We start from the raw sequence: 72089 nt of genomic DNA on the forward strand, positions 1-72089 counted from the left end.
TGCACACTTGCTAAGATGAAGTCAAAGGCATCATGAGCCTGCGAGGACGTTGTGCTGACTAGCACTCTGCAAGGGTAAAAAGAGTACAGCATTCAGCATCAAAGGTGGTACTCACTCGATCATAGCGGTGATGATCCTGCGGCCCTGACATCGGCTATGCTGTACTTACAAATGTAGAGGTACTCTCTGCTACCAACGATCCTATCGCGGCTCTGTGGTGTAAATGGAGTCCGCAATATTAGCTTTTTATCCTGCCACTGATTGAAACAATTCACACCTAGCAAGGAGGACGTGCCAAACACCGCGTCCGTATCGGGCAGGGCTTGACTATGTTCACTGCGACTGCACTAGGGAAGGCAGAGTACTTTGCTGCTCATGCGCATTACTAAGGTGGTCCCGCGGTAACAGAAAGCTGTACCGCCAACTCATTGTTGATCTGCGGATGGCACTGCGTCTGCGCAGAGAGAGGAGCTTGCCATTATAGGAGAAAAAAGCCGATTTGTGAAAGTGTGTTTCAATATTAAAGTCGCTACGTATTTGGCAAATGAATAAAGCTAAACAAAAAAACAGGAGAGGCTTAATTAAAGAGTTATGAAGAAAAGTGCCGATCAAACACTCCTAATTATTTACAATATCGTTGATGAAAGGCTCCATAAGCTGGCTGCAAGGGTATTTACAATAAAAACGTTGGTAAAGTAGGTGCCAAATTCCAATATGGTTATAAGTACTTGTTATAAAAAAGGGGTACATACCCACTTCTGAAAAAACAACATTCTTTCTAAAAGGAGGTTCAAAAAGCTGGCGGGGGGTTGGTGAAAAGTGTAGTGGCCTTTGTAGGAGGAGCCCATTGGTTAAAACAGAAGCCACTGCAAACCACTGTTGGCAGGCTGGTTGTATGTCCCAAGAGATTCATTCTGTTTAGAGTCTCTAATGCTCTTAATATCATAGACCATTTCAAGTTAATTGATTCCAGGGGATATTGTCGCTAAGCCCTGTAACACTCGTCCCCCGACGGAATACCCAAAGCTGTTGTTTTTCCAGTAAACCAGTCTCTGATGGCAGTTGTTCAACGATCGTCCAATGTAGATCATTCACTGTGTGCGTTTCTTTAGGAAATGGGAAGCCATTTTAGTGGTGCTCTTCTTACATCGAACGTTGCTTTTATGTTCACCTATTCAAATTTTGACTGGCCTTGACGTCATGCCTATGTATTCGACCCACAGGGGTGCGTGATCATGTATATGACGTTGCGGCTGTTACAGTTGGTGAATTTCCTCTGCTCCCATTTACTCCCATTCCTGAACTCCACCCATCTGCTTTTCTTGGTAAGGTGGCACGTGCTGCAGTTGCCACAAGGGTGGTGGCCCTGGACACGGTGTACAGATGGGTTGTTGGTAGGCGTGGTTTGACCTGTGCGAGGGCGTGTATGGACCAGCATGTCCTTGAGGTTCCTGCCCCTCTTGTGAGCGAACAAAGGTTTTTCTAGATGGAGATCACCACAAGTGAGGGTTCTCCAATGTTTGTTCACAATCTTGGAAATCACATCTGAATGGGTGTTGTAGGTTGTTACACATATAGGTCTGGCCTCTGGATCTTTTGGAATCCTTTCTTCTAGCAAAGCTTCTCTGTGGTTATTGCGTGCCCTCTTCATGGCCCTGTCTATGACGGGTGCCGGCTATTTGCGATGGGCGAGTTTTGTCTTGAGGTCTGTAGCTTGTTCTCTGTAATCAGTGAGATTGGTGCAGTTCCGCCTGAGGCGGAGAAACTGCCCATATGGGAGATTGTCTCGTAGGTGGCATGGATGAAAGCTGTCTGATCTTAACAGACAGTTTTTTGATGTCGGTTTAAAGTGTGTGGTTGTCTTCAGTAATTCCCCCTCCGGGTAAATGTTGAGGTCTAGGAACACCAAATGCTCAGGAGATGAAATGCTTGTACATTTCAGGTAGGGGTTCTGTTGGTTGATCCAGTCCATGAAATTTTCAACAGATTGGGTATCCCCCTCCCAGATAACCAGCACATCATCAATGTAGCGCTTCCAGGTAATGATGTTACACCTGAAGAGGTTATCTTGATGGAAAATCTTACTGTGCTCCAGATGGTGGACATAGAGACCAGCCAGGCTGGGAGCAAAGGTGCTCCCCATGCTGGTCCCATGTCTCTGCAAGTAGAGTAAGCAAGAAAGTTTTGGTAAGTACTCCCATGCGTTGGAGAACAGGACTTACTCAATTATCTCCAGGGTTTCATTATGGGGGAGGCTTGTATACAAGATCTCTACGTCTAGGCTCATGAGTATCTGTGTCTCTGGGTTGAAGGTTAGATTTTGTAGTAGTTGTAATACTGCTTTGGTGTCTGCTTTGGTATCTTTTAAGTAGGTGTTGTTTGAACCAGAGGGCGTAGAAAGGCGTCCGCAAATTTAGAAAGGGGTTCTAAAATTGAGCCTATGCCGGAGACTATTGGTCTCCCTGGTGGGTGTTTGAGGTCTTTGTGTATCTTGGGAATGGTGTAAAAATAAGGCATCCTCAGTGATTATTGGACAAGGAACTCTGCTTCCTTCTTTGACACCCAGTCGTGTGCTAAAGCCTCTTCCACCATTCCCATGATCTGGATCCGTAATGATTCCATTGGACCCTCTTGTAGGATGGCATAGTTCCTCCTATCTGACAGAAATCTTCTGCATTCCTGGTGGTAGGCTGTTGATGTCTGTATCACTATTGCCCCTCCCTTGTCGGCGGGTACATAAAGACCTCGAACACCCACCAGGAAGACCAATAGTCTCCGGCATAGGCTCGATTTTAGAACCCCTTTCTAAATTTGCGGACGCCTTTCTACACTCTCTGGTTCAGACAACGGACACCTACTTAAAAGATACCAAAGCAGTATTACAACTACTACAAAATCTAACCTTCAACCCGGAGACACAGATACTCTTGAGCCTAGATGTAGAGAGCTTGTATACAAGCCTCCCCCATAATGAAACCCTGGAGATAATTGAGGAAGTCCTTTTCTCCAACGCATGGGAGTACCAAACACCCAGAAACCTTGTAATGGTGTGTATTACCCTAGCACTTACCAAAAACCTTTTCCTCTTCGAGACAACTCTCTACTTGCAGAGACATGGGACCAGCATGGGGAGCACCTTTACCCCCAGCCTGGCTGGTCTCTATGTCCACCATCTGGAGCACAGTAAGATTCTCCATCAAGATAACCACGTCAGGTGTAACATCATTACAAATGTAGTTGGTGGCAAATCTAAAAACTGTGGTATCCAGGTCGTGACAAAAGAAATAGGATCCTGCCCTTCAAGACCATCCGCTGGCCATAAAAACGTAGGTTGTGGCATCTATTTGTCATATCTTCTCTGTGACACCATCCATACCGCCGTCCATCTTCTGCATCTTCGTCAGTCAAACCCAGAGGTACCATTATTTTCTCTTTGGAGTTTACTGACCTCATTAAGGTACTTCAGGCTGCTAAATCTAAAAAACATTTACTTTGGATAGGGAAAAAGGTTTTTATCACCCAGGATGTTTATTTGCCACTGCAGCTCGATGTAAGGAATGCTTTGACCTCTGCCCTATGCTCCCTCGTTAGAAGGCAGATATTGTCTCTTTCACCCATTCTCTTTCAAGGTAACATCTCTAAAAAACACTACAACTTATGATGATCCAGAGAAGCTTTGGAAGTTTCTCCAATCTTATACTACTACAACAATGGAAATTGCTGGACCTTCGCATAGTTGACTTATTTGGCTGGTTTTCATTCATGTTGTTGTATTCCCTTAGCTTGAGGGTTATCTTATATTACTTTTCTTCTCTGTTAGATGATTATATCTTGTATGTCTTTGTTTACATGCATTCAATTATCAGTCAAAACTAAAAATTCCCACCAGAAACTAATCATATGTTATTGTAGTGTGGTGCTATATAACAATTATAATACATTTACTGTGATCAAGAATGGCACATTCAAAAAGGGAACGTTATTAAAAATTGTTAACATTTTATTCATCATTAAAAACAGTTTTCGAAGTTGATTTTTGTGCAAATTAAAAGCCATTAAAGTTTAACAAATACAAATAACAATTTCATCATATTGAGTACAGAATGTGCATTATGTCATATTATGCACAAATAAGATAATGCAGCAACGCTTTTTTTAGATATAAAAGTAGAAAACTACAAAGCAATCACAAAATAGTGCAAAAACACTTTTTTCTCTATATATAAAAGAGAAAACTACTTTTTGAATGTTCCATTCTTGATCACAGTAAATGTATTATAATTGTTATATAGGCATTGTGACTGATTTAGCACCACACTACAATAACATATGATCCAAATATTCGTTTCTGGTGGGAATTTTTTGTTTTGACTCTTGATTACCCTTTCCCTACTGGAGTTTATAGGGTGTCTCCTTCTTCTTCCATGCATTCAATTATGCCATCTTTTATATGTTGATCTTCTTTTTTGTTTCAGTGCTCCTGCGATTGACCACATTACCTGCATCATTCTTCTCCTATTTTTCTATTTACCTCCTTCGATGGCCCGTCTACTTCCTTGATGTGCTGTCTTTGTTGTGTGTTGTCACCATCTCCATTTCTTTTATTCTACGTTCTCATGTATTATCCACAGTCATCACTTGTTCGATATCAACTGTCTATTTTGTCATATGCTTATCTTCCGTACCTCGTTCTTTACCTCTACCACTTTCTTTCCTACTCTCTCAGGTGTCCTCTTACTCACTCAGTTTTTCTCTCATTACACCTTATTCTATCTTTGGATTCCTTTCCTTGTTTATTTCTGGATCATCCTGTGCTTTTTAGATGTGTTTCCCATTATAATTTAGAGTATTGTCATAGAATGTTAAGAGGTTTATAAATCCCATCAAATGGCAGAGAGTTTTATCTCACTTTGATAAGTGTAATCTAGACATTGTTCTTTTAGAGAAAAATTAATCTCGCAGAAAGTGAAGCTCTAAAACTCAAAAAATGTTGGGTGGGATCAGTGTTTATATCCCCATCAGTGAATAAGAAAAATTGAGTTGTCATTCTTTGTAACAAACACCTTGACCTTATTTCATTATCGCCTAAATCAGATAATAAGGGTAGATGGATTGTGGATCGCCTTCTTATCTATAAAATTCTAATAACTGTAATATAGTGTATATGCTCCTAATATGGTTAACTTTAACTTTTGTCCTGCTGTTCCAAATGAAATGTTTTAAATTTGATGACTCTTAATTTAGCAGGTGATTATAACTAGATTATAGACCCATTCCTAGACAGTCAATCTTCAGTGAGATTTGTACCAAACAAGATGCATAAACAATTTTGTTCTACAATCTCACAAGGAGCCCTATTAGACTCCTGGAGGCTGTGTCACCCTACTTCTAGAGACTATACATTTTATTCTCCTGCACATCATTCACTCTCCAGACTTGATTACATTTTTTCTGAGTAAATCTCTATCACAATGCCTCACCTCTACTACTATTTTGATTTCTTTCAGACCATGCCCCAATGATATCCGATTTATATTTGAACCCCCCTACTAACAGGTCTAAGAGATGGATATTTAATAACTCTCTTCTTCGAGATGCCCATTTCTCTTCTTTCTTTCTTTCTGAAATGTTTTAGATTAATGATACTTCTGAAGTATCCCCACATCTCTTGTGGAACATCTTTAAAGCAACAGCTAGAGGGTTATCTTACACTATGTTTCCAGGAACAGAAAGACCCAGAATAAAGAGCCCAACAAGCTGCTTTCCTCCATCAAAATTCTAAAATCCTAATTTTATGCCTGTAAAACCAAAGATACCTTAAAGAATTAGTATCTGCTGTTTAATAATCTATCTAGGCCCAAGCTTCTTCTATTTTGTTTAAGAGCAGCGCTAGATTTTATTGCGGAAATAACAAGATAAGTAAAGAAATACAACTCTCTTATTGACTCGATATGTACTGTGGCTGGAGATACTTTATACAAAGATGCCGATATTTTGCAGGAACCTAAGGATTTTTATTCTCATCTTTATTTACCAGAACCCATTCCCAGGAGCCATCTATTACTTCTTATTTTGCAATCTACCCCAAAACCAGAAATTAACCTCATTGATTTCTCCGCTTTGTAAACAGAGATCTCCTTGCAAGAAGTATTGAAGGCACTTTCTCTTCCTAAAATGATAATTTCCCAGGTGCTACTAGATTTACAGTTGAATTTTTACTAATTATTCTCATGTTTTACTATCCAAAAGGCTATGGGGTTTTTGTTTTTGTCCACTTCTGGCATGCAACCAGTACATTTCAAGAAACTATCATCTGCCTTATCCCAAGGAGGGGAAGGACCACAAACTCTGTAAGAATTATAACATAACACGTATATTTGTAAGGCACACATTCACTCAGAAGGGTATCTTGATTCTGAATAACAGAGTAGACCCACCAGGATTTGAACCTGTGACCATGAGGTCAAACACAGGCCCCTGTAGTGGATGCATTAGTCCACTAAGCTTCCAGACCAGGCTTATTATTGTCCCATTTCTCTGGTAAGTGTTCATTACAAGAATTCTGCTAAGGTATTAGCTTTAGGACTTGATCCTCTGCTACTAACTTTGATCAGTCAAGAGCAGGCGGGATTTGTAATAGGATGATTAACTTCTGATAATGCCCATTTATTCCTTAATAGTCTCCATCTGTCGAAAGTCCTTTGGCGGCAATAACAATCGATGCCGCGGAGACCTTTGATAGAAATAACTGGGATATCTTGATTCATTCTCTCAGGCGGCATGATTCTGGTCCTTATTTCATATCCTTGATTTCTTTATTGTATGCTTCCCCTGGTCAATCGATAAACCTCTGCTTACTTTACTCTACACCTGGGAGTTCATCAAGGTTTTATTATTTGCTTTATGCACAGTATGTACAAACAACATAAAAAAACAACAGTACTGTATTTATCAGATGAAGTACATAATCTGTATATCCCCTACATTGCTCAAACACTCTTCATTGCAATTTGACCCATTGTAAGAAGGCACATGCATCCATCGCACCCCTAGGCGAGGTCCGGGCTGGGCCGTAAATAAGCAGTCAAAGGACCCCATATGTCTTTAGGTCACATTGGCATTAGTAGTTCCTCAGTATGTACTTCAAACTGCTCTTTGCAGTGTGCCATGTTCTTTTGGTGGGTGCTATGCTTTTTCCCCAATGCATCGCCACTGTCCATTTAGCCAACAGTAGCGCCACCGCTATGAGTCTGCAATTCGCTGGTTGCAAGTCCCTGAACAGGCCCAGTAGACATAAATGCAGGTGGCACAACACTGGCTCCAGCACCATGTCCATCAAGGCCTCTGTGACCTGCATTCAGAAACGATGAACAGGGAGCCCGGACCATGCTAAATGCAAGAAATACATTTGGTATATGTATTTGAAATGAATTCTGCGTAGGTTACAGTTAGGGGTAAGCATGCTAGTTTGAACTAAACAAAGCGCCTATTTCTCCAGATCAGAATCAGTGGCTGGGGGCCTGTCATTCTGTACCGAGAAATTAAACAAATTTATGAGTCCCCTGCATGTGTCGCTATTCAGTAAGCTGTGTAGTGCCTTGAGCGTAGGGGGTCAATCGGGTATTGTGGGTACAACACCCGAATAGCTGCACGAAGGCAGAATAAATGAACATCAGCAATGGGGTATGAAGCTCTGTGTGCGATATATATTTTCTAAGGTGATAAATGTCCCCCCAGAGTGAACATCCTCCATGGTGTTTAATCCTGCCTTGCTAAGGATCTCCAGCGCCGTGGTTCCTACGTGACCGCACTGCAGGATGGTCTAGCGGGGGAAGCGCTGGGGAGTATACGGTTCTTTACAGGCTCATGCCCCAATTGTGTGCCATGCTTTTGTGGTGCAGTGAATGGTGTTAACTGCTAAATTCAGTCCTAGCAATAGGAGAGGTTTGTGTGGCAGGATAGTGTTCAGCGGGAGCGGACTAGCATCATCATGTTCAACTGCTAGTTGTGGAATGTAATCATGGAAAAGATGCCAATAGTGGGCGAAGTGAGTTTGCGCACACAAGTAGTAGAGTTCAAAGTCTGGCACTCCAAATTATCCCTGCGCATATGGTAATGTGAGTGTGTCCCAGCGAATCCTGGGTTGTTTGCCTGCCCACGCTAGCCTTATTCAGTGTGCTCTTAGTGTCTTGAAAATGTGTTGTGAGAGCATGATAGGGATGTTGGTGAACAGATAAAGAAACCCGGGTAGGATCACTATCTTCATGACAGACACTCTATCCAATGACACAATGGCAAACTGGACCATCTGTGCACCTGATCCTTAAGCTGTGTCACAGCCCTACTGTATTTGTATTGAAGCACCAGTTCTGGGTCATTGTGAATCCAGATCCCTAAAGATTGGACAGGGGAATATCAATCAATACTATTCGGTGGACGGAGTCAAGGGGAAGATGATGGACTTGGACCAGCTGTTACTCGGGTCTAACTATTGAACAAAACAAATATATTCATGGATTATGAGTGCTAAGTGAGTGGCGGGGTCTTTCAAATACATCACCATATCATCCGCATGCAATTAAATACTTAAAGGTCGGAACTTAATTCTTAATTTGGAAGTGGCATATTTTTAACATAGGCATACTAGTGGTTCTAAAACTATCACAAATATTAATAGGGATAATGGATACTCCAGCTTAGTGCCCCTGTGTATATGATCTACCTCAGACATAGCGCCCCTCATTTGTATTTGAGCCACTGGGTTAGAATACAACAAGCAAATCCACTGCAGTAAGGTCGATTGGATCCCAGTGCGACTCAGGGCAGTAAACATGTATTCCCATTCAATGGAGTCAAAGGCTTTAATGGCGTCCAGTAGGAATGTTGATGCTGTTAGAGGTAATTCAGACGATGCAACACTGCAAAGATTGTGCACAAGTTAGGTGTAGTTGAGCAGGCGGGGACAAATCTAGACTGGTCCGGCAGTACCAAAGTAGGCAGAGGTGGCTGCTGTGGGGTTGCAAGGATTTTGGCAAGGCTCTGTACATCTGTATTAATTAAGGAGAGGGGTTGGTAGGATTCACAGTACTCTGACGCTTTATCGAGTTTTAGTAGTGCAATAATTAGTGCGCCCGTAAAGGAGGGTGGTAGAGTCCACTTGTTATTGGCTTCCTCATATAGTGCAAGGAGATGTGGTGCAAAGGTATTTGCAAATTCTTTATAGAATTCACTGGTCAGGCCATCAAGGCCCAGAGCCTTGCCATTGGGTAGCATGTGTATGGCCTCTTTAATATGGTCAGTTGTTATAAGTTGAATAGGATATTTTTGCTGACCTGTAGAGAGCCATGCCAGAGCAACAAACACCCTTTTGATAATCAGCAACTTTCCTTGCCAAAGCAGAGTGCAGTGTTCTATACAGATTTGTGTAGAAGCGTGTAAAGCTCACCGGGATAGCAGGTGTGTTATAATTATTAGTGCCCTCAGGGGAGGTATTTTTAACAATATGGGCGTGAGCCCAGAAGGCGTGGATCTTGGTAGCTAGAGTGCAGCCTGGCTGTCCCTCCTCAACATATGTCCTTGCCACATGACGTCTGGACAGTTGTCTCACCTCCTGCGCCGTAGTATCATCGAAGTTGGTAACTTGCTCCTGGAGGGCAGCCAGTATGCAGGGGTGCAGATAGAACTCTGAACTCACTAAAGTCCCACTCAAGGACTTTAGTTTTTGATCAATCTCCTGCTGCTGCTTATGGATCGATTTCACTAAGCCAGCTTGCATGCTTATGCTTATTTCGATTATAGTGACCTTGAAGGTCTCCCAGAGTGTTTCTGCTCCTTCCACAGAAGCCTCACAGTGAGCAAAATATTCAGTCATTTCTGTGTGCAACTCCTCACTGAACACTGTGTCCAAGAGAGCCATTGGTCGAAAACACCACATAAAATGTGTGGGGGTATGAGTAGGGATCACTAATGTGAGGCTACAGGAGCGTGATCTGACAGTGTTTTAGGTCAGTGGGACACATTGGACACACAAACACAAACATCTCGGGTGGCCAACCAATAGTCTAAATGGAACTAGAATAGACATAAGTTCATGTGACAGACACACCACAAGTAAGGCTCCCCACACTGGCAACACACATCTGAATGAAACACACCACACCAAAAAAACACACACACTGAAATGCAAATAGAACACCACACACAAAGCATCTGTCATCTGCAAGAGAAAACACAGACCAAACACTGCACACTGCCACATCAAACACACAACAGATGCACATGCCAATAAATCACATAGCAAACACAGCAGGACATCAGGGGATGCACACCAGGCAAGGACAAGGTTGTAGGAAGGTGGAATCTGACTACATGGTTGCCCCCACTTTTTTTCCTGGTGTTTTGATGTTTTTTTTACTTAGTTTGGCTGGGAACCTGCTATTCAGGTCCCCAGCCTATCTGCTTTCTCTGATCAATTGATTCCGTGTACTTTAGGTAAACTCCAGATTGGATTCTGTGGTACCCTTGTGAGTCCCTAGTATATGGTATACTATGTACCAAGGGCATAGGTACCCCAGAGGCCTACCAGGGGCTGAAGCATGTATTGTGCCACCCCTGGAAAGCCCTCCAAAATGATACCACAGGTCTGCTACTGCAGCCTGGGTAAGGTGGTGCATGCACCCCTTACTGAGGTATAGGTTCACTACACCTCACCTATCACTGCACATAGAAACCTATCAGTCACTCCTATGGCAGGCCTTATCAATCCTGAAGGCAGGGTGCTTGGTTATATGTGAGAAGGTGCCCAGGCATGAGCTGAGCCCCTCTGCAGCCTTCGGAATCTCTTCTCCGGGGTTGTCAGTGGTGCAGCCTGACCATGTACTCTTAAGTGCATTATAACCAAACGGTAAATGCTAACTTTGGACTGGCTGCACTGAAACATGTTGTGTTTGGTGTCAAACACCTTGGAATCATACCCCCACACCAGTAACTGGTGTGGGAGTATGATCCCACCCTTCTAGAGGGAGAGACATGACAGCACCGGTATACCCGGTAAAAACTTAACAGAGCCCTGGCATCACAAAATGGATGCTGCAGCCACAGACACGGGTCTGGCCTCCTGCTGCTGACCGAAACTCCGGCAGGGGAGGCCTGGACAATAGGTTCCTGTCACAGGGAGGTGTAACCTCCCAGACAAGCTGATGTGTATTGGGGCTGGGTGGGAGCACTCTCAGAGTGCTTTAAAGTCCTGCACTGGGGACTGGGGGAACATTTGGTGTCCCAGTGCATAGTCCAGCTCAAACCGGATAAGGGGCTTCCAGCCCCTGCTCTGGTGTGAAACTGGACAAAGGAAATGGGTGTAGCCACCCCTCTTTCCAAACCCTCCCATAGGTGGGTCCCCTGAGTTAGTCTAACCACTTTCTTAGATATAAGTAAGGAACCGCTGGCAACAAGACTTTAGATATCCATGGATGAAACTCTGTAGCCGAATCCTGGAACTTCGATGCTCTACTCAAGACTAAAGGACTGAAAAAATCTCCCTTGGGCTCAAGGAGTGACTCCCCTGCTGTCAGGAACATAGCAGCCCCCTCACAAAAGACACAGGAACTCTTCCGTTTAGCGCCGTAAGACATAGAGACTACATCTCCCATGAACACTAGCGTTTCCGGCGTGCGCGCGCTGACGCGGAAGGGCTTCAAAGAGTCCTTCCGCGCTGGCGGCGTTGCCGATTATTCTGTTTTCAGAGAAGACGCAGCGTGTTTCGGTTGCAGTCTTCTCCCTCCGTCTGTACCCTCAGCAGTCCTTGGATTTTTGGTATCCGTATGGAACTTTGCTCCAGTGATTTGGTTCTTGGTCCCTGTTCTTAAGCAGCCTGGTGGCAGCGGGCGACGCAGGCAGCAGCCTGGTGACAGCGAACATTGTGTAAGCAGCCTGGTGGCAGCGGGCGACGCAGGCAGCAGCCTGGTGACAGCAGACATTGTGTACAGCAGCCTGGTGACAGCGGGCGACGCAGGCAGCAGCCTGGTGACAGCGGACATTGTGTACAGCAGCCTGGTGGCAGCGGGCGACGCGTGCAGACCTCTTCGTCCAGTTGGGGTATCGGTAAGGGTGCTGTGCACCGCCTCATAGTTTAGCACCTATCACCGTTTTGGTCACTCTTGTAGCGATCCGTGGATACGCTTTACATTAACTGAACTAAGCTAGGCTTTGAGGGGTATATTCGCACCAGGTGTTCCTCCTTGTTGGAGGGCCACACGTTTGTAGGCTATTGCGAGTTGTAGGAATACCGGTGCAGGATTCCCCATTTCTTCCACGAACAGTTAGCTTTGGTGGACTCGATATCAAGACCGTGTGGAGTTAACACGGAACTTTGTCACGTATATTCGACACACAGGAGTGTGGAATGATATTATTTGCTTGAGTTGTAATATCACTTTACAGAAGATCATTGCACAACTGTTCCTATTGTGTTTTCCTTAATAGGGGTATGTGGATGACAGGTGAAGAGCTCATACTACCCCTGTGATGCAAAACGTCTATAACACAAGGGTACGTAGGGGATTAGAGCAAAAAAGTAGCGAATACTCGAAAGAGTGGTAGGGGCGTTTAATCCAGTCAGTGCTCTCTCTTTTGTAGTGGGACCTCATTGATATTATTCGTACAAAACTGGTCATCCGGACCCTCGAGCTGAGGGGAAAAGACTGAAGGCTCCATTTGCTGAACATTGTACTTCATTATTTTCCTTTACAGGTAGTGTGGATAGTGAGGGAACTACATGCACATACGACCTAGTAGTGGAGAGAGAAGAGGGAGGATCAGTGTTTAAACGTATTATTCTTATATCGTTTCAGATCTCCTTCCCCGCTGTCCCCTCCCTTTTCTTCCCTCACTCGACCACTTCGATAATCTGTGCTGTAATAGCTATCAGAATTAAAGCTGTCGAGGTGTGGACCATAACAAGCATCGTTCCGATCCTGAGTAGCTGAGTAACCAGACACCTGCTTGATAGGCACCAATAAAGCATTTTGCCGGTCTGCATCTCGGGAGCTCCCGCCAGTCTCTGAACTATTTGCAGCCCAGGAAGTGGATTTCCAGACTTCTAAGAGGCCGACCCGAGTCCCCAGCAAAGCTGAGACCCGCAGCCCTTGTGAGTAACGTGGAACCTGAACTCCTGGTCACAGTGCACATTTGCAAGTGCATTGACCTCCCGACGTCTCTTGAAGTTGTGCTTTGGGTTACTTGTAGCTCACGCCCCGAGCACCATCTGCACCGAAGTTTGTGGGCCTACACTCTACGAGTGTTCCGTGAGCCTGAGTCTTGCATTTCAGCTCGAGGCTCCTTCGCGATCCCTGGTCCGTCGACTGGTGGGTCCCTGTGAAGGCAACTTTAATTTTCCTTGGGCTTCCCTGGTTCCCTGGCACAGCGGAACCGCGGGATGGACAGACCTTGAGTGGAGTTCCCCGTCAGGGCACAATTGAGGCTCCATGACGATTCCTCCCGTTCCAGGTTCATGAGGCAATAACCTCACATACATATAAATACGCATACATACGATTAGGTATTGTATATAAGTGCATCATTGAATGCATCTCTCACTTCTAATTTTGTATCACTAAGCACATGCTTTCTAGTCGGGAGGGATCTTTTTCCTGTCCTGATGAAGATGCTTCACATCGAAACATGTTGACTCACAAGGAGTAACCACACATTACGTAGGCAAACTCCGCACCCCTGTTTTTAGTAGTACCAGCCTCCCTGGACACATTAAAGTTTTTTTCTGTCTTAAAGGGCCAGGTGCTTTTTAACCACACATACTTACAACCACATCAGACCCTCCCTTTGCATCACACATAGCACTTTATCATCAGTGCTCCCACGTAGTCGTAGGTCGTAGCACGCCCCGTCCTGCAGCAGGGCGGGAAGACCCCTATGATGAAGCATGACACCATGGGCCATTCTTGGTGTGTGAGGGGTATTTAAACAACACTGTGTGTACCCAACCATATTGGGACACGCACCTATCATTACCCCACTGTACCCAGGCTTCTTAGTACCTCTCTTTCCAGAGGTGGATCCTTTTGTTTATCAATTAACTCTGAGTGGAGGATGTATCCACCTCAGCGCCTATACAGGCCCCCCCTCTACACTCCCCAATCTTGTTATATTTAGCTTCCCTGGTTGCTCCAGATGTGCCCTAACTCCCCACCACGTGGTGAGTCCCTCAGTCCTTGCTGGTCTGTACCGAAGCATCTTTCTCCTTTCTGCGTGGGTTGCTGTTGCAAAGGCTTGGTGTGTCCAATCCTGGCACCAATGCTGCAGCACTCGACATCCTTTATGGGACAGCTCGAGTCCAGCTCCTGGTTGTCCTTGATGCCTCCTGGTCCTCGTGGCTGAAGAATCAAGCTTCACCTTCTTCACCTGAAACACCCGACGTCGGTGGGCATTCGCCTAATGTGCCCCTGGTCACTGGCTAGTGACCCAGACTCTGTCCCCTCTGCTTTCAGGTTCTTCTCAACTTCGATCCAGGCTTGGATCTCTTCGGACACTTCGCATCTTCCCGGCAGAAGCACTTCTTCGCCAGCTCCCTTTGAAAAAGACAACACGACCCAACACCATTTGACACCTATGCACCCGGCTTCCCTGGGTGAGGTAACTCGAGTACTCCGGTGCTCCCGTGGGTGTTGACCCTAGAACTTCCTAAGTCCAAAAGGGTTTGGTCCCAGATCATCTCTAAGGGTCCCTAATCTTTAAAACTCTAACCGCGACTTTCCCCATAGAAGCTAACGGGAGCTCGCGGCTGTGTTCTCACACTGCACACGCCCCCCGTGGGTCCCCTGTGTCACAACCTTGGGTGGTTCCTTGGGGTTCCAGCGATTCTACAGGCTCTAGGTCTTGTGTCTAGTTAAGTTGTGGTTCTTATACCACTATTTTAGTATATGGTTTGGCTCGCCCCTATGGCCTGACGTGTATTTGTGCTATTTTACTGTACTATTTGAAGTGTAACTTATGTGTTTGGACCTCTAGCCTCATAAAAAGACTAGTAGGATGTGTTTAGAAATAAATACATATATTTTATATATATACCTGGTGTGGTTATCTTTCAATTAGCCATTCAGGAGATTATAGACTGGTAAAACAAGCTGCTTTACATTCCTTCAAGACTTAGCCTGAAGGCTGCTTTCCATAGCTACCACTATGATAGCATTCAATAAAGGTTGTCTTTAACCTATCATCAATAAGGGGTTGTTTGGATTGGGGCAAGGTGCCCACTATAACTAGTGGACAGCATATACCAGGCCAACGTCTCACAAAGGCAACATACACTCACAGCACTGCATGCACGACAAGCAGTGTGTGCACACAAAACATACCAGTCCCACACAGATATGAGTGACACACCATGAATACCCACAACAATAAGCAAAATAGCACACTGACAACATCACACTCTGGAAGTCAAGCAGTACCTCAGCAAAAACACATACACCTAACCCAACACCCACAGATGCACAAGTCTGGGACACCCAAGTGGAAACAACCTGACCAGAGGACTGTGCATCACAAACATTTGAACTGCATATGAGCAACCATGACTGCTGAACAGTACAAGAAAATCACATATAACCAATTGGGAAAATGTCCTGAGGGACACATTGCTCCTGTGCAAAGATCTGCACCACAAAGCCCAGTGTCACAAATGAAGTGATGGGGAGGCGCGCACACAGGCAAAACAAGGGGACAGCTGACATGAAAGTGAAGTGTTGTATACGTCAGTAGTGGACATTGCAGGAGTGTACCATACACAAATAGATGGAGTCCAGACTCACAATGAGTAGGCATCTGAAGCACAGATAGGGGATGGTATGACACCACATGCCAAACTGGAGGCAATAAAGCACCATGTTACAGCAATGCATGAGAAAAGCACACCCACAATGTCAGTGTGGTTGAGCAGGTACGCACAGTGACCACAAACAGCATCAAGACACATGGATGATCAACAAAACACAACACTAACTTGCCAGTCACATACTCTGCATACTTACAATTGCCCAAAACAACAAGTAGGAGTCAGCCAGAACTGCAAGGACACACCAACACACCGCACAGTGCACAACACACAACACACACATGTGCACACAATCACAAGCACTGGGCTGAACAATCACACAAACAGGCACTCCACTCCTGGGTGACACATGTGTGTAGTTGACATTGCAGGGGCGCACACATATCAACACTCCCGACAAATTCACCCCCTTCACACTGCACACTTCTTGACCACCCAAGAGCACACATTGAAAGCAAGCCAAGTGACTAGGATGACTGGCAATCACAAGATGACTACACTGCTGGGCACACATAAAGTAAGAACACACATACATGATGACCCTGACCAGCCTGCCTCCAATCCTGTGGATAGAATCCCACTATGTCCTGACAGTGCCCCCAAACCTGACATGTGTACAATATAGTTAACAGGAACAAAGACTGATAATGATAACGGTATTTCGTCTAAAACCACCATCATTGCACCCACAAGTATCAGAGTCAGGAAGAACTGAAGTCCATGTCACCCCTGTAAAAACTAGAAAACGTGAGACAAGCCATTGGCAATATTGAAGTGGCATACAGAGCATGTGGCACAGTGAACCATATACACACAGCAAAAACTTTATTCAGTAAGGACACTGACAAAACAGACAACAGGAGCAACTGTCTTTATTCACATATTGCACAGATAGGCACCAATATTAGACAAGGGCAAGGCCAGTGGCCAGCACAAAGTGAAGATTATGTCCATGAGAAGCTGCACAGGGAAGGGTAAAACAGCAAGGCCAGTGGCCAGTCCAAGGTGCAGAGTAAGTACATGAGACGCTGCACAGGGAGTAGTTTAACACAGCAAGAAGCAACAAGGACAGTGGCCAATGCAAAGTGGAGAGTATGCCCATGAGAAGCTGCACAGGGAATAGTTTAACACAGCAAAGAGCAACAAGGTCGGTGGCCAGTCCAAGGTGCAGAGTATGTCCACGAGAAGCTGCACAGGGAATAGTTTAACACAGCAAGGAGCAACAAGGCCAGTGGCCAATACAAAGTGCAGAGTATGTCCATGAGAAGCTGCACAGGGAATAGTGTGACACAGCAAGGAGCACCAAGGCCAGTGGGCAGTTCAAAGTGCAGAGTATGTCCATGAGAAGCTGCACAGGGAAAGTGTGCAACTGTAGCCTGCCATGGTCAGCAACACAGTCAGGGGGGTAACAATGGGCAGTATAGGCACCGCTGTGGGAGAGACAGGTGTGTGAGGGTGACTACCACTCAGAGTTGGCTAGCAGTCGGACTGGGAGCTGGCTGTGTGTCGGGGACAGTTGGAGCACTTGACCGAGGAGAGAGAGGCCCAGCTGAGGTAGAGGCATCAGTGGCTTGAGAAGCCAAAGGGCTGCTTGGACCAGGTGGTGTAGTGGCACGTGGAGGTGGAGTCATGCCGATGTGAGACACAGTGTGGGTGGGAGATTGCGGAGGGGTGCCTTTCCACTTCTTGGGGACTCTAAATGGCGTGCCTGACTTGGGATTAATGGGAAGTGGAGTGGACACAACAGGCACACTCACCACCAAAGCTGCATCAGGTGCAGACGGTCGCCCTCCCTCTGGGGATGTGCTAGATCCAGCGGTATGCTTGGCCTGCCCTTGCTTTTGCCCCTTCATCCCCTGTTTACCAGGTGTACCCCCTACAGTGCCCTCCTTTCCCTGCTTCACTGGGCTTTGGATTGGAGTCGAGGTTGTGGGTGAATCTGCCTTGGAGCTCTTCTTATGTGTATTCTTAGCAGGCGCAACCTTCTCAGTGGGCAAGGGAACTGTCTGCTTGTCTTTGCGAGACGCTTTTGGGACACGAGAATCCTTGGCTGGGGATGCCTCTGAGGCATGTGACCCTGAGTTCTGCTTCTTGGCTTTGTGGCCTTTGGTGTCACCTGACAGGCTTTTGTCTTTGAGCTCTGGGGTGGCTTTAGTTTTCTGTGGGGATGATGTCTGCGCCCTGAACCGCTTGGGCTGCTGCGGCTGTGTGCTACGTGTGCTGTATCTTGCCCTTGATGTCTGTGGTGCATGGTCACTATCATCAGATGTGGCCACTGGCAGAGGGTGGACAAAGGGACTGGAGCTGGACTCTGAGATTGTGGCAGTTGAAGGGCTGCCGTCACTGCGGAGGACAAAGACTGGACAGTCCGGTGTAGCTCACCTATGTCTGAATGTATGCCCTCCATGAAAGCAACCACCTGTGGCAACTTTTTGTTGTGGTCTATGAAGGCATTGAGGAGAGCTGTCTGGCCCACACAGCTGGTGCAAAAGATCCACAGACTCAGCACTGATGGCAGCAGGGGGGACAGGGGCAGCAGTGCCTGGGGTGAAGGACACTCGTTCCTTCTTACTGGTGCGAACACAGGCAGCACTACTGGAAGTAGGTGGGAGGGTGGGCACTGTACGCTGTGTGGTGGAAGAGGAGGCAGAGTCCCCATTCCCTGTGCCCGCCAACATGGATGCGTCACTGCTGGCGTCAGATGACGTTGAGCTTTACATCTCTGACTGTGATTCCTCCATCAGACTCCTGTCCCCCTTAGAGGAGCTGGTCACATCTGTGTCACTGTGCTCCTGTGCAGCTGTTGTCCTTGATGCCTCATCACTGGTGCCCGTCCCCTGTCCCTCCATGCCCACGGGAGATGCTGCATGAGAGAGAGAGATGTAGGGTCAGTTCAGTGGCAGCAACAAAACAAACATATGCAAGCAAAGCATCAATGAAGACATGTTGCACATCACCCTGTGCAATAACATTGTGCAACCTCAATTTTTAACTCGAACAGTGCGTGTAAACAAGAAAACAAGGCATAAGTGAGCCATGTGATGACCACACAACACAATATCCCTCCGGTGGCTCTGTTCAACCAGACACACAAATAGCTCAGAGGAGACCTAGGGCCCTGAAGGGGGCAAGGATGAACCCTACAAAATGTTGCCACTGTCAGATCTGGATGGAGCAGAAGTGGACATAACAGATACAGACTCCAACATGACATTCCACAATGGCCATGAGCCCATGCCATCAACCATGTTATACTTTGGGGCACAACTACAGTTGCACATTGGCGTCAGATGTCTAAGCATCACAAATCTGATATCAGGCAATGCATGCATTGATGAAAGCACACTCAGATTGGGCACACTGCTGTTCCCTTCCATGTGATTTCCCAGAGTACCCCAATGCAGACGATACCTGAAGACCACGACTCAGAATGCTATGTAAATGCCCAGTACTCATATTACATTAGGAAGTACAGGTAGGGCAAATGCATGATAGTGGCTCCCAGCACAGAGGCCACTTACAAGCCACTGCATCACACTACCAACATCACATAGCCCAGCGCTGGCCCACACTGTGTACACATGCAGCCACTCACAGCCAAAGTCACCCTTCCCAGAATACTCACCCCTAGTTTGCTGCTGATGCTCCTTCAATCGTGCATCCAGCTCAGGCTGTGTCACGGCCAAGATGCGGGCCATTAGTGGTGTCATGCTGCGCCGTGCCAACCTGCCAGTCCGAGGGAGCAGCCCCAGTGTCATCTCCGCCACATTCTTGCTCAGCCCGCAGATGTCATCCCACCTCTTGTGGCAGTGGGTACGCCATTGGTTTGAGACACCCAGAGCCCGCACCTTGCTCGCAATGGCCCTCCACACGGCCTTACGCTGGTGTACTTTGAGCTGCAGGCATGGGAGACAAGAGGGGTAAAACATCAGTGACACAGTGTTATGTACCAAAATCTCTCAGGACAGTAGCATGATACTGACTCATCCAAAAGCCACAGATATGTCTAACAGAGACAAGAATGCATCTCACATGGTTCATCATCATGGGAGAACCACACGTAAATGCATGCAGGTGTGAGGGTGGATACAGTACCTGCCCATCTCATACATATGCAGGATGCCAGCACAGAAAGCCATGTGTAGTCTGCCCACATCTACTGTCCATTTTTGAGGTAGAGCAAGACATACATTACATATCAACATATGTTTGGGGGTAGACTCACTGTGTCCAACACTGCACAGCCCTCAATGTCCTTGCCGTGTGAATGGCTCACTGTGTCATGGATATCACATTGAGCGACATGATCTCACAAACACACACTCTTCTCACAAGGCCTGTCGTGTGCAATCTACAGGGCTGAGATAGCTCATTGATGGAGAGTAATGAAAAAGACACATGTAACACTCTGTACATTCAGTGATGTGTCCTTGTCATTTTGGGCGGTGACTGTGCAGGCCAGGTGGGCTCACACTGAGATGGACAACAGGGACCCACACAGCCATTCACATAAGCAATCACTGTCCTGACTCCAGCATTACCAACTTGCTTGGTCACTGTATGGCTGACAAGACAATACTTGTCCCTCCAATCTTGAGGTGCAGGCAGGGAAACGTGTGATATAGGCTTCATACCCCTACCCCTGGAGACAGCATGTTAGGCAGTGCATGACACGACCCCACACTCTCAAGCACATACTCCATCAGATCAACTACATGTGTGCCCCCCTGCACTCTCACTCCCACTGTTGAAGACTTATTAAGACATTTGGGGCAACATATAGCCTTGGATACTGTGTGAGCACCTCGTCCACCAGGACCTCCAGCTCCTTGCTGGTGAAGGGACTGGCCCGGATCTTCTCAGTCCTCGCCATCACTGTGGCCATGTGACAGCATCAGCAGCAGTGGGTGGTGAGGGGTCTCAGGCACCAGTCCCTGGAGGCAGCGGCAATGGGTGGTGTGAGGACTCAGGCAGCAGTCCCTGGAGGCAGCAGCAGGTGAGGGGTCTCAGGCAGCAGTCCCTGGAGGCAGCAGCAGGTAGTGGGTCTGAAGGGTCTCAGGCAGCAGTCCCTGGAGGCAGAAGCAGGTGAGGGGTCTCAGGCAACAGACTGTGGGGGCAGTGGAAATGTGAGGCTCTCTCCCATACATATATAGCCCCCTGGGGTCATTTCAGTGGTTCTAAGCTGCTGCAATTGGTGTTCTAGGTCTGCCTTTTTCAAATGCATCAAATGACCGGCTCTGCGGTGGTGGAGTACGCCTACCTCGATGTTAAAAAATGCATTAGGCTACTGCGATTGCGGTTCCCATTGGCTGAAGGGCATGGTCCATGGCGGTGACACACCGCACGGGCCAGGCAGGCGCTACCATGTGGTGCATCTTTCAATTGCATCCAATGACCGGCTCGGCGGTGTTGGAGCACGCCTACCGCGATGTTGAAAAATGCATTAGGCTATCGCGATTGCGGTTCCCATTGGCTGTAAGGGCATGGTCCATGGCGGTGACACACCGCTGGTGCCAGGTGGCAGCTACCGCGATTTGGGTGCCATACATTAGTGCCTATGACCGTGATTTGGGTGGTGGAGCATGCAAACCGCCATTTGACCATGTGTATATGCCTATCACTACCGCGATTGGGTCTTGAGCATTGGCGGTGACACACCGCTGGTGCCAGGCAGTAGCTACCGTGATTTGGGTGCCATACATTGGTGCCTATGACCGTGATTTGGGTGGCGGAGCATGCCAACCACCATTTGACCATGTGTCTATGCCTATCACTACCGCGATTGGGCATTGGGCATTGGCGGTGACACACTGCTGGTGCCAGGTGGTAGCTACCGCGTTTTGGGTGCTATACATTGACATGGGTGACAGTGAATTGGGTGGCGGAGCACTTTGCCAGCACCTATGGACACATCATGCTGTGTCAATGGCCAATTGGCACTTCTCAACAGTGAACAGTGGCCACATGAACAATGGCACATCATTGTGCACACAATGACAATGTCACAATTAAACCACTGCTGACTACACATGGCATGTTTATGTATGTGATTTAGTACATTAGCATGTACTCTCTCACATGTCACTTGTGATATTGATGGGCATGTACACCGAACAGTGTTGTTATGGACTCTCAAATGTGTACACATGTCAATGTGTGATAGTGCTGTGACAATCCCGTGATGCATGTGTCAATGAACAATGTGCATATTTGAATGTCTACTTTTATGGGACCATGCACACACGTGTTGTTTACGCTTAGCCTGTGATAATTGTGTTGTTGTTGTGTGCCATGTTCCACTTACGCCTGAAGGTGTGGCAGGTACAGCAGCTAGGTATGAGACAGTAGTGTTGCACTTTTACACTTATGCTGGATGAAATACTCTCATGCGTGACCATGCTAGATGTGGCCATATCCCTATGTGCATTCTCATAGTCAGATGTTGTTTCGGAGGTACTTGCTGTGTGAAAGGGGACAAATGTACGAGTAGTTGAAGGTGTCCCTACATGTAAGCTGATCTGTAACTCAATTGTGATGACAGTCATTGTTTGTGTTGTGTCAGTCAAAACGTAAGAGTTTGTGCACATCTCACGGTGTATTGCATTGATATGTGTCCACTTTCATCTCAACTAGCAGGAGACCAAATCTTCCCTTCAGAGTGCTGGCAGACATGGAGAATGAGGAGATCATCTGGAAATTCCGTCTGGATAGAGCCACCCTACAGAACCTTTGTGCTATGTTGGAGCCCCACCTGCAGCCTCGCAGAAAATATCCAACAGCTTTCACCCCAACATCTAAGGTGATGGCGGCCCTGCATTTTTTTGCCACTGGATCATTCCAGAACACGGTGGCCAGCACAGCTGGCATGTCGCAACCTATGTTCAGCATGGTGCTGCGTTATGACCTGTCCACTATAATGATCTACAAGGACAGATATATCCATTTCCCCAGGGGGCCTGAATTGGCGGCTGTGAAGGGAGATTTTTATGCCCTTGGATACATCCCCCATGTTTTTGGTACCATTGATTGCACCCATGTTGGGCTAGTTCCACCACAGGCACATGAGCACATCTACAGGAATCGGAAACATTTCCATTCCATCAATGTGCAAGTGGTGTGCCAGGCGGATATGAGCATCTTGCATGTGTGTGCCAAATTTCCCGGCTCAGCCCATGACTCATACATTGTGCGTAACAGCATTGTACCACAGCTGATGGATAATCTGCTTCCTGAGTGTGCATGGATTGTGGGTGAGTTTGCAGAGTCAAATAGCGTGCTGTGTGTGTGACATGCAGTCCTTTGACACAGTGTCATTACAAGTTTTCTCGGTGTTCCTCACACCTAGGTGACTCTGCATGTCCCAACCGTCCGCGGTTGCTGAGCCCACTGCGGAATCTCAGGACACCAGCCGAAGTCCACTACAATGATGCCCATGGGAGGACACGTCGTGTGGTGGAGCGTACTTTCGGTCTCCTGAAGTCATTGCCTGGACAAAACCAGAGGTGCACTGATGTACTCGCCCGGGAAGGTGTACCAGATTGTAGTGGCATGCTGCATGCTCCACAACCTAGCAATTCGCAAGGAGATCCTCCTGCTCCTGGATGCTGATGAGCAGCAAAGGCCCCACCTGCAAACCAACCCATGTCCAGTGACGAGGACAGTGGAGAGGAGGAAGGTGTTGACCTGCGTCAACAGCTCATCAACCGCTACTTCACTTGAAGGTGAGTCACAATGTACTACGGACCCATTGTCTGATGATGTTGCTGTTGTTGTGAAGGTGTATGTGAGCTTTGTGACTGTCGGCTCATTGCTGGCTGCCAATGTTTCTGGGACAGGGTAGTGTGGCACAGGTACAGGATGTTTGTCGGTACTGTTGCTCATTGTAATGTGTGCAGATTGGAGTACCCTGATGACAAGTGTTGTGTGATGTCTGTGATGCTACACCGAGACAAGTGAATGTTGTTCTGTTGTGTTTTCCTAGGTCCCTTCAGCCGCTCCTTGCCTACATACATTCCATACTCCTGGTACGTAGTGCTCATGGTGAAGACTGCACATCCTGGAATAAAGACGGGGCAGAAACAACCACATGTGTGTAAGGAGTATTTATTTTCAATGGTGACATGTGATGGGCGAACATTTACATAGGGGTGATTAGTGAAGCAGTGAGTTGACAGGTATGGTAAATGAGAGAATCGAGTAGTCACCACATTGTGGTGACCCAGTCCAACAGACAGATGTCATTTACAAGGCAGTGTGGGGAAGGACAGTCCAAAAAGTCAATGCAGTACTGAAGAGGGTTGCCATCATGGCTGGCTCCGTGTCTGACGTTTTGCAGGTGCTTGGCCATGGGATACTCCCAGGGATTTCTTGGGACGGCCCCTTCGTCGCTTGGCAGGGGGGGCCTGTGCTATAGGGCCAGTTGGGTCTGAGAACTCACCCCTCTCTGTGGCCACAGGGGAGGATGTTGAACTGTCATCCTGTGGCCCAGCAGGGGGAGGTGGAGGTGCTCTTTGTGGCCAGCCTGTCCCTCAATACCACCACTAGCTGGCCCAAGAGGTCCACAATTTGTCCCATGCGGGTGTCCATGGGCCTCATCAGCAGGAGAAGCTCGCGGGAATCTTCTTCTGACCGCCCCGTTCACCCTGTGCCCGTTCATATGCCCCAAGGACTCTGTTTATGTTGTTCAGGGCTTCGGTTTTAGGCTGTGGTTGTCTGTGAGTGACCCTGCCCCTCCCACCTGCCCTGCTGCCATGGACCTGTTGCCTCACCACTGTGGGCACCCGCATCCTCTCCCTGCCCTCCTCAGTTGGTGGTGTGGGATGGTCATCCTCTGTGACAGGGGGGTGTTGCAGGCACCACTGGTGGTGGTGGAGGACGCACAGGCCATAACAGCAGGGTTCTGCATAGCTTTTCGTGTTGCTGCAGATGTGGTGGGTGGAACGATGGGGTCCTGGGACCGGTTGTGCCCTCGCACACCAGATGGGCCGGCTCGGAGCTCCTGGTCCTCTGAATCCCGGGAGTCATCATCCGAGAGTCCATGTTCCAGGGGGGGAGACTGGCTCTGCAGATTGCTGGTGTTGTCCTCTGCAGTCAGTTCTTGGTCACCTGTGGGACAGATGGGAAATGGTCATTGTAGTGCACCCCGCAAGCTATTTGTTAACTGTGTATTATTCACTGTTTGTACACCACACAGTTGACTAATCATCACATTGTTTGTATGTGCACTACTGTGCCTCCTGAGATGATATTGAGGTACATGCATTTCTTGTCCATGGTGTGAGGTGTCAAAACTTACCATGCGCCACGTGCATGTTTTGTGATTACAGGGACATGTTGCCATTACGGGACTAGCGCAACAAATATTTTCTGTGACACATCTTTGTTGATTACTCCGCCCTGGCTTATGTAACATCTGAGCATGAACTGGCCATTGTTATCTCATGCGAACCTTTGTCATGTCATGTGCAAATCTGAATTTGGACCAACAACCATGCTTTATTTGTTTTCATGTGGTCTTGCTGCTCTGGCCACATGGCACTTACACATGGCATTCAGTGCTGTGCTTGATTGTGCACAGACTTTCTTCAGCATGTTAATTGTTGTGTCACACTTCGGTTGCTGTGACAGTTTAATTTGCTTAGCTGTGAGTGGCAATGGTATTGGTGTGTATATTTGTGCGATGAGAGGGCTGGTGTTGTCATATGGAACCATGCTTTTTTAGAGGAATCGCTGGGTGCATGTACTGGCTACTTACCAGTTATGTTTTCTTATTTGTGTTGGATTTCTGACACATCTCTGTGTGTGATGTAGGCTTCCATCCTGATCAGGGGTGGGATAAGGAAGCATGATATGTCCACCCACCTATTAGTTTGTGGGCAGTGCAATAGCTGACACATGCATCTGGGTGGGAGGGAGTGCTCCTTCTTGATGAGCTGGGGAACAAGGGGGCCTGGTATGAGTTGTGGTGCAGGCCTCCCACCCCCAAATAAGGGATAAGGTCTACCTACCTGTTAGTTTGTCTGTAGTATACAATGGCTTACAACTGCTTCTAAGTGGGGGAGTGCTCCATCCTGCTCAGGTGCGGGACAGGGGGCCTGGTGGGAGTTGTAGTGCAGTCTTCCCACCCCCAAACACCCCTCCCTGTTAAGATGGCTACCTACCTGTTAGTTTGATGTGAGCAATGCAATCTCTGCCACATGCTTCTAGGGGGGTCCATCCTGCTCAGGGGGTGTGACAGGGTGCCTGGTGGGAGTTGTTGTGCATGCCTCCCACCCCCAAATAGCCTTCCCAGGGATGAGGTCTACCTACCTGTTAGGTGAATGTGAACCATTCAATGGCTGGCAAATGCTTCTGCGTGGGGAGGAGTGCTCCATCCTTCTCAGGGGTGGGTCAGGGTGCCTGGTATGAGTTGTAGTGCAGGCCTCCCACCCCCAAACAGCCCTCCCAGGGAAGATGGCTACCTACCTGTTAGTTTGTTTGTAGTGATACAATGGCTTCCAACTGCTTCTGGGTGGTGGAGTGCTCCATCCTGCTCAGGTGTGGGACAGGGGGCCTGGTGGGAGTTATAGTGTAGGCTTCCCGCCCCCAAACACACCTACCTGTTAGTTTGATGTGAGCAATGCAATCTCTGCCACATGCTTCTAGGGGGGGTCCATCTTGCTCAGGGGTGTGACAAGGTACCTGGTGGGAGTTGTTGTGCATACCTCCCACCCCCAAACAGCCCTCCCAGGGAAGATGGCTACCTATCTGTTGGGTGAGCGTGAACCTTACAATGGCTTCCAACTGCTCCTGGGTGGGGGTGAAAGCTACATCCTGTACAGGGGTGTGACAGGGGGCATTGTGGAAGTTGCAGTGTGTTGTAATGTTTTAAGTAATGTGCATGTGCATGCTCCATTCCATCTCGATGGTAGCGTCTTAAGAAAGACAGTTGTAACCAGGAGAGCGGAGAGGCGGCAGCAGGAGTTGGTGGTTGAGAGTTACTTGAAATAAACTCCTCTCAAAACTTACCAATGTGCGGTCTCTTAACACTGACGACGAGGAACACTTGCGAGGGGCAAGTTTGCCACCAACTCTCCCTCTTGCTGAACTCACAAAAGTTGTTTTGCTGTGTCGGCTGCTTTGAATTGTTTGGCTCGAGAAGAGGCACCTTGAAGACTGGCTGTCGTCGCCTGGATGCTTTCCACCGATTTTCCCGTCCTCCGGTGAGCTTTGCAGCAATTTTGAGGCATTTTTGACTGTTTCTCCGTTTTTCTTGGCTTGCGAAGCTACACGCGACGCTGTGTTTGCTGCATTCTACAAGCGCGCTGCGTATGCGCAACGCACGTCATCACGTTTTGACGTCCTTACATCATTACGCTACGTGCCACCATCTTGGCTGTTGACAGTCTCCATGATAACGGCTGCATTGGACTTTACCGAGCCCGTTTTTCAATGGAGTTTCAATTAATAATGCAGTAACTTTACAGGTACAATTTTTACTAACTTTGGCTCTGATTTTATTGACTTTCTGCCTCATTTATTACTTCTCAAGTGTTTTGCATACCGCTTTTGTGTTTACGAAAACCTCATAGTTGGATTTTGGGCTCTATTGACTATTGACTGTTCATTATACACATTCTTCACTATATTCTTGCAACAATATTTTGTGTCTTATTTTTTTCTTGCAAAATAAAAAGTACAACATACCTTAACACAGGAACCACCATGACAGCTACCAATATGAGTCAACCTCTGGCATTCCTATGCGGAAAAGGTGAACCTTTGCTACCCTGGAAGAGATGGAAGTTACTCTTTGATTCATATTTAGTGGCTATTGGTGTTGAAAAAAAATTCTTCTCACAGGAAACAGGCAATTTTACTTCATAACCTCGGAATTGAGGGTCGCAACATTTATGAGAGCATTGACACAATACCTCTTGGTGAAGGAGGTGGTGATCCATCTGATGTGTTCGAAATGTCGTTAAAAATGTTAGAGTTGTATTTTGGACCATGAATTAATGTCGTTTTGGAGAGACATACATTTTTTATGAGAGTACAAGAACCTAATGAAAAGGTTGGTAACTATATTGCATCTCTTAAGACACTTGCATGCACTTGTGAGTTTGGTGATATCACTGACTCGTTGATACGTGATCAACTGGTCAGGTGTACAAACAGCACTAGGGTGCAAGAAAAACTTCTATCTAAAAACCTGTCACTCAGAGAAGCTATAGCCATTGTAGAAGGGATGGAAAACACCTCTGGTTGGGTTAAAGAGATGAAGACTCACAAGACAACAAATGAGGAAGTTCCTACACCCAGTAGTATTCATGAATTGACCGAAAAAGAGTCATCTGTTGACAATGTCTCTAAAGTTGTACGTGGAGCCAAACCCAAGACTTCTTTTGATTCTTCAAAGATAAAATGTTATAGATGTGGTAGCAACAATCACTCCTCTAATTACCCTCAATGCTATGCAAGGAAAAACACTTGCCACAAGTGTGGAATCAAAGGTCACTACACCAGAGTATGTAGATCTGGTGGTAAGGTACGCACTGTTGAAAATGTGTGCGAGAATGCTGAGTCAAATGACTCCCAGAAGACCACCATGTTAAGTATGAGGGGTGATGGCATGGTCGATGCAGATCTCATCAGTATGCCGGAATGCGATGCCGTAATTGGAGAGAAGTTATTTGTGGTCCTAGCAGACTCTGGTTCCCCTTTTACTATGCTAGGCAATGAACTTTGGGACAAAACCTTTCCTGAGGTACAACTTTCTCCACCAGACATCAACCCAGTGAGCTATGGTGGTTCACACATTGATGTAACAGGTTTTGCCATTATGAAGATTCACTTCAAAGGAAGGGAGACCATTGGGAAGATTTACGTCGCCAAGCGTGGTGACAACCTCCTTGGTTGGAGACATCAGAGAGACTTAGGAATTATTCTCAACCCCAATGCTCGTCAGCCCTCTGAACAAGTCATGTTGATTGATCACAATGCCATCCCTACCAAGTTCTTTGAAGAGTTTCCTCAAGTTTTTTTCTGACAACCTGGGGTTACTTAAAGACTTTGAACACCGTATTGTATTAAAACAAAAAGCTGTACCAGTGGTGCACAAAGTTCAGAAAGTTCCTAACTGATGTTAGAACTCTTGAGGTCTGAACTCAAGAGGTTAGTTACACTAGGTGTAATTGAGGAAATTGAATCCTCCGAATGGTTGGCCCCAGTGGTTTTAGCCCCTAAGGATGGATGGAAGAATATTAGGATGTGTGTGGACAAGTGGGTGGAGAAGTTTAAACAGGTGGATTTGGCTAGATTGCCAACCACTACCTAATATATCTGAGTCCATTAACATGCTGGGTGGTGCCAAGATCTTCAGCGTGTTAGATTTATCTTCAGCCTACCATCAAGTTCCCCTCCATCCAGACTCCATACATCTTACATCTTTTGTGACACCACTGGGGGCTTTTCGATTCATCAGGATGCCTTTCGGGTTAGCCTCAGCAGCTGCCTGTTTTCAACGCATTATGAAAATGAACTTGGGTGATATTTCCAACATAATGTTTTTCCAGGATGATATCCTAGTGTATGGCAAAGATGATTCTGAGCATGACAGTGTTTTGAGACTTACATTACACAGACTGGCTGAGAAAGGTTTAACTGTGAATCATTTGAAATGTAAAATCAGTCTGTCTTCTGTTACTTATTTAGGTCACTTTATATCTGTAGAGGGCATCCGACCAAAACTAGACCTTGCCAAGAGTATTGTTGATGCTCCTGCCCCAACTGACAAAGAGCAAGTGAGGTCATTTCTCGGCCTTACTGAGTTATATTCCAAATTTATACAAGATTTTGCCTCCACTGTTGAACCTATCAGAGTTCTTCTTAGGAAGGGAACACATTTTGTCTGGTCACCTGAGTGTGCTGCAGCTTTCTGTGCCATTAAGCAAGCCATTGGTAAAATGCCAACCCTTGGCCACTTTGATTCTAGGAAAAAAACTTTCCTAACTACTGATGCTAGTTTGTGTGGCCTTGGGGCTGTGCTTTCTCAATTGGATGATGGTGAGGAACGAGTGGTGGCGTTTGCTTCCAGAGCGATAAAAAAGCCTGAACAACAGTACTCATGCATTGAGAGGGAAACTTTGGCCATTGTGTGGGCAGTAAAACATTTAAGTTTTATTTATGGGGCATTACTTTTATAGTAAGATCTGATCACCGCCCTTTAGTTCATGTATTTTGTTGTGCGGAGAGTGAAAGACTTACACCTAGACTCAAACAATGGAGTGAAGGGTTTGAAGAATATAATTTTCATGTTGATTATCTCCCTGGTTCTGCCAACAAAGCAGCGGATTGTCTATCAAGATTACCTATTGAAGGTTGTACTGACACACCTGACTCTGATACTGTAAATGTATGTTGGGTCAAGGAGCCTGCAATCCAAGAGTGTGAATGGAAACATGCTATGATGGAGGATGTGTTAATTTCTGCTTTGTCATTGATGGGTGGCCTGATAACAAGACGTTGGACACTGATTTGTTGCCTGTTTGGTCCATTAGAAATGAACTTACCATTTGTGATGGTCAACTTATGCGTGGTGTAAGAGTAGTTCCACCTAATGCTCTCAAGTCCAAGCTTGTAAATTTGGCTCACAAAGGGCACTTAGGTAGAAATCCGACTAAATCACGTCTCCGTGAAAGGTATTTGTGGCCAAGAATGGATGATCAGGTTGAAAAAATTGTCAAAGAATGCTACCTGTGTGCTTCCTGTGACAAGTCCAAAGTTATCAATACTCCTCCGTTATTGCCTGTTGGAGTTCCACAGGAACCTTGGGTAAAACTTGGGTTGGATCTTATGGGCCCTTTTAATTTATCCAATCCTGCAGAGAGGTTTGTCATTCTCTTAGTGGATTATTCATCCAAGTGGGTCTCCACCAAATGTGTAAGTTCTATCAATACCAGAGTGGTTATTGATTTTCTTAAAGACGAATTTGCTAGTGAGGGCATCCCCAAATTTCTGATCACTGATAACGGGGTGCAATTTGTTTCTCAGGAGATGCATGAATTTTTGACAGATTATGGTATTATACATCAAAGGACGGCCCTTTATGCGCCGCAGGCCAATGGGCTTGCGGAACGCATGAACAGAGTAGTCAAAGCATGTGTGCAAAGAGCAATGGAAATGAGTGATTCCCTCAAAGGTGTTTTAAGGGATACTTGGTGGGCTCATCGCACAGCTGTTAATAGTGTCCTACAAAGATCTCATTACCAAGTGTTGCGAGGGAGGGTTGCGTTATCTAAACTCAATCCTGGGTGATTACTTCTCATAGAAGGTCCTATTTTACATGAGGAGGAGGTGAGTAGTAAAATTAGGTCCTACCAGAATAAGTACAAGGAAAGGTTTGACCTTAAGAAATCCACCAAGATCATGACATGGAAAGTTGGTGATTGGGTACTTATCAAGAGACCACGGTGGCACAAAAAAGTGTCCCTGGATTTATGGGACCTTTTGTTATTACTTCCATATATAAAAATGTGGTTACAGTTCATAATGGTGGTAAGTGGAGCATGTCTCGTTTGGTGAAGTTTCAAGGTGATAAGTCTAAGTTTCCCTTCTGTCCAAACAATTCATCTAATTCAAGTTCATCCGCCAAACCTGGTTTTATACCTATTCCTCCAAGGTCTCGCTGTGCTCCAAAGAGGTATGATGACTATGAAATGTATTGATGGTTCATGTGTTGTTTTCAACTCTGAACCTATTGTGTTTTGTTAGAATTTGATGAAATTTATGAAGAGTATCTTATCTTCTAGAGGGTTTATTTACCATTTATTATCCTGTCTCAAATATGTTGATTTCTTTTTTTTTTACTAGTTTCCTCTTTTCACGTTTCTTCTGTTTTCCCTGTAAGGGGGATGCGTTGTAATGATTTAAGTAATGTGCATGTGCATGCTCCATTCCATCTCCATGGTAGCGTCTTGAGAAAGACAGTTGTAACCAGGAGAGCGGAGAGGCGGCAGCAGGAGTTGGTGGTTGAGAGTTACTTGAAATAAACTCCTCTCAAAACTTACCAGTGTGCGGTCTCTTAACATAGTGCTGTTTGCCTGGACACATACAACCCTGTAAATGTTGTATACCTTTGGTGTGATTCAGATGGAGTGAATGTTACATCTGTGGGACATGTGTTGGATATTGTGGTGCATATGGATATAGCTGGGCTTCTGAGATGTAGCTTTGTAGTTTAGTTGGACAGTACATATATGTGTGATGGTCTACATTTGTTTGTACTTACCAGCCTGCACTCCCCCGGCTATTCCTGTGAGACTCTCTGGATGCAGTATTGCAAGCACCTTCTCCTCACATGCAGTGAATGTTTTGGGTGCAATGGGAGGGCCACCACCAGTCCTCTGAGCCAGCTCACGGTTCTTGCTCCTCTTCTCTTTCACAACCCTCTTCAAGTCATGCCACCACTTCATGATTTCCTTTTTTGTTCTTGGGGTGGTCCCTACTGCATTGACCTTATCGACTATCCTTGCCCACATTTGTGCTCTTGTGGCTAGTGGCTTCTGTTGGACCAGGATACCAAACACTTGTGGTTCAACTCTGATTATGTCATCTACCATGACTGTCAACTCACTCTTTGTGAATTTGGGCAGTTTCTATGTTGCCATGGTGTGTGATCTGCAAAGGGGTTATAGGTGCAGGGGTGTGAGTGTTGGGGGTGGTGGTGATGTGTATGGTGTGTAATGTACAAAGGGGTTAGAGGTGCAGGTGTGGAAGTGGTGGTGGTGCTGTGTGTGGTGTGAGCAGTGATGGTGTGTTGATTTGCCTCTCCTTTGTGCTCTGGTGTTGGGCCTTTCATTTGTGGAGTTTTACAAAGGTTTGTGGTCAGGGAAGGGGCTGGTTTTGTACTCAGCGATGTGGGTGTGTCCAAATGGGGTATTGCTGTCAGGTGTGTTGTGTGGGTTGTCCTGGGATTTTTATTTTTGTAGTTGCCATGTGGTTGTGTCATTGGGGTGCGTTCTGTGTTTTTGGGGGCATGGCTTGTTTGCTTTGTGCACTTTGTGGCCTTGTTGTGAGTTTTTTCTGTCAACCTCCATATTTGTCATGGAGCGTCCGCAGCGGTGGCTATGCTACAGCTCTTCTGCCGGCTCTCCCATTCATCACTGTTAGCAACCGCGGCCGTCGCAAACAGTGGAACGTACCGCGGTAACATCGGGGATATCCTAATTTTCCGTGCGGTGTCTCTGTTGTCATGGCGGCGGGTTGGTGAATCCAACCACCGCAGATGGATTTTGGCCTCCTCTGCCCGCTACGGGCGTTTTTTCTTTGCCACGTTCCACCCCAGTCATTTTTTTGGGGCGGTTGAACCTAGTTGTATCACCGGTTTTGCCGCCGTACCGGCGGGCGGTTGTTTTCCGCTACCATGGCAGTCGCGGTGGTTTTCCGACCGCCATCCTAATGGGCCCCTAAAATTGGATTTCAAGCCCTCTTATATTGCATACTATGAAATTGTACGTGTTGTGCCTCGACATTCATATAGGTCATAGAGCCACAGGTCCCACCTCCCTTACTTGGGATATATTCCCTCTTCAATATAAGCCTCACTAAGGGGATGTCCTTATCTTATATTGCCTAAATGTAATATCCGTATCACATGTGTAAGCACTGAGCTTGTGCATTGTAGTTACCACTATTCCCTCCCCTGCAGCTGAAACTCATACAACGGCCTCGCCAGCCTATCCCAAACTCTGATACAACAAAATTCTTATTTCTGCTTGGAAAGGTTGTGGTGAATGTAATTGAACAGGCCCATACGGTAGGCTGATTGCCCTTGATTTTAGTTCCCCAGCACATCCATTGTACTTCTGGTACATCAATTATATAATCCAAGCCTTCCTTTTTGGTTTTATATAAACGCCTGTTTTTAATTTCAATAAGCATAAAGCTTGCATAACGTCTATAAAAGCCAATCTTTGACCCTGTCCATAAGCAGTATAATCTAGGGAAAATGTGCACCTTATTATTATCTATGGTCAAAGGACCATGATCCCGTGCAACTTGCAAGATGTGATTTCGGTCTCTGAAATTCAATAGTCGGGCACCTTGGATGCCAGTGGGCATCCTGGCACCCTGCGCCCTTTCTACCACCAATCCAAGAGCTGTGGCATTGTCCCTCCATAGATGCTATCCGTCAGCCATTTCTTCATGAAGCACTCTGGAATCGCTCTGCTTGCCTCCTGGGACAACCACCAGACATATATTATTGCACCTGGACCGCCGATCTGCGTCCTCTGCTCTGTAAAGAAGAATTTCTACGACTCCTTCAGTTCTTTCACTTGCTCCTGTAAATCGCTTACAGTGGGGGGCAGCGCCACCAATTGGATTTTGTTCTCAGTCACTCTATGTATTAGCTCACCTGTGATCCATTCAGAGCAAATTAACCTCCATAGCCACTGAGTCAACCTAACTTTCCAACGTGGTCTGTGTGTAAGAAATGGCCTGCAGGATTATCTCAAACTACTCGTTGTGCATCTCCAACCTTGTTTCAGCATTTGCGCCACCAGTATTCGAGAACACAGATTTGTTCGCTGGGGGCCCCCTGGTTGATTTAGGCCTAACCGTCTTCTAGCCGTGCACTCATGCTGCATGTGTGGTATCCCAGTTCGGTAGTAGACCCACAAAACACTGCTCTTGAAACGCTCCCCCACCGTTAATTGTCTAACAGTTTTACTGTTCCCGCATCGTGGATGCCAGCCAGTTTATTGATGTCCATCTTCGTCCAGCGGCAGGCACCACATAAATAAAGTGGTGGAGTGAGGGGAGGGAGGGTGCGGGGGGAGCCCGAGATGGGCAGCACAGGGGAGAGACGGAAGGGAGTTTAAAAATTAATAAAAAGTTAAAATTACCTGCTGCCTGCTGCCTCCCACATCGCGTCTCCTTGCTGGTTCTTTCTGGTCCCAGCAGACACTGGGACCACGTCACAGACTCCCTGTCCAATCCCCACACTGCTCTCCTGCTAGGAGCCTAAGCGGGCTGGAAAACCGCTCCACCCAGGGAGTCTGTGGGTGTTTCTCCTGCCCAGCTGTTCAATGCAGTCAGGTTAGAGAAACCTAAGTGCTGTGTGTTTTGGTCAGCCTGAGACGCCCGGCCAAACACACATGCTCACTTAGAGAATGCACATAGCACTTCTCCTCTCCCCTCTCATGCCTCGGCCCCACCCATCCCTGCAGATGCTGGCTGAGCCAGCTGCTTAAAAATAAAACGATAATGAAATATTGTTTTATTTTTTAGCTGCTGGCTCTGACCAGTGAAGCGACGCTCCTCTGCCATTTTGGAGGAGCTGCCTCTGTCTTCCTCTCTTCTTGCTCAGCTGTTCACTAACTATGATCCTGGGTCAAGCTTTACTGATCACTCCCTAAGAGACTGAATAATGTCTTTGCACAGAGCACATTCTTTTACAGTCCCGCCACGCTCTAACTGAAGGGTTACCTCCTTTGTGTGTAAATGCTCTGGCAAATGGCCTCCTAACTGCCATAGGTGGGGGTGCCACCTTTTGTTTCCACTTGCTCCTACATTTGCTTGCACATCGCTAATCTTCCAGTGCTTGTTCATCACTGCCTTGGGGCAAAAACATACCTTGTTCACCTCACACACCAAACAGCTTGGCTCAGTAGCAACTTGTAATGCCCGTAAACCCATCTCATCACTTATTTGTGAGCCCTGAGCTGCAGTGACGGCCATCGTTCCATGGGTATGCAGTGGTCCCGCTGTCACCATGCCACCTGAGGCCCTTAATTTCTATTAACCATTGATGCCAGTGCAGAAGCCCTCTCCATGTGTGGTGCCTTGGCCCAAGGGAGTAGCCAGAAAATTAAAATACCCCCCTACTTTGATCCATCCCTCGAACGCTGTCGGGTGAGCAATGCGAGTAAACTATCCACTCTAGATGAGGTCTCTTAATCCACCCTTCTGTCCATCTATTTCTCCATCCTTTAAGCCTGTAATGCATTCATCCATCCATCCATTAATATTTCCACCCATACATACATCCTTTCACCACTCCATCCATCTACCCTCTCACCATTACAGTCTTGCATCCATCTTTCTACTGACACTTCCAACCATTCCTCCATACATATACCCATTCATCCATCCATTCATTTCCATCCATCCACCAATTCACCCTCCTTTTATCAATCGACCAATTCATCCTTTCATCCTTCCATCCAGCCATCTATGTATCCATTCAACCATTCATCCAGCCTTTCATCATTACAGACACTTTCTTTCACCCACCCATGTAAATCGTGTTTCCCTTTCCATCTATCAGTCATTTTATCCTTACATTCATCCTTTCATCCACAGTCCCTTCCTTATTTTTATATGTCCTTTCTTTTGCTTTTCCTTCCAAACATCTCATCCCACTCTCTCTTTCATTCCCTCTCTTTTTCTCTTAATTTCGTTGCTGCGGTTTACTCCTGATCACTGTGTTGTTTAGCGTTTTACTTTTGATCTTTAATAGCTTTTGTCTGCAAAGCTGCATCCAGGACAGGGTCATAAATAACTATAATTGTCAGCACCACCCTCACTTAAGCTGTGAAAGCGGGGTTCACAATGACACTTTGCGTCCGGTCCAAAGTGCCTCTCGTCGGTGATGTCTCCATCCTCTCGGCTCTGCTCGTTGCAGGCAGCGGTGCTTCGGATCTTTCTCCCCGGCAGTGACAATCTGACTCAATTCGGCCCATGAATGGCCCGATCACTCTCCGGTCCCTACTCCGGGCCTCCGGTTGGGATGTGCTGAAACATTTGTAACCATTCACACACAATAAATACAGGGTGACTGTTGTGCTGGGTGGCCGAGGGCGGCGCTTAATGTGCAAAAGAAAGAGTGCCGGTGCCTAACCCCCTGCTCTGGATGTTCTCTTATAATCAGTGCACTGAATAACAAGGCTGCACAGTGCTGAATTCACCCCAGGCCTCATTAATCCACTGCCAGACACTGCTGCTCCTTTATTTCCCTCTTGCAGGTTCCAACTGTCTCCCATTGTGGCAGTTTTTCATTATTTCTCTTACTCCATCTTGTGTATTTTTTCCTCTCTTGCTTGAGGTCAATATCTGTTGAGGAAAAATAAGTGCTGAAGCCCTTTTAGCCCTGTTTGGTGTAACACGCCTTGTAGGAAGCTGACTCTGTATATACTATACCAAAATGAGGTATAGTATGCACACAGTCATGGGAGTTCCCAGAGGTACAGCAGAGGCCAAATTGGGTAAGTACCAACAGCAGTCTTTGTGGTAGTTTGGGCGAGCAGCGAGGCTTATCTAGAGGGTGTGTTCAGCATTTATTATATTTACTCAATCAAGGACTGATACACACAGTCAGAGACAGAATTCAGACCAATTAGGTAAGTATTAAAAAAAAGGTATACTTATGTTTTAAATTAGAGCCAAGCATGACTTGGCACAAGTAAATGAAATATACCTTAAAAATGCAATACTGTTCAAGGAAATGCTGTTGTGCTTGAAATTGCAATAATTACAGGTTTGTGTATGCTTTGGAAACATTTTAAATTATTCAGAAATTATTTTTCATTACTCTTGGATTACTTTTGGATTACTTTGATGACTGGGGTGGTATGCCTAGATACCACACCTTAATATCTCTAGATACAAGGTAAGTATGACTTTTTATACTTTGCAATAGAATTCTCTTTTCCTCATACAACACAGTTTAACACAGACATTTTTCAGGCCCAAAATCTATTTACATGGGTTCCTATGGGGAAAAAGTGTTTGTGGTTTCGAAGGTAAGTACACAACTTACAAGGGCGAGTTTTGGGGGTTAGGACCAAGGTTCCCCAAGGTCTAGATGGGCACTCCAGTTGCACCACCAGGGGCACTGGGGCCGCCGGGTGCAGAGTGCAGGGGCCCAACATTAGCCAATGTGGCTAAGGGGGACTTTGGTTAGTGCCTGCTGAAAAGCAGGCTATTAAGGTGTGGGAGCAAAGCTCCTGGGGTTAAGGTCCGCACTGCAGGGGCCAATGATCAGTGGCACTGAGGTAGCTGGGTGCAAAACGGACATCAGGAACCCTGTGCTTTCCAATGGAGACCTTCGGTTTCGCAAAGATGCGCAGGCTCGGGCAGGGAGACTTCTTAAAGGCAACCACTGTCTGGTGAGGTAAGTTAGGATCTTGGGGGATGCCTTGACATCGTCGGTTGGGCCACCCAAGGCCATGGGGCGTCGGGTGAAGGGGTGTCTTCTGGTGTCGGGTTTTCTTACCAGCTCCGGTCTCGGTTGGGGGACCTTTCAGGTTGAGGCTGCAGGCGTTGGCTTGGAAGAGGTAGGGGATCAGCAGATCCCAGGTCAGGATCGCTGGGGAGACCTCCTTGTCGTGTTGGGCCACTCAAACTTGAGCCGTGAGTTTAGGGTGCAGAGTGGTGCAGAATTGCGGAGTGCCGTAATCCGGATTTTGGAGATGAGTCTGTGAGCAAATCTGGTGCTCACGGGAGACAGAGTCTATTGGAAGGTCGCAGGGCAGGTCCTCCTGGCTCTGTAGATTGCTGGCTGCTGGACTCGGGTCGTAGACGGGACAGGCTGGTAGGGCCGGGGCCAAGGCACTTGGTGTCCTTTCCTCCTTCCTGGGTCAGCACAGCTCTTTGGTGCTTTTTTTTCTTCCTTGAATATGAGGAAGCAAGGTTCAGGGTCACCTCTAAATACTAAATTTAGGGGTGTTAAAGGGGTGTGCAGGTCGGGACCAATAGGTCCCTTCCTTGGGGTGGATACACCCCCTATTATACCACCTTCCAGTGGGAGGGTTAATGAACCTCTTCCCAAATTGGCTGAGTCACCTCATCTTCAAGATGAAGGGGACTGAGATGTGTGCTTCACCTCGCCTTCCCCACCTGAGGGGTGGAGTTGGTAAACATGGGCACACATCTCTTCCTAACTTGTATTTCCCACCGATTCTCCTGCCCAAAGTGGGAGCCAGATCCAATGGGGGTCAGGTGCTGGGGGCAGCAAAGTCAGGGACAGCTCCCAAAGGCGGTAGACCTTTGAAGCTTCCCCTTTCGTGGACCCAGCCAATCATGGGTAAGGAGGATTTACACTTCTGCCCAGGATATGCTTTGTTTCTGGACCCAGAGGGTGGAGGCTCTCTTCCCAGGGGTCTAGAAACCTATCTGGTGGAGGCAAATGGAGGGCAGCCATTCAGGAACAAAACCTGGGCTGGCCGATTTTCGGGGGGCATCTCTAAGATGCATTTTACATTAAATCCCACACTGGCATCAGTTTGGGTTTAATGTGCTAAGAAGTTTGCTACCAAACTTCCCAGTTTTTAGTAAAGTCATTATGGAGCTGTGGAGTTCGTAATGACCAACTCCCAGACCATATACTCTTTATGGCTTTACTGCACTTAAAATGTCAAAGAATGGACTTAGACACTGTAGTGGTACAAGGCTCATGCCTCTGTACCCTCACCTTAGGGCTAGTGCACCCTGCTAGAGGGGTGACTTACCTAGATCTCAGGCAGTGGATTGCAGGCTTGGCACACAGATGCGTGCCATGTCGACTTCACTTTTCTCTGAACCAAAACACGCAGCCTGCAGGCAGTGTTTGTGTGTGCTAAGGTGCAGCGCCTCTAAGGGTGGCACAATAGGTGCTGCAGCCCTTAGAGGCCTTCCCTGGTCACAGGGCCCATGGTTCCTTTTTACAAGGAGCTTACCTGTGGCCAGGGATGTGCCAATTGCGGATATAAATGTACAGTCTTAAGAAATAACACACACCCTGGGAACCTGTTTGGCAGGGTCCCAGGGAACATCAAGTCAGGTTGCATCAGGCAAAAAGTGAGGTGTAACCATGCAAAAGGGGGCACTTTCCTACACACCTGTAACCAATACTGCTTTGCAGCACATTCCCGATTTTATATGTGAATGTATGCATCTTCCTTACATGCCGGACGCTGTCCTAGTGCTGAAACTGCTTTAGAGCCAAAGAGCCTGCAGGGAGCTGACCACCGAGCGTGCTGTCTCAGCACGGCACACGCAGCTAAAAATAATTCTGTACACAGGCATGCTCGACGTGTTTTATAGCTATTCACTAACCAAAAGCAAAGAACGGCGTGCAAAGGAGTCGTGAAAATGAATCACGGAGGCAGAAAGCTGAAACTGGAGCAGCCGACCCACAAACGCATCGCCTCACAAAACAACGAAGAACGCACGCAGTGATATTCAGAAAAGAAAAGCACGTGCGGCAGTTGTTATTTCCATTATTGACCTCTAATGCTGCTTAAAGGTTTGACGTAATGAGATTAGAACCCCAGTTTGTGTGAGTGGAGGCTGTTCAATGCGCCCTCCTGTGGTATAGTGTTTTCAGCAGCCGTTTGCTGGATTGCATATTCAAGTCAGGCACATTTTTGTATTTGTGCAATAGGAGGAAACATATGTGTCATGCCCCTAGTGTATATTCTTCTGTAAGTAGGGGCGCATCTGACCTCAATGTATAGAGTGGAGCCTTTTGAGAACAACCTCCATGGTTCTCCTTTGGGTGTTCGTCCCCCGTGGCAGGCACGTGACTATCCAAATGTATGTGGATGAAAGTCAAAGGAGACAATCATATTGACACCTCAATTTGCCTCACATACATCTAGGAATCGGGTGTGAGGGAACAAGCTCCGCATATATAGATGTAAAACAGAGGTGTGGCTGTTTCCCAAGAAACGTCAAATAGCAAAACGACACATACTATTCATTCAGTCACTCTAACAAACAACATGGCAATGATTTAGAGTATAAATACACACAATTACCTAATTAGAAATACATTTTTAAATGCAAATTAATGTCTCTACGTGATCAGTAAGCAACTTAATACCTGGCTTTAGAATTTTGATGAATTCTAAAGCCACGTATTATGTTGTTTAATGATCATGTTGTGACAATAATTTGCATGAAATATATTTCTAATCATTTGAGTGTGTGTATTTATACTCTAAATCACGGTCATGTATGTTAGAGTGACTGTATGAATCTTATATGCAGTTTTGTTATTTGATGTTACACTATTAATTTTTTCTACTTGTGTATCAATATGTTTTTTTTTATATATGAAGTTAATGAATTTACAATAAAAGATACAAAATGAATTCTATGTATTGTGTCCGTTGACCCATTGATATAAGTTGTTAATAATCAGAGTCGCCCAGAGAGTTTTTTCATACATTATTGTGTTTCCCGGCCATGAGAACTGTAGGTGTTATCAGAAGGTCCCTATTTGTTACATTGGATCGGTTTCCCACGAAACGCCTTACAAGAACAACCCTATGTGGCTACAGAACTGGGATCAGCACGCATTTATAATCATAAGTCATATGGGACTCATTCAAAAGGCGGAACCTCGTGTGTACATTAGAGGAATCCTCAACCTACTCAAAAAATAATTTTAGTTTCGAAATAAATTTGAAACAGTTTTTTGAAAAATCACAGAACAAACTTAGTTTCTGTCAAAAGTGCATTGAATAAATGTATATGCAGTAAAATGTGATATAAGTGATTTAGTGAAGACAATGCAGTGCTCAAGTAGTGAATAGATTCACACCATATGCAACATAAGTTACTGTACAATTCCCAATGGTTAATACCATTTCTTTCCTTCACTGCTCAGGATTGTGGCCAGAAGGCTTTGAACCTGTGCAATGATAACATTTAGCACTCATGGCAGCACCATCAAATCAATAAGATTGCCCAAAGTATGAGTACTGGGAATTAATGAGCACCTGATTACATTCAGTGTGATTTTATTCTTACATTTCTGGTAAAAAAAGATGTCAACACAGGAAATTCTGAAACTGAGGGTTCTCAAGGCAAGAGAAAAAGAGTGGTAGAGATGTTTGGTTCTCCTTTCTGTTTTTATTCGATAATTTCTTTGAAAGGATGGACTCTGCTTTAGTTTCAGATCTTCTGTATACATAGTGGTGTGTTTTGCAAACAGACATGCACAGTAGCTAGAAACTGCCTAATAGATGACCAAACTCATCAAAAATAGATTTAATAAATTGCATTAGTGTTTGAAAATTCACATATTAACGAATTAATAACCTTACATCTTCTCCCTGTGGATCTCTAAAGGCATTTAATCAATCTTTACAGGTCATGCAATATAGATTTCCATGCAGTCATACCTCTAGTGGACATTCTACCAATTATGCATCATTGTGGTACTCTTTTCATCTCAAATTTCCATCACATACATGTGTCAGATCTTGTAATAAACAAGCAAATCAATGTTGGGCAGTCAATTCTTATATGAGATGCTCATACATTTCTTCCTCCCAATCTAGTCCTGTTGGATGATCTGTCTCAAGGGAGATTATGCATTCTGATACATTTTCCACTAATTACATCTCTGTATTGCCCCCTCTGATATTTTTAGGTCTTGCCTAGCTACGCAGCGCATGTGCTGCTTGCCTTTGCAAGATCCATTGTTGTTGGTTTCTCGTCCGAAGGGGGACAGGAGATGTGCATGCGCCCGGACAAGCGATGGGCACATCTCCTTGTGGCGCGCATCACCTGTTCGCCGAGCATCTCTTTTCAATACTGCATTTTTTCACAGCGTGTGCATGCAACCCTCCCAGCTTTGCTTTAGATCTGCACACACAGCTGCTTGGAAGGGGGATGGGGGCAATTCTGTCTGTCGACCGCACGCCTTCAATGCCAGCCCAAGGATCCTGGATAAATAATGCAGCAACCCGATGATGCGTGGTGCTTACGCAGCGGAATAAACGTGCCTTGTCGTTTGGCTTTTAGTCATGCACTCTGGCCGGAATATGTGACACTTGGCTTCACTGCTGGAAAACTGACAGGACAGCGACTACCGGTGACAGCAACGCGCCAGTGCTACACCGACATTCCTTTAACACATTTTAATCTTAATTTATGTCTTCCTGTGAGAGAACTCCAAACAGGTTTACTCGTGTTAACTGTTCTAAAATAATAATTGAAACAGCCGCAGTTGTTTATCAACATAACATGGTCAGATAGAAAGGTATGTCGTTGTTTCTGCCCTATTCACAAAATATTCACAGATATATCACGGCTCCCTGCTCATTTTCTTATCACGATGGTCACTACTGTTTGAGAGCACAGTGTAGTGGACGAAAAACATTGACTCTTGATTGTTTAACAGTCATGCACGCGTACTTATATATGTACTATGTTAAATAGCCCCTCACAGTAAACTATCATCCCATGGGCAGTGTATGCAACTCGGACCCTAGTATTTTCAGTACTACAAAAAAAAAAACAGTGGTTTCAGGCGCTACGCTATGTACCAGAATTGAAACGCCAGTCTTAACAGCTTTCATAATTAACTTTTCATTTTTCATTTCCTAATACTGTGTGTGCGGCAGTGCTTTTCCTGTCGGAAGTGATGTCTACTCTTTCTTTAACAGGATGACGGGGCTATGAGAAACTAGAACATCACCAGCTTTCAATGTGGATTTTTATTTGTGAAAACCGAGGACGCTGTAAAGAGACAGGAACGTGAAAGTGGTGTGTGCTAAAGATAAGGGGTTATTATGTAATCATGTGCCATCAAAGTGGTTTCAGTGGTGACTGCTGCATTGTCTATGGAAAAAGTCCAGGTTATGCCACTAAAGGCAAAGTATAGATTGCTATGTGTAAACAAGCATTTGCAATGCAATAGATCTTACATTTGCGAAATTTTAAGCTATTGGCATTACACATGACAATGCCTTTTGTTGATCTGTTTTCAAAACCAAGACATGGATAAAATGTATGTCATTTTACAATGCCAGTAGCTCAAATACTCGCAAATCCGAGACCTATTGCATTGCAAATGCTTGTTCCTATCTGCATCTATTTCCTAATACACAAAATGCTTCAAATTGTTCGAAGTGATGTACCAATGGGTACATTTGATCTTTCTTGATTATGCCTTGCTTGTGCTTCAGGATACTTTTCTTTTCCAGGTGTATAATACTATGAAAAATATCCTAGGCTAAGTGTGCTTTGTAGGACACAGACACCATATTCCATTTTGCATGAAATGTACCAATTCATGTCCACTGTCTTCTGATAAGGAACATTGTATGCCTTTACATTACAGCTGCTCTTGCATGCTTCACATTTATCGCATGAAAAGAAGCCTTTGGGTTATATCTTTCAAAAATGTTCATTGGGGTGGTTGCTTTTGACTAATACATCCTTGAAAGATCTAATTTTTATGTCTCGGCTAGGCAGGGCTTGTGCTGTCTCTTCGAGACATGCTGTATTCTCTCTGTGGACTTACATCCGGCCAATAGGCTTCCTATTTGCTGGCTCCATCGTCACTCTCATTTTCTTTCTCCCCATTTGTCCATGGAATGCAATTGTAATGCTTCTTCCTGGGTTTAGCCCTCCCCGAGAGCAGGGACTAAGTACTAGTATCCATCCACACCTCCCTTCTAATGACCATTCAAGAACTTATTTTTTGTTTCTGTAAGAGCCGTTCTCAGTGGTGCCTGTGTTTTCACAGTCTCCTAGGCTTGGAGCGTGTTTCAGTAAACAGGGTTGTAAATCATGTTATCTCGTCACATTGCTGAGCCTTCAAAGACTGAGATCAAATGTCAGACCCTGTGAGCCTGTTTACTTTTGTTTGTTTGTTTTCAAAGTGAGCCTCTGCTTCTCCCCAGACCACCACTGCCTCTGTACAACTGGCAGGTGATCACGTGACCCCTGCTGTTTGAATACATTTTAACTGCGGGCATTCTTGCAGGCTCTCGGTGTTGAAGACAGGTGAAGTTTCTGCCCCGCAACTTTAATGCGTCGTCGCTTGTTTTTGGACTCCATCAGCTACTTTTGCAAAAGACTAGATAACAGCGTCATAACTATGCAGATTTCCCAGCAGAATAACGGATGAAACGTTCACAGCAGTTACCTGGTGATGATGGTGGTTCGTTTTCTTTAGACTTAGCCTGTTGTGCTAACAGGCTGCGGTTTTCAGGTTTGATTGATGAGTGCCTGGCATACTCTGTGCATGTCTGCCTTGCATCTTGAAAAGCTATTACCACTTTCATAGCTTGAAATAAACCCACATAAAATCGTCAAAAAATGTATGTATTACGAATGGTTGCGCAATAAGTAAAATGCAGTTCTTAGGACAAAATATGCTGTGACAAATACTATCACCTTAAATGTACCATTATGCACAGTGTTTGCACGTAATATTCAAATAAACCTTAATAGAAGGCGGAGCTCTATAAAAGGGCATCTGTTCCGCGCTAAAGATGCTGCACACATACACCAGCCCATGCCTCCCCATTTCAGAAATGTCAACTGGATTTTTTTTTAAAAAGTCACCAAACAAAATCTCTCTCTCTCTCAACCTTTCTGTTTCTCTCTGCCTTGCCACTCTGGTCCTCGTGACCAGAGATGTTTTAAGGCATGTGTAAAGTGGGCTCTGCCCCAAGACCCCAGCCTTTAAGCCCCCCCCCATAGAGCAATCTCCTTCCTGCAGAGTCTTGCCCTGATTACCTTGAATAAATCTTACACAGATTCTTTTAAATACTGCTTTCTTTTTTTTTTTTTTTGTATTGTGGGTGATTTTCTAGAGAAATATTGTGTTTATGTTTCATGCAACATTCATAAAAAAAAGTCTCTTTTAGAGCAAAACAGGACCTCACATATGAGAAATGCGAGGGCATCATAGAGAATATGTTCAGTAATATTAGTGAGCTGCTGCTGTATTACAATATTGAAAACACACCTCAATATCCCTGAATATAAGATGTAAACACATTTAGAATTTGCTTGTGCACTGGCAGCAACAACCAAAAAGGGCATGAAAGAACTGAAAATAGATCATAAATCCAAATTTGTTCCAAACAGGGGCCCCCAAAATACGTTTGGCCCAGCGCATCCAAACCCCTTAAATGTCCTTGCTCATGACATAGCTGTGCAAGGGTGAAGATTGTGTTCAAACGCTCCCAAGAATGCGATGTGACCCAATTCTTCTGACTAAAAGTCCCCACATGATTGCCAAGTGTGTATTTATTTGTTGAGAGAAGTTTTATTTTGTGCCAGAACAGGTAGTTTCTTGTGTTTTCTTAATGTGCTCCTCACAAAGCAGACTGAGAGCCCAGTATTAACAAGCATTGACAAACCCAATATGTTTCGACTTTGGGACCTTCTGGCTTTTTACAATGATTTTTATCCATGCGGTACAGCATCCCTGATGCTGCGCATCATGGCTAAAGGAAATAAACATTAAAAAAAGATGCTATTATAGGGTAGTCGCATCATGTTGTAGGTGCATTCACCATGAATGCGCATATGTACAACATGATGAAAGATTGTATGAAATGTAATAACAAACACATTACAGACCAACACTGATTACACCTTTGTGATGTCAGAATTGGGCGCATACCATGATGACTAGATATAACGCAGTTCAGGTTGGTAGAGTTGTGTGGCAAATAATATCAAGAAACAGAAATGTAAGAACAAAAACATTTGTGTTACATGTAAAGTGAGCTGTGACAACACCCAGTAAATAGGGCTGCTTATTGGAGAAATGGCATATTTTCAAAAGACTAACAGATAGACAAACATGCACAGCTTAATGATTTTGGCAAAGGCATATCATAAATTTGGGCGTATAAAAGATGGTGTCAGTCGGGCACATGGAGTTGATTGCAGTTTGCTTTTCTGAAGCTGTGTCTCTCTTGAGCTCCACAGGGGTCTTTTTCTAGTTTTTGGGCCAGAGTGGCTTAAGCCGATATTGTCAGTGCCACTTGTGTAACACAGGAACGCCCAGCAGGTGTGAGCTGAGATCTTTTTTCCAGGTGGTTTGTAAAGTCTTTAGAGCCATTGGCAAAAGTAAGTTCAGGAGGAGGCACTCACTTCTTCCAAGTTGGGCATGTTATGAATGGAGAATGCTACTAAACAGATCATTGTGGAATTGAGTATGATGCCAACTTGCATGACCTCTTCAGTGGCTTTAGATACCTTAGTCCAAATGGTTGGAGCATTTTGTATTTGAATATCAGGTCCAGAAAATCCTTGTTTTTTATCTTGTCAAGGCAATCATGTATTAATGGGAAACTGTCTTAACTTGTATAGCCTCCTGAATGCTCCAAAAGTCCTATAAATAGCTAGGAATCAATGTTGTGCCAGACCAGGAGTGGCATTCAGGGCTATAAGTAGCTAGGAATCCATTTTGTGCCAGACCAGGAGAGGCATTCAGGATAAATTCTCCATATTGTGGTCATTGAGCATTGGATGAAGTTAGAACCTCATCTGATTTTTGAGTTTCATTGCATTTTAGTTTTGTGATTTATTTAAGACTGTACATTAAGTTAGATGTTCATAAACCTCAGAGACAATATGGCCTTGAAAAGTGGCTTTCTGCAGAATTCTAGTTATGCTTGGTTGAGAGATACACCAAGACAAGTTATTGAGGCTATCATTTAAGAGTTTTTGGAAGTCCGCACTTTCTAGATTACTTTTTGTAATCCTGCAGAGGTGGAAAGGATTTGCAAGCCCCCACTAGATTGCAGAATTTTGTAATTTGTCCCAAAATATATTGTTCTTCCCTATTGTAATCTTTTCACTATTCCAAAAGGACATTATGGCAGAGAGTGACAGTTAGTTAATTTGTTTGTCAACCTTTCATCTAGTAACAGTAATGCACTTACAATACCAAGAAAGTTTCCCTTGGGGTCCAAAATCATAGCTTTGGGATTAGTTGTGATGTATTCTATTTAGTCAAAGGAGGAATCTTTGAACATCTAGCCACACTGGGAGGTTTCAGTATTCTCGCAGAAAGAGTAATGCATCTTATCTAACTAAGAAAACTTGGAGTAAAAAATTGCTTACTAGTTCTTCCCCATCCAGTCTGTTCATAAGCCTCAGTTGTGGAGTGAGAAATTTGTTTTTTTGCTTTTACAAAGGAATCAGTGGTTTTAAAGAAACAATTAGGTAAGCGGATTGAGAATGCACGTGAGGTGGTGATTTATGATTAATGTTACAATTATCTTTTTCATTCTTTGCTGCCAAAATAGATATTTAGGTGTTCAAGAGTACATTGATTTTGGAAATAATATTTTAAAATTATTTGAGGCAGATTTTTGCACATTGTAGGAAAGTAGGATCTGCTTCTTATGGTTAATCCCAATTTTTGCTTGATGTTACACTTTTTTTAACTAGTCTGACTGGGATCCTGCTAAGCAGGACCCCAATCTATCTTCTTTCTCCCGTGACACATTTCTGCCCTCCTGCTGCTGAGCCAAGCTCGTGCAGGGGAAGGCAGGACAACAGGCATCCTGTAACAGGGAGGTGTGACCACTTTCCAGACAGGATTTAGTGTATTGGGGCTGGGTGGGTGCACTTCCAAAGTGACTGAAAGTCTGTATCTGGGGCACACTCGATGTCCCTCTGCATAGTCCAGTTCAAACCAGTCCTGGGAGCCGTTGGCTCCTGCTCTGGCTTGAAACTGGACAAAGGACAGGGGAGTATCCTCCCCACTGTCCTGACCCTCCCCTGGGAGGGTCCCCAGAATCTGTTCAACCCTCTCCCGTGGGTACAAAAGGGCTCACCTGGTTGTAGGACTTTAGATTCGATGTGGACAAGATTCTGATCAAGAAACCACTGACCTTCGAACCTCTGGACACTATGGACTTCGCTGGAATTCAACTGGGCCCGACTTCATCTCCCTCTCCGTCCAAAGCATCGTCTGTGCCCGTGCACCATACAGGCTCTGTGTAGGACGTATGGAGCATCAAGGACAACTGAAATATCTCCCTTGGGGTGAAGGAGTCACTTCCCTGCATTCGCAGGCACCATAATGCAACAGGCCAGTCTGCAGATCCTGAGTTCCTGCAGACTCCGAAAGCTCCAGCAACACAGGAGGTGGATTCCTATGTTCCTTGAGGTTGAGCTGCCCTCTCACTGAGTTTGAGGCCAGTATCCTGCGTGGGGATTGCATAACCCAAACCCCTGTGCACTGCATACATTTTCAAGTGCATATGCTTGTTGGCATTCCCCAACTAAGTGCATTGGGCTATTGATAGCCCCAACCTCTGTGCACATTTCATACAAAGGACTTTGGCCTCCTCACACTGTGTGTCCTGTAAGCTGTTGGTTTGTGAAACTGCTAGACGTCCCCTTGCGACTCCTGTGCCTTCGGCCTGTGGGTTCATTTGAGGGACATCACTGATTTTCTTGGGCTCCCCTGGTTGCTGCAGGCCTGCCCTGACTCCCCTTGCTGTGGTGAGTCTACCGGTCCTTGCTGGGCCAGACCGTGACCTTCCTCGTGGGTTGCCGCTGCAAAGGCTTGTTGGTGCTCGAGCCGGACACCGACCCCTCAGCACTCGACATCCTTTGTGGGACAGCTCATATGTGGCTCCTGATTATCCTCAACGTCTCTTGGTCCCCGTGGCTGCAGAGTCAAGGTCTCCCTCTTCACACCTGAAGCACCGGACATCGGTGGCCATTTGTCTACCAAGCCCCTGGTCACTCCTGAGTGACCCAGACTCTTTCCCCTCTGCTTTCAGGTTGCTTCCTTCAAGAATCGACCTGTGGGTTTCACCGCTCACTTTTCTTCTTTCCAACAGTGGCATTTCTTTGAAGACACCCATTGAGAACAACAGCGGTTTCCGACGCCACTTAGACCCTAAGCACCCATCTTCCCTGGGATAGGTAACTCTGGTACGTCAGAATCCATGGTTGAGGTGGCTCTCCAACCTTCTATCTTCTAAAGGGTTTCTTCGTTATCCACTGGGAAGGGTCCTTAAACACTAAAACAGCAACTGCCACTCTCCCATTGAATTTTACGTAGCACGCGGTTGTGTCCTCACACTGCAACCGTCCTCCGTGAGGTCCCTCCTTACTCACCTTGGGTGGTTCCTTGGGGTCCCAGCAATTCTACAACCTCTAGACACTGTCTTGACTCGAGTCATGGTTCTTATACCACTATTTTAGTATATGGTTTGGTCTACCCCACTGTGTATGAGTGCAACTTACGTTTGTTTCTGTGCTACAGTATTGTGTGCTTTATGTTTATCTGCATGTAGTAGATACCGTGAGGTATTTAAGGTGTGTTATAATAATAAATACATATTTTTACAACTACTGTGTGGTTCTCCTTTCATTTAACCAATACAATAAGGTTGCATTCTGGTGAAAAAAAAGCTGCTTAACATTCCTTCAAGACTAAGCCTGAAGGCTGCTCTCCACAGCCACCACTTGGATAGCTTTCTAAGGTTATCTTTGACCTCTTAAATCACCATGGTTTGTTTGGACTGGTGCAAGGTGCCCACTTTAATTAGGGGACATCATATACCAGGCCAACATATCACACACATCATTAAACCAGAACCCAGCATATTTCAAGGAGGGAGTACAGATGAGTATAGTACCTAGCATGTTTGGGACGCATATGGGGTTTAGGCCAGGAACCTCAGAGTTGTCTCGATTTAGAGTATGTCTCGAGACAATCGCATACCGTTTGATGTCTAGTAGCATCGGGTTGGTAGTATTCAGATTTAACTTTAAATTCCAAAGTGTCATCAGCAATGGCCATTGTTTTGTACGCCTGGACTCCAAATTTGATGCCTTTGAGAGGTTCGGCTTTCCTAATCGAGGCTATTATGGGCTGATTCGAGTCTATTATGTGTCAGCAGACACATCCACTGACTACCACATGGAAATATATATTTTTTTTCCTTTACAATATTCTGGGGTATCGGGTTAACGTGCAGTTTGGCTTCACTATGTTAATGGGTATGAAGGGTGCAGCCTTTTACTGCTGGCTGGAGCAGAGTATGCAACCGCAGTACTGGAGGTGCGCTGGAGCCTCCCACTAAGGTAGGCAGTAGCACAGTTCCTTAGTGCTGGAGGGGACAATGAGAAATCTCTGGGCTGGAATGTGCAGCCCCTCCGCTCAGTGCTATAGAAGAGAAGCATTAACACCTTTCAGCCCTGGCGAAACTCTGGGGATTCTGGCGATTCTTGAAGAGGCAGTGTGCTTTCTCTCAGTGTCGGTCATGAGGGGCAGTGAAGTGCCTAATTTGTAAAAGAATAAGTGCTGGGACCCAAGGTTTTCCTCAGAGGCCTGTAAGTGGCAATATCAAACCTCAGTGTTGCCGAATAACATGGCTGCTAAGTCTTAATCTCACTTTAGGCCATTTTCATTCTTTCTTCCACCACCACAAACTCCCTAGCTCTTTATCTCATGCTTGCAGATTCTTTTTAGGACTTGTGTTGTACACAGCATGCACTGTCAGTTGCTAGGTGTCGCATGAGACAAGACATGAGCTGGAGCTTTTGAGACATTTTGTTGACTAAATGGGGGACCAAAGCCCGTCCCTTGCTTAAAATTTGTTGGCTTCATTGTCACTCTATTTTGCGGGCTCATGATTGGTCAATGCATGCCAGGTTCACTTTCAGTTCCTTTCTGCCTTTCATGGAGCATAGACCAAGTAATGATTGCTTTTGTTTGGTTCATGCCCTTCTGCTGCTCGAGCTTGGATTAAGGTACTTTTCATTATCTTCTCCCACATCGTCAATGTTGTAGATTGTTTCCCATCGCTATCCGTCATTGTTGCTGCCCCTCCCGCATCCTTGCTTGCCCATTAAATGCTTGCCCATTGTGGGCTGCACAGTTTTTGTTGCTACCCCAGTATCACCCACCTCTCATTGTTGCTTACCCCATGACACCCACCTTCACACCGCCACACCCTTCCCATCCATTGTTGCTTGCCCTGTCCCAGCCACTCCCTCCCACCCACTGTTGTTTGCCTCATCCTCTTACCACAGCGTCAGTGCTGTGCAGCATGGATGAAAGTAAAAAACAAAATGCGCATTGACCACATCACAGCACCTTTTTCCTTAAATTTAAGCCAAGCAGCACAGCACTCGCGCTGTGATTCGCCTTGGGTGAGCGCGCATTCAGTTTTGGATTTCTACAATGAATTTCATTCTTCCTTTTACTGAACTAGTATTTTCAGGGTCTTGGTCAGTGGTTATTTATTTTAACACAAAACACTAAGGAGAGAGTCAGGGGGAGACAAGGCAGACCTACTACCACCCCAGAGGGAGTTCTTACATAAAACTTTCAGGACAAAATCGTAATCCAGTTTAATTAGAAATACCTTCAGGTGCCTCGGCTATCACCTTTATTGATGAGGAACCGAAGTACAAATCAAATGATGGAACCTAAAGAGAATAATGTCTCTAGTCCATCTTACAGTCTGCCAACATGTTTCTGCCCACACGGGAAGCTTAAAAGGTCTGGGGCATTCGTCAGGGCTGTCGGATTCCTACAATAACACTATTGGGTGTCCCTACAGGCTAATGTGGGGAAATACACCTAAGATATAACCCAACTGAATCCTACCTGGGATACTGCTGTGCACAATTCATTCTGCATATGGGAAATCATAAAACAGAAAGACAGGTCAGTGGAAATATATTAGTGTGCGGAACAGAGATATGTCAAGGTGAACCACGTGACTTTAGTCGCAGGCATCCCTTCATGCTTATTATCCCCACCCAACACGTACAATTTAATTGGGAACATCTTGTGAGTGCGGGTAGACAATAAAACAAGAAATTCCCCCTCTCTAGTAAGATGGGGTAACATTAATTCATAATATATATGGTGGAAAAGCTCAAAACGTCCAGCAGTACATATTAGCCATAGAACCTTCTAATGTGGATTACGGGGTTCGGTATTAGTTCATGTTTAGCTACAATTTGCAGTTTTAATGAAAATCATGATTTGCTTTACAAATTGATACTTTTTTTTGTTGCTCACTAAATTGCAGCCACAAGATTGTGATTGTAATTAAAAGTGCAATTTTGTTGCACTGTAGCTTTTTTTTCAAATATTTGTCCTCAAATTGTCTACATCTGTAGGTATCCCTCAGCACACTTCTGGGATCAGGCACATCTCATGGTTTCCCCGTGTCTGTGTAAATTTATTTCCACTTCGCGAAAATCACATTAAAAAAAATCTCAAATTTCATGTTCTTAGACAAAAATCCCCTTCAGTACCTAATCACATTTGATAAAAAATTAAAACATGATTGAAAATATACTTGATTTTATTAATTGCAATTTTAAAAAGCATAGATATATACAACATTATAACTCTTTGAAGCCCACCCACCAACACTTTTGAGTAAGTTTACACTTTAAAATAAGTTTGCTACTTTTCCGTATTCACAAACTGCACTTTTGTAGAAACTTACAATTTTGTACTAAGTCCAGCACCACACATAACCAAGCACTAGCCATGGCAAAATATATAAAATACATATTTTTTCATAATTTATGTAATATTGCATCATTAAATACTGAATATGTACTATATATATAAAAAACATTAATTTATATTTATTTATATTTTAACTATTTCAAATAATTCAACTTAACATTTTCATATATATTTTTCAAGTCCCTACTTCCAATATTTTCTTTGGGTTGGTCTGGCAGTACAGTGGTTGAACATGTGTATGCTGGACTTACTACAAAAGAATATTACTACAAAAGTAGTAGACTTACTCTTAAAAAGACTGCAGTGTGTGAAGGTCCTCTTATCTCCACAACTACTGAATGGGTTCACACTAAACCAATGAAAGCACACTTTCTGAGTAAAGTTCTACGTTGATGGCAGGTTTGATAAATTAATTCAGCAGTGTTTCCTGTCAACAGGAACAACATTTCCATTGGAAGCTAAAGTGGGAAAATGCAATTTTTTTTACCCCTTCAACATTCTTTCAGCCTATACGGATGTTGACGAAAATTGGCATGCTAAACATTAGCGGACTACCCCAAGCAAATGTCAATTTTGGTTTAAATCCATCCATGGTGGTCAAAAGGTATCGGCATATCAAAGCATGTCTTTTCAATGGAAAGTGAGTCCAAACTCTGTCTGTCTGTCTGTCTGTCTACATACAGTGTGTAACAGGCAAAATCCAGTTTATTATCACATTAGTACTAACTAACAGATTGCATGTTACACATACACTAGCTATATTCATCTTCATTGTGATTTTATTCACTGGATATACTAAACCCCTCGTTTCAAGTTTTTGGTTAAATGCCTTTTGTCATGAAAAACATGCCATGGCATAAACCATAATGGCAACCATAATGGCAAGCTAGAAAATCATATTCGGTACATTCTCAAAAGTATCTTGAAAGTACAGCGGGAGTTATTGACATCTAAAATAAAATTAAATAACATAAAATATATATCAAATAGGGTGGTTCTTAAAAATCCTTTTGTTCTTGCAAAACATATTTATATATGTTTGTCAATCCAAGGTTTTAGGTTTGAAATTAAAATATGGGTTCCATAGGTGCCCCTTTACACCACTCCACTCTATGCCCAACCACTCTAAAACACTCTACCATATGCCACTCTGTGGCATTCCACTCCACTCTATGCCACTCCACTCTACTCTTCAACATGTGACTCCACTCTAAGACACGCCACTCCAATGTATGAGACACTACTCCACTCTACGACATCACACGCCACTGTATGACACGCCACTCCATACCACTCCCCTCCTCTCTTAAGACACTGTATGACACACCTCTCTGAGACATCACTCTACTCTACTGTATGACACGCCACTCCACTCTACGCCACTCTACTGTACTCAACACTATTCCACACCTAGAACACTACTCCACTCTGCAACTCTCTACTCAACTCTATGGCACTCTACTCCACTCCACGATATGCCACTCCACTCCATTCAACAACACGCTGCTCCACTCTAACACTACATTACACTTCACTCTACACCACTCCACACCACTCCACTTTACGATATGCCACTTCACTCTACCATATGCCACTCCACACTATGACATGACACTCTATGACACTCCACTGTTCGACACGCCACTCCACTCTGCAACACTCTACTCCACTCTATGCCAACCTACTGCACTCTACAACATGCCACTCCACTCTACCAAATGCCACTCCATGACACTTCACTCTACGAAACTCGATTACACTCTACGACACTCCACAGCATCCCACTGTACAACACACCAATCCACTCTGACACACCACTCCACTCTGTGACACACCACTTGACTCTAAGACTTGCCACTCATCTCCACTCCACTCCACTCCATTTTATGCCTCTCCACTCTAAGGCACTCTACGACACTCCACTCAACTCTACGACATGCCACTCTACTCTTCGCCGCTCTGTGCTTTTCCATTCTATGACACTCCAATCCACTCTACGACACTCTAATCCACTCTACGACACTCTAATCCACTCTACGACACTCTAATCCACTCTACGACACTCTAATCCACTCTGTGTCACTCTAGTCCACTCTCTTCAACACTCTAGTCCACTCTATGCCTCTCTTCAACACTCTACTCCACTCTATGCCTCTCTTCAACACTCTACTCCACTCTATGGCAACTTCTCTATGCCACTCAATACCACTTTACTCTGTGACGCACTACTCCACTTTACTCCGCTACTCCACTAAACACCACTCCACTCTATGCCACTCTTTGCCACTCCACTCCACGGCTCTCTATAATGCTCCACTCTACAATACTCGACTGTACGACACTGGAAGACACTCCACTCAATGACACTAAACTCTGTCACTCCACTCTGTGCCACTCCACTCTATTCAACAACACACTCCGCTCGACAACACTCCATATCACTCTACTCCGCTCGACAACACTCCTTTCGACAACTATGATTGATTTATTAAGGGACACACTTTAGACTCTTGAAAAAGTGAAGAAAGTCGAGGGGCAAAGCCCTCTTCCCTTCCCTGGGGCAGCTATAACCACTGTAGATGAAGCAGGCAGACTACAGTGTTCTGTTTGATGAACAGTCATGTCCTCTGCACCTTTATGCATACAGAGCTCTGTGCATAGGGTTCTCATTCTACCTTCTGAATGACTGGCCCTGGAGAGCTCCCCGATTAGCCATTGTAACTGATAGCCTGTGTTAAACGCAGTGGCTGGGGTGTTCTCAGAGTAAAATCTGCCATTATAGTATGTTTCCTCCTGGTCTTGAAGAACTTGCTATATGGGTTTCTGAACGCAGAGAAGCGGCTTGATGCAGCTTCATGAACTGTAACAGACACACAATTCTGAATAGGAGTGTTGTCTGCATTGAAAAGTCGTGCTTGATTAATCTCTTTTCTCCATTCCGATAGATGGAGCAAGATATTTGCAAAACTCTCCTTTTCACAATCTGCAGCTAAGGTTGGGCAGAAACCAAATGGGATGAGATAACTGCAAACCTTTTAAGTGCAGTCTCACCTGATCATCATACCTTCAAATCTAGGCTAACTAGGAAAATGTGCTCCCAAACTAAACAAGAATTTGCAATGCAATAGGTCTCGCATTTATGCGAGTTTAAGCTATTGGCATTGTAATGACAATGCCTTTTATTTATAGTTTTAAAAACCAAAACAAATACAAGTTAGTTATTTACAATGCCAATAGCTAAAACTCACGTAAATGCAAAACTTATTGCATTGCAAACGCTTGTTTGAGATTACTGATTGTGGAGAGATTGTCATGACAGATACATTATTTGCGGGAGATTTGGCCTCAGTGGAAAGAGCCTATTCAGGGCAGGATACCATCAATGTGAGGTTTTCATCATAGAACATGTGAGAAGGTGATCAGTCTAACATGTGGCCAGGGTATGCGCAATATCTTGGACTTGCCCTCAAAGTCATCTAGCCCCTCTCCCTGTACATAGGATAGTCAATCCATGGCAATTCTGATGAATTGCTAAACATGTTGCTTTCTAGTAGATATTTCGAAGAAACAGGATCACCATTGGATAAACCTTATGGCTGGGCGAGTCGGTGGGAGTCGAAGGAGCCCATTCAGGGCACTATGGTAATGCATACCAATGCCACAAAAAACGGGGCCATTGCTATGCAATGCAGTGCAGGATAATGTGTTCACATATTGTCATTGAGGGCATTGCGTTTTAAGAATGATAGTCATTATCACGCATTATGCACCTAATATCATGTGGAAATAGGTCCTAGTTTTGATATTATTGCGCATTAACTTTTTAATGTACATACGATGGTACACCATGATACAAATATGTGTTTATGTTTGTCTTTATCGGTTAGATAACAGCGTTTTATAATGTTATGATGGCCACCTCAGAAACTGAATTGGAGGTCCCATAATTATTGTCCATCATTTAGGTTTGATTCCATGACTTTCTGTGGGCTGGTGCGCTTTGTGGGGGGAAGGGGGGGGGGTGTGAGTGAGTGTTGGTGTTAGTGTTAATGTATAATGAGAAAATGGCACCAGACAGTTTGACATTGCCAAAGGCAGCACGCCAAAACGCGTCTGCCATATGTTAATGTGGCAATAAACGCAATTCTTTGAAACCCCTGCGAGTGCGCAATCTTCGTATCCTGGTGAAGGAGCGTTTGGATATATTTGTGAGCCCACCCTCACGTTTTGCTAATTTTAAAATCTGTTATGACAATGTTTGTTTATTGGAGGGTTTAATCGTTCTATGCAGCACTGGAAATGAGGTGGAGCCTTACGGATCAGCAGCCATTATTGTGGCAGATCCAGGATCCAGGCTGACCTCAGTGAATTGTGCTGTCTTTGTCCCGGTGCATTGTGCTGACACCGAGGGAGAAGGAGGATTCTTGTTTCGAATTACAGTGGGACCAGCAGTGACGTCCAGTTAGTGCTTAATTTGTAAAAAAAAAAAAAAGTGCCAGGGCCTTTGTCAAGAGCCCTCTGCAACTTGTACTACCCATTGCCCCTGCCATATCTGCCAATGACAGGACTAACACAACTACTAAGCATCACACTTCTACAAGTGTGATAATTCAGACTTTTCCAGGGCCCCCAAAACTATAAGAATGGCTTTGGCAGCAGGTATTATCCATTTTTTATGTATGTTGAATGAATAAACATCTGCTGTAATACTCATCTGCAAATTAGACCGATAGTGCCACTACGTGGCAGACTGTCAGAAGCACCGGTGTTGACAATTAAGTGTTGATGCTGAGCACTGGATACCATCGGCTCAAATTAAGCACGGCCTGCAGGCTTTTTCTTCGAGTTTCATCCTGGTGGGGGTAGCTGGAGCTTAACACACTGACGCCAGAAAATAAAGACAATTATCTTGTCATTTCCCAAGTGCTATGATTTGGAAAGCATGTGTTTGAGTTCTTAAAGTTCTTACGTAAGAGATATGCAGTCGATGTAAGAAGGTTATATGTCTGGCTTTATTAGTAATTGCACTAATAACCATGTAATATAGCTTTTACTAATAAATCATCATTACTACCCAAATGAATATTTCTTAGCAACCTTAGAATCACGAAATATTGTGGGAAAAATATGATTCTACACTTATGCCTTGCAATTTTCAGTCAGCTCCTTGATGCCAGTTCATAGCTCTCTGAATTGTATTTAAAGGGATATAACTTTACAACTCCAGCAAACACAAGTATCTCTGCAGCAAAAGCAGTCACCCACTGAGTTGTCCACATAAAATGCAAATATGTGACCTGTATGTTACATTGTGCTTTGCAGAAGGCCTATTAACCCTCTATACTATTTTAAATTAGTGAAACCTGTCATTCAGCTTCACACTTTTTTCTCAAGCAAGGGCATTAACCACTAGAGTTATATTACTATTTTATACCCTGGAAATTGCTGGGCACTCAGTGGTCCCTGACGGTGCCTTCACCCTGAAGGTATTTTAAATTGCACTCTATTTGTGACCAAATTAATAATCCATGACAGATTTACTATTACATTTGGCTTTGTTACCAATATGTTAGGGGCCGCCCTTTAACAAAAAGTGTAGATCGAATGTCAGACTTCTATCGACTCTACTCTTTTGGCTCAACCCTTTTCTCAAGAACCTCCTATTCATGGACTCTTACATTTTTTGTCCATTTCCAGCTCTTGATGCCTGGTTTGAAAGCCGACGGTGTTTTCAGATGGGCATTTGCAAATAAACAAAGGGGTGGCCTGGGCAGTGCATGCCTGCAGGCCAGGGACTCCGCGAGCAGCATCAGTCGGGAGGCGGGGCCTGCTGAAAGCCAGTAAGCCTCTTATAGGACGCGTCTGATCCTCCTCCGCCGGGATTACTCTGGAGACTTCGGGAGCAGACACTGTGCTGCCATTGGTCCAACCCGCCGTGTAGACGGAATCCAGTTATGATAATTTAGCTCTTGCGGAAGGCGGCAGCTTCAAGCCGCTGAAGCCACGAGTTCTTCACGAGTTCTTCACGTTACCCCAGTGCACGTCGCACCTTCTGGGCGGTGAATCAGTTGCTCAGTTATTCAGCAGGCATCCGGCAGGCAGCTGTTCTACTGAGACAAGCCCTAACAATATTGATCCTTTGTGGATGTAAACTCCTGTTTGAGACCTAAACGGATTAAAATGTGTGTGCAAATCGCGGGCGCAAATGGCACATTCGCTATTGATGCATTTTTCTCTATTCGATTGTGTCACTGCGCTGTTGCAAACTACCAGATGTGCAATTGCCTCACAAAAAATGTAGCGTAATCAGGATTAGGCCCGACGTCGGCCTGAATCTTCACTGTGCAAGCCTCAGACATAAGTGTCCATTCCTGCAGTGCACACCACACACTAACATGTCAGTTGCTGCTTTAATAAAGAGTGTTGCTACCTAAAGGAAGGGGGCACAGTCTGCCAGCCTCGGAAGGATGCCTTGGCTCTGATGGCTTTGGACCCTGCAGGGTTGATGCAGGTGCCTGCAAGAGCTGCACAGCCCATTGAAGTGACCACCTACCTCCATTTCTTTTTCTCTCAGCAGGCGGCATTTTGTGCTTAGAGCCCAACACAGCACTCACTGCTCCTCCCCCGCCACCCAGAGGTGGGCGCTACAGAGCATGGTGATTGTGGCCAGTTTCAGAAGGTCCCTCTAATGAATGATTGACGTTTATAAAGGGAGCTGCTGCTGTCCCTGAAACGTACCGGCGCTAATTGTATGTAAAATGGAATGGTAACTTTGAATTCTCTAAAAAATGAGTTTAACGAAAATGTAAAGGCTTTTTCTGAATCAGAATCTCTGAGCGCTTTTGGAAGCAGGTTCCAGTTTTTTTGCTGTCATATAGCCAAAGGAGCGTTCCCCAGGCTCTTCTAGTGTATTTTAGGGATACATACTAAGCCCTGATTGGAGGAGCGTGAAGTTCTGTACTGTTTAAATCTCCTTGGAAAATAGAGCAGGCCGGACAAGTACAAGGCCCTGTAAGTGATAGTCAGGACTTTGAACATTGGGAGATAAGGGGGGGGGGGTGGAGAGGGAGGCGAGCCGACACGAGACCAATTGTGTGTGAAAAAGGCCGCTTTATTGAAACAGGTGCATATCACGATTTCATCCCTTGGCCACTGCCTTACAAAACTAAAACCTCACTATACAAGAATTTCCTGACCCTTGTTCCTCCCCCCACCCCTACGATCCCCACATCAGATCCCCCACCCCACAAAATACAACATAACATTCCATAACCATAATATAACCCAATCCTACACAATCTAGCCTTTCCAAATCCTAACCTCCCCTGACTGTAATCCATACCTGCCTTTGTGCTACTGTAACTAACCAACCTCTAATCTAAACTTATCCTACCTGGTTACCCTTTCCCTTTTCATTGCCCGCATCAGCGTCTACCTGCCCATATCGTTTCCCCCTAGATGTACAACCAACACATCCGGGCACCTACCAGCCACCAAAAGCCCGTTAAGCACCGATAACAGCTCCTTCCACCGCATACCGCCCCTACCCCGCCAACCAACCGAGAATAAATCTTTATTAAACCCCAAACTGTCCCCAAAGTAGCTCGAGCGGGCCTGGACCTGCGCCCGTTTCACAAAAGAATGGCCCACAATCCAGATGGACATCTCCCTGGCGAGAGGACCCATAACCGAACCTGCAATGAGAAACAAGAATGAGCAAAAAGAAACACCGAACAAAATTTTTGTAAATTTTTTTTTTAAACTACCACCCCCCCAGAGACGCTGCGCACATAACGCTGATAGCAATCCGAGTACCACCTGCCCAGCCTCATAATGTCCCCTCCCAACACCCCTGAAAAGGACCTCCACCGCAAACCCCACCTGAAAGGACAAACTGGCGACGTGCCCCCTTATTTCAAAGATACCCATTTCCCTTTTCCCCTCTGATCCGTTTTCGCCTTCCGGAGCCAGATATGGACCTCCTCTGCACTGAAGGAAACCTCCCCCCAAGACGAACCCCGCTCCCCCTTGGACCCCAACAACTCTGAGACCCTAAAGGCCCCGAAAAACATCCAGGACATGAGCGTAGAAAAAAGAATTGTTTCCCCTGCATCAAAACACAACCCAGGCAACACCCCCAGCACCCCCTCCAACAGTTCCCATGACAAAAGCCTCCGCACTCGGGTAGCGCGCCCACATTCCCGCGCCCAACCCTCCAAAATCTGTGTTCCAAGCTCCCCCGTGGAGGGGGCATAGCCCCACAACAATTTCCCGACAAAAGCAATTCCCGCCAGCTTGCCCACAATCGTGACTTTCGTAAGACCCTTCTCCACCAAGTCCAAAATAAACTGGATCACATCCTCCTGTCTAGCTACCCCAGATGACCGCCGCCATGCCCCGGAACGTAAAAATTCTTCCCAAGCCGCCCGATATGCTATCCTCGTGGAGTGGGCTAAAGAGCCTAAAACCAGTTGCAACATCCTGTGTTGCCTACGTACCACAGCTGGTACGGCATTCTGGTCAGGGTCCTGTCCGCGTCCTTGGCGAGCCCACGGAATCTCCCCCACTGTGAACGAGACAAAGCATCCGCAATGTCATTGTCCACACCGGGCACATGCACCACGCGAAAAACAATATCATGCTTCAAGCACCCCAATACGAAGACCCTCAACAATTTCAGAACCTGTTCATCTCTAGCAGACTGTCGATTGACAATGTGCACCACTGCCATATTGTCAATCCTGAAAGTGACCTTCTTGTGCGCCAACAGCGCCCCCCACAGCGTGATTGACACCACCAGGGGGAAAAACTCCAAAAAGGCAATGCTCCTCCCACCGTCCAACCATTCCTCCAGACAGAGTTCGACACACCATCTCCCCTGCCAGTAAAGACCAAAACCAGTACACCCTGCCGCGTCCGAAGAAATCTGAACGTCCCACACCATGTCTGCCTCCCTCATCAAAGGTATCCTGTTGAAATGTTGCAAGAAAAACTGCCACATCCTCAAGTCCTCCCTCACCCCGGCCGACAGACGTACATGATGATGTTGAGGCCTCTGCCCCGCCAATGCCCGACACAGTCGCCTATAAAACGTCCTCCCTACCCTGACCACCCGACAGGCGAAATTGAGATGGCCCAGCAGAACTTGTATGTCCTTAACCGTAACCTTTGATTTTGCCAAAATGATTTCCAGCAGCCCCAACATTTGCAGCTTTTTATCCGCAGGAAGGCGTGCCTCCATCAACCGTGAATCCAACTCAATGCCTAGAAAGGCAAGGTCCGTACTGGGTCCCATCGTTTTCTCTGGGGCCAACGGCACGCCCAGTTCCCTCATGATCTCATTGAAACTGTCCAGAGCCCTCTGGCAGTCCGTGGAGCCTGAGGTGCCCACAAAAAAGAAGTCATCCAGGTAGTGCGTAACTCCTTGGTGACCCGTCCGTTCCGTAAATCACCATTGTAGGAACGTGCTGAAACATTCAAAAAGCGCGCATGACATGGAGCAGCCCATCGGCAACGCTTTGTCCACGTACCAGTGACTGCCAAATTGGATGCCCAAAAGATCCCAGTCATCAGGGTGAACTGGAAGCAGCCGGAATGGCGCACTTTGCCATTTTTTGCTGTTGCGCCCGCGGTCACTACCAGTGACATGGCTACGTCAACAGATGAGTAAGATACAGTGGCCTCTCGTTCGTCAATCAAATCATTCACCGACCCTCTTTCCGGCCATGACAAATGCTGAATGAGGCGAAACTGACCCTGCTCTTTTTTAGGCACCACTCCAATGGGTGACACAATTAGATTTGGCAACGGCCATTCCTGAAAGGGACCCGCCATGCGGCCCTCACGCACTTCCTTGTCAAGCTTGTCTTGCACTACCTGCGAGTGCTCTCGTGCCAATTTCAGATTGTCTGCCCACCTTCTCACCCGTGGACCCTCGTACCCCAGTCTGAACCCCTCAAGAAACCCCAGTCGCAACCACTCAGCAGCCTTCCTCTCTGGATACCAGGCTGCCAGCAAATTTTCCACCCTAACCGGAGTACGAGCCCTTTGACCCAGGCCCCTTAGCCCCTCGCCCCTCTCCCGGCTGCTGCTGCTGACCCCCTGCCTTAAAGGCTCCCGACTGCCACTGCTGAGATCCCTGCGACTGATTCTGGCTACCCCAACAGTTGACCAGTGCATGCCGTCCGCCACATCCGGAGCAATCGTGCCGAAAACGGCAGTACTCTCGGGTGCACAGTCCCTTATAATCCCAGCAAGCCCCTTTTGCCCATGCCTGCCCCCTGCCTGCACTCCCCACCCCCCCACGGGTGGGGCCTCCTCAAAAGGGCCAATACACGAGTGGGAGCCCGCTGGCCGTGAAAATAGTTTTTCCAGACCCCGCTAGCCCCATCGTATGCTGCCACAAATCCGTATCTAGCTTGCCCCACTTCGCCTCCGGGTCCCACGCCATGCACGCCCGGAACTCTTCATCATACTGCGCCCAGGCATATCCGCCCCCTGTAATCTGCGCCTTCCGTATCACATCCTAGTATTTAAACATGGCCACGGACCTCTCTGGGAACTTTTCACAATACACACTAGCGTAAATGAGGAACGCCACCGTCCAAATTTCGATCATCAACGGCACCTTAGGCCGTTTAGCCAACTCAAATTCCTCTTCCTTCGAACCCTCTTTCGTCCGCACCTTCCTGTGGAGGAGCTTTAGCATCTCCAAATATTCCCCTTTCCAAATCCGTTCCTTGGTAGACAGCATCAAATGCGTGCCTAAAGGTTCTTCACCCCCATATATGGCAAGCGTTTTATTTTCACCTCCTTACTCTCCAATTTTGTCTCCCCCTCTCCCGTCTGGTTATCCACCGTCACCTTCTTGTCCGTCATGCCCTCCATGTCCTTGGCCCCTTTACTTGACCCTCCGCCCTTACCTGAGTCCTCCGTGCCGACCCCCACATCCACCACATAAGTGCCCTTGCGCAACCTCCCCCCAACCCCCCCTTCTCTGTCAGTTCCACCCACACCCAAGGATACCATCACCGGGCGCCCGAGCAAAGACCGTTTACCTGGCGCCAAGGACTCCGTCCGCCATTCCACCCTGTGTCCTGGCCGAGGGGCCGAGCTGGTCTCCCATTTCGATGTCCGACTCGTGGGCCTCGCCTGGTATCGTGACACCTGTAAGACACTAGACACAACATTACTCGGCCCCCCCACCCTGTCCTGCTCAACATCCCGCACTTCTCCCTCTTCCTTCTAATCTTCCTCATAATCAAGCTCCTCCTGCCTCACACCCCCAGCGCTCCCCGCTGGTGGTGCAGACTGAACCCTACACAAGAAACAAAAATCCTCCTCGTCATTGCTCCGTCGTCCGCGTGGTCCCCCGGGGCACTGCGACCCCATGGGTGTTGGGGCCAGTGAGCCCGTCCCGGGCCTACTTGTGCCAGCCACGCCGGGATCCCCTGCCGGTACTGGGCATGCCGCCCGAGGCTCCACCCTCGCTTCTCCTTGGTGCCTCTGGGCCGCACCCAGCCCTACCAAGTCTGGCACCCCGCGAAGGTCAGGTTGTCGGTCCACCGCCTGTAACAAAAAGGAATGGTCTGGTGTGCTGGGCCCACCTCTCTTCTGCCTACCATCCCATCCCCTCTTACTTGCACCTAACGTACTGGCTACCCAAGCCCGACCCACTGCACCCAAATCCACCACCTCCTCCACGTCGCCCGCCTCTTCCTCCTCCTCGTCACTCCACTCCAAGCAGCCTGCCCCATCTCCCCCCGAACACTCAGCCCGGCCTCCCCATCCTCTGCCTCACACCCCCAAGCCATCTGCACCCCTACAGTCGTGAAACGCTCCGCGAGGCCTTCACTCCTCCCCCCTGCTGCCCCAGATCCTCCAACCTCCCTAAACTCCTCCACTGCCCCAGGCGCCCCAGACACCCCTTCTGACCAGGACTCGAAAATGTCCAGGCCTGCCCAGTCCAGCTCACTCCCCTCCGATTCTATCAACAAGGGAGAATCCCCCCCACCACACCACCCCCTACCTGCCCCGACGTAAGGCCCATACTACCTAATGCTGTACCGCCCCAGCTCCACTTGCCTGCACCCCCCCAAGCACCCCAACCTTCCTTTCCACAACCAAGGAGGCCTGCGGACCCCCCACCTCACTGACCCTCATAACCAGAAAATTACAGCCCCCCTTGATCCCCCCGCTGCCCTGCCAGCCTTGATTTTTCACTGGGGGCCGCTCTCCTAGCATAGGAGCGGCCCCTCTCAGCTTGAGACCTCGGGGGGGAGCCACGTGATGCGCTCCCCCTCCGAGGCCTCCCTCCCGTCACAGGACGAAGCCCCAGACACTTGCCCTTCCCCTCCCGCCTCCCTGCAGCCTTCCGGGCAGCGCTCCCCGGTACCACGCTGCCCGGCTCAAACTCCGCCGACAGCATAAAGGGGGCCGCTCCACGTACATCCCCGCTGCCCCCACCGTGCAAGGCCTCGCCTACCCCTGCCTCTGGGGCCGCTCCCCTGGCATATGAGCGGCCCCCAACGGATCGGCTACACGGCGGGGAGAGGCCCGACGCGCTCCCCCGCCCAGAAACCTTCCCGTGCACCGCCGCCCCGCCCGAGACTCCCCCTCTGCAACAACGTCCGCCGCCCCCCTACTCTCCGGGGCTGCACTCCTGACATACGTGCGGCCCCTTCCACTCACCTGAGGACCACCAGCCTTCCGGGGGGGCGAGCAAGCCGTGACGGCGGCCGCCACCCCGGCCAACGCGCACCTCACTGAGCGCACGGCCTTCGCCGCATCCGGAATAACCAAGTCCATTCGCCCAGCCTCACTAAGAAGCCTCAGGGCTTTGAGAACGCGATAATCGCCACCAGCCATATGGAGACAAGTAAAAGCGACTACCACCACCAAACACTAGCCTTGACAAAAAACCTGTCCTACAATGCGCTCCCAGCCACCAGGTCACCAAACCTAAAATGGTGGCTGGGTGAAGCACGAAAAACCATTAAGTACCCCTTGGGCTATATTCTGCAAATAGGGCTACATTTGGGCCATTCCCAATGTAGCCCAAATCATCCAAAATGTCCGCGAGCCGGCCACTCCCCCCCCCTTCCCAATCTGCCCGGGGGGCAGACCTTGCCGTGCTCGGCTGCCCCCCATGCCCCCATTATCTTCTGTTTAAAGCGCTGAGCGATGGGAGCTGCTGCCTGTCCACTTGTGCCCTGTTTGTTTGAATGCACTGCCGCCCCTTCGCTGAACGTCTGGGGTGCGGCTGTGTTGTGGCTTTTTCACCGCTCCTGCGCTTGAGCGTTCAAGAGCAGTTGGTGCCGGAGGTTCAGTCTCACTCAGTCCTTATGGGCTTACCTGCTGCCTCCGTCCGGCTCCTGCTGCGGTTGTGCTCCCATACGCCTGCTCTTGTCGTCCTCGCGGGGCGGTTCCGGGGGCATTTTCAGTCATTTCCTCAATTAGGGGGAGGGGCTGGTTGCTTTGCAATGGTGTTCTCGCCCCTTTTTTAAGGCTTTCCCCTCCTTCCCTCTGGTGTGTTATGTCAGTATGGAGGGTAAACGCGCAGGGAAACGTCCTCACCGGTCTTCTGGTTCAGACTCGGATTCTGTGTCCCAGCAGCCTGCAGGCATGGACCTTAATGTACTCCAGTCCATGATTAATAGGGCTGTGGGTTCTGCCTTTGAGGCTCGGGATGGCCCAGTGCCTCTGGTTCCTAGGGGTCCATCTCTGCCTGACCCTGACGGCTCGGATGAAGAGCTGCGTGGGCGCTTTGTTAAGGGCACTGAAATGAGGGAGGTTTTCACCCACTCGAAGGACAATTTGGCCTTCCCGACTGTTGCTCCTCTGGCTGAGGTTGAGGATTATTTCTCCCAGTACCGTCGTAGGGAGCCTGATGCTCTTCCTGTTCACAAGGCCGTCAGGGGTCTTCTGTCTCGTGTGTGGGCTGATGTTGATAAGACTGGTTTCCGACGGTTCCTCGCCAAGAAATATCCTCTCCAGGACTTTCTGACTGAGTTTACTCCTAACGTTAAGGTGGATTCTCTCATTGTGGGTCTGGCGTCCAGTGGTTCGATTACATCTGAGGACGCCTCTCCTAGTGATCCGGTGGATAAGAGAGTGGACGGTGCTGCTAAGCGGGCCTACTCCGTTGCTAACTTTTTGATCCGGGCTGGGGCTTATGCCTCATATTTGGTCCAGTCTCCTCTTCATGATTTTCAGGTCATGTCTGAGGCCCTCCAGCAGGGGGAGGATGTTAATCCCCGTCTGGTCCCTATGGAGCAGCAGGTTCGTTTGTTATCTGACATCACTTTTGACTCTCTGTATGCTGCTGCTGCTATTTCTGGCTCCATTATATCTGCTTGCCGTAACATTTGGATGCGTTCCTGGAATGTGGATGCTTCTCAAAAATCCCTTCGGTCCCGCTTGCCCTTTGATGGTGCTAAATTGTTTGGGTCTCGGCTTGAGGATCTCCTTAAGAAGTCTGTGGAAGATCGTTAGCTTCTGATGCATCTGCGGCCTCCTCTGAGGGGTTGGGGTTTTGGCTACAGGCGTGCTTTTGGGAATCCCCCGACTGCTGTGAGGGGTCCCTCCCAGCCCTTTCGTGGAAGAAGTCGTGGCCATGGCACCCCCTTCTCTGCCAAGTCCCGGCAACAGCCTGCTGGTGCTGCCCTCCCCGATGCCTCTGCCAAGTCCTGACTATCTCACGGTGGGCGGCCGGATTGGACTGTTTTCTTCCGCTTGGGCTCACAACGTCACCGATCCCTGGGTTCTTCGGCTGGTGGTAGAAGGCTATTCTATCGTCTTCTCTTCTCCTCCACCAGATTCTTTCGTTCCCACTCCTCGGAATCCTATGAGGCTGCTGGGGTTGCGACGGGGGATCCAGGATCTTCTCCAGAAGGGTGCCATCGTGCCTGTTCCCAGGCCAGAGGTGGGACAGGGTTGCTACTCCCTGATGTTCCTGGTGCCAAAGCCTTCGGGGGACTTTCGCCCTATCTTGGACCTCAAGGCCGTAAATCTTTATGTGCCTCACCAGAAGTTCAAAATGGTGAGTTTGCAGTGGATCCTGCCCCTTGTTTCCTCTGGGGCCTTCGTGTCGTCCTTGGATCTTTTGGATGCTTATTACCATATTCCTGTGCATCCCCTCTCCCAGAGATATTTGTGGTTCTTCGCCATGGGTCAGCACTTCCAATTTTGTGTTCTCCCCTTTGAGCTGGCTTCTGCCCCTCGGGTGTTTACTAAGGTATTGGCTCCCCTAGTGGGTCTTTTGTATGCTCGAGGGGTGCTATTGTTTCCTTACCTTGACGACTGGTTAATATCGTCCTTGTCCTTTCTTAAGGCCCTGGAGGATGTGGCCCTGGAGCGGCTTTGCCTGGAGTCTCATGGGCTCCTTGTGAATGTCAGCAAGTCCCACCTCATCCCTTCTCAGGAACTGCAGTTCATCGGAGCTCTCTTCAACACCAGGTTGGGGCTGGTGTTTCTGCCTCCGGATCTCCAGCTTCGTCTCCGGTCTCATCTGGAATGTTTCCTGTCGACCTCTTCTGCCTCTGCACAGACCTGGTTGCGGGTTCAGGGGGACATGTCTGCCTCTCTCTTCCTGGTCCCTTGGGCTCGCATACACCTCTACCATCTGGTGTATCACCTTCTGTCTCACTGGGATCCGGTGTCCCTGGACTACGAGGCCTCTGTTCCTGTGACTCCAGCCATTTCTCTCCTGCTGCAATGGTGGTTGGTGCCGAACAACCTGGCAAAAGGAGTACCCATGGACCCTCCCCTTCCCTGTACCCTGACTACCGATGCCAGTCCTTGGGGTTGGGGGGCCACTCTCTGGGTTCTTTCTGCTCAGAGTGCTTGGTCCCCCGCGGAGAGCTGGATGTCCTCGAATTGTAAAGAACTGGCTGCAGTGTTCAAGGCTCTCGTGCACTTTGCTCCTCGCCTGCAGGACATGTGGGTTCAGGTCCGGACAGACAATCAGGTGGCTCGTGCCTACTTGAACCATTTGTGGGGCACTCACTCTCCTCTTTTGGCTCTCCTGGTGGATCAGATTGGGTCTTGGGCGGAGGACAATATGCTGGGTCTGACGGCTATCTATCAGCCGGGGAGGGAGAATGGGCATGTGGATCATTTGAGTCGCCTTCTTCCATCTACGGTCTCTCTGTCCCTGTCTCCCCTGGTCTTTCAGGGAGGTTCTGGAGGCCCTGGTTGGATCTCTTTGTGTCCCCTCAGGATGCTCTTCTGCCCAGGTTCCACGCCCTTCTGCTTTGCATGGAGGCGTGGGGAGTGGATGCCCTGAGTTTCTCTTGGCCTCCGGGTCTTCTCTATGCCTTTCCTCCTTTTCCCTTTCTTAGCAGGGTTCTGGCAAAGATCAGGTCGGAGAGGGTGTTGGTGCTTTTGGTGGCCCCCCTTTGGCCTCGCCAGTCTTGGTATCCCCTCCTTCTTCATCTGGCGGTTGCTCCTCCGTGGAGGTTCCCGCTGTCCCCTTCTCCTCTCCGCTTTCCTCACCTGTCTCATCAGGCACTCAGCCAGATGGCATTGGGGGTTTGGAAATTGAAAGGTGTAGGCTTGTTTCCTTGGGTTGTTCCTCTGCTGTGGCGTTGTCTATCTAAAATTCTCGGAAGGGCAGTACCCTTAAGGTCTACGACCGTCACTGGCGGAATTTCTCCGCTTGGTGTTCTACGCGTTTGTTTCTCCCTGATTCCTGTGAGGGGGGGTTCTGTTCTTGAGTTCCTCCGGGATGGGTTTTTGCATTGGGCTGTAGGTCTCTACTCTCCGCAGCCAGTGGTCCGCCATTAAGGCTCTCCAGGGGTCCTCTCTCATTCCCTTTGAGTCCTTGGCTTTGCGCCTTCTGCGCAGTTTCTTTCTTTGGCGGCCTGTCGTTGCTTCTCCTGTCCCTCCCTGGGATCTTCCCTTGGTCCTTCATGCCTTGCAGGCTTCCCCCTTTGAACCTCTGCCTTTAGTCTCTCTGGAGTTTCTCACCCTGAAAGTTTGCTTTCTGGTGGCCATTACTTCTGGCCGACGTTTGGGGGAGCTTGGGGCCTTGCTTTGTCATCCTCCTTTCTTACGTTTTTTCCCTGACAAAGTGGTCCTTCGTCCTGACCCGACTTTTCTTCCCAAGATTTCCTCGGCTTTGTATTTGTCCCAGGATATTATCCTTCCTGCCTTTTTCCCTTCCCCTTCTTTGGAGGAGGAGATTCGGCTCCATTCCCTGGATTTGACCAGGGCTCTGGTGATCTACCTGGAACGTACTTCCTCCTTTCGCCAGGTGGATTTTTTGTTTGTTACCTTTGGTGTTGCCCAGCAGGGTCATCGCCCTACCACGGCCACTCTGTCCCATTGGGTTCGTTCCACTGTCTCCCTGGCCTACCGGCATTTGGGGGTTTCTCTTCCCCCGGTAATTCAGGGTCGTTCCACTCGGAGTGTGTCTTCCTCCTGGGCTTCCTTTAAGGGGGCCTCCTTGAAGGATCTTTGTGCTGCGGCAACTTGGTCCTCCCCTCACACTTTCGTCTCCCATTATAAGTTGAGGATGGGAGAGATTTTTTCTGGAGATTTTGGTTCCGCTGTCCTTGCGGCTGACCACTGATTGTGTGTACTTGTCTGCACTAAACTGTTTTTTTGGTTTTTTTTGGCATCCTGGTGTCTGTTTCTTTGTTCGTCTAGCGCTTGGGTATACACTCCTTGGTGACTGTAACGAGGAAATCGGAGGAGGATGGTAATGACTCGGTTACTTACAGGTAATGTTCATTACTCCGAGTCATAGTCTTCCCAGTCACAGTCATATTCCCTCACGCCCGCCCTTATGGGTGGGGGGATGAACAAATTGTTTTCTTTCCTTTGGTTTCTGCTTTGTATTTCAGGATGTTTCCTGTGTTGGTCCCACCCTTATAGGTCAGGTGGCAGGTACTTCCTGCCAGTCGGCCATATTGGGTGAGGACCTTTAAATGTATGGGTAAATGCTGTGCTTGGAACACGAGTGCTCCTTGGTGACTGTGACGAGGAAGACTATAACTCGGAGTATTAAACATTACCTGTAAGTAACCGAGTCATTATTCTCTGTTTAACGGGGGAGCCGGTGTGGAGTCTTCAAATTTTACGTAGAGGATTGTCTTTTGGGGGTATTTAAAACTAAGACAGGCAGTGGCATTTTGAACAAGTTATAGTTTATTAAGTAATCCTCCTGGTATTCCCAAATAGAGTGAATTTGCATAGTCCAACTTTGCCCTGATCATAGCGTGAATTACCATCTTGCCAGAGTGATCTGGCAGAAATACCAGGGTTGTCTTTAAGGATTTTAAGAGGAAAAAGCATGCAGGTGTGCTCTTTTTTTCAGGAGCGGCCGGTGTAGGTAAATGTGGTGCTGGGGACAGGGGGGGTTGACTCGGCGATGTGGTGAGCGTAAGGTAAGTGTTTTTCTTTTTTTAAATTGTATTTTCCCTCATCATCGTCTGTCAATTGCCTTCTTTGCCCATGCCTTAAAACGTCTCTGGTCTTAGAAAGATTGAAAGGTGAGTTGACCCTTTCGAGAGTTTAACTTGTGAAGCAGTTTCTATGGGTCTATTCAGCAGACGTTAAGTTTTCAGCTCATTTGCCAGAAGGGGAGACTTGCTCTGGTCCCTAATCAATTGCGTCAAAGCAGATTAATTTTTAAGAGTGATCAGTGTGTAGAAATGCAGACTCCGGTACAAATTCTTGTAAGCCAGAAGACACTTGCTCCATCAAAGCTGTCTGGATAATCAGCACTGCAAGAGCTCTCTGGATGTCTCAGCACTGGGTCAATGCCCCAGAATTTAGATCAGTGTAGATATGCCTCAAGAGAGACCAGAGTGCACTTAAATAGTGGATATCAAAGCATGCTGCAGGTCAGGATAGAGATGTATTGTAAGAGCCCCAAGACGATCTCAATTTTGAGACATTAGTGCATAATCTATTTCATCACAGAGATACATTGTGAGAGCTACAAAGATGGCTTAATAGTGGAACATCAATGCATGGTGCAGGCACGAA

This window comes from Triturus cristatus, chromosome 3_2 (assembly GCF_964204655.1).
Source record: "Triturus cristatus chromosome 3_2, aTriCri1.1, whole genome shotgun sequence".
In the NCBI taxonomy this organism is placed as follows: Eukaryota; Metazoa; Chordata; class Amphibia; order Caudata; family Salamandridae; genus Triturus; species Triturus cristatus.